Source organism: Leopardus geoffroyi, chromosome B1 (genome assembly GCF_018350155.1).
Source record: "Leopardus geoffroyi isolate Oge1 chromosome B1, O.geoffroyi_Oge1_pat1.0, whole genome shotgun sequence".
Taxonomy (NCBI): Eukaryota; Metazoa; Chordata; class Mammalia; order Carnivora; family Felidae; genus Leopardus; species Leopardus geoffroyi.
The window spans coordinates 105,118,354-105,184,434 of record NC_059327.1 but is presented as its reverse complement, the minus strand read 5'-3'; the positions used below and the strand labels follow the sequence as shown (position 1 = coordinate 105,184,434).

At 36.2% G+C, this 66,081-nt stretch overlaps 1 protein-coding gene and 1 long non-coding RNA gene across 5 annotated transcripts; one reads left to right on the top strand and one right to left on the bottom strand.

Moving 5' to 3' along the window:
- Positions 1 to 11,500: 11,500 nt before the first annotated feature.
- Positions 11,501 to 39,387, bottom strand: LOC123593366. Of its 2 annotated transcripts, XR_006710284.1 has the most exons (4): positions 39,274 to 39,387; positions 33,668 to 33,772; positions 12,413 to 12,498; positions 11,501 to 11,545 (listed from the first exon to the last, which is right to left on the bottom strand). It is a non-coding gene; the product is annotated as an uncharacterized LOC123593366 (long non-coding RNA). The 2 variants fall into 2 exon arrangements; XR_006710286.1 differs by lacking the exon at positions 12,413 to 12,498.
- Positions 39,388 to 39,584: 197 nt separating this feature from the next.
- On the top strand, positions 39,585 to 65,290 carry METTL14 (methyltransferase 14, N6-adenosine-methyltransferase subunit). 3 transcript variants are annotated; one of them, XM_045469061.1, is made up of 11 exons: positions 39,585 to 39,715; positions 43,787 to 43,875; positions 44,785 to 44,885; positions 47,681 to 47,761; positions 48,112 to 48,199; positions 52,364 to 52,454; positions 53,636 to 53,777; positions 58,721 to 58,813; positions 60,850 to 60,966; positions 62,148 to 62,358; positions 63,702 to 65,290. In XM_045469061.1, the coding sequence occupies exons 2-11, from the start codon at positions 43,836 to 43,838 to the stop codon at positions 64,004 to 64,006; spliced, it is 1,269 nt and encodes a 422-aa protein (XP_045325017.1). In that variant the 5' UTR covers positions 39,585 to 39,715; positions 43,787 to 43,835; the 3' UTR covers positions 64,007 to 65,290. The 3 variants fall into 3 exon arrangements, with proteins under 3 accessions (XP_045325017.1, XP_045325028.1, XP_045325009.1); XM_045469053.1 differs by having other exon boundaries at positions 39,608 to 39,715; positions 44,798 to 44,885; XM_045469072.1 differs by lacking the exon at positions 43,787 to 43,875 and having other exon boundaries at positions 39,598 to 39,715; positions 44,798 to 44,885.
- The last annotated feature ends 791 nt before the right edge of the window (positions 65,291 to 66,081 follow it).

The window sequence follows — 66,081 nt, the reverse complement described above, 5'->3', positions numbered from 1 at the left end:
TCTTAACCTCACTTCCAATTCTGTGTATTTGTGGCTAACTTCCAATAAATGGTGGGAGATGAACAGAATCATTATATATAATTTCTGGGTCACATCTTTTAGAAAAAGAAGCTTCTTGTCCCCATCCTCTCTATCCACCTTTCTGCAGGCTTGGATGCAAGGGTGTGACCAACCTATGACCCTGTGGATAACGTCAATTCTTCCTAGGGATGGTGGAACAATAAAACACAAGGAACTGGAGTCCTTGACTGATGTGAAACAGACTGCTAATCTGCCTTGAACTGTTACATCAGAGATTTCTTTCAATTTCCAACCCATTATATTTTGGGGTGTTGACTGCTCTAGTACACAAAGACAATGAGATGCCCTTCCCACCCACCTCCCCCATCCTTCCATGGATTTTTATCTTAAGTCCACTGAAACCAAGATAGGAAAAGCAGTTGGAATTTGCTAATTCTAGCAGTAACACACTGGAAATTCTTGTAGCTTGGACCACCTACCCTAAAGCTGTTTTTTTTGCTTTTGTTTTTGTTTTTTTAGCTCCTGTCCATTCCTGAACTGATTTTACAAATTTTCCATTAATTTTGTCACTTTCCTGTTACCTTTAAAATAAATTTTCCTATTTGCTTAATTTTTCCAGAACTTATTTTGTTATTTGCAGCAATGCTTTCCATATTTTGGAAATATTTTTTAGGATAGATTTGTTACCATTGGGATTATTGAGTAAAAGTTCTGGATGGTTTTTGGCCTTTGATGTAGATTACTACCTGTGATTTCAGGGGCCAGACTGAACAGAAAAATTATTCTTTCTACTCCTGCAGTAATATGAATAGTATGATACCTGTAGGAAATGACAAAAGCAATTGCTGTCTTCACTAGGTAGGCATTTTATAATAAGAAAAGAGAATTACTTTTTTATTCATATGCCTTTCTGTGGTAATGAGCAGTTATTGCAACTGTTCTAATAAAGTAATTGTGACTAGGTCCTTCACTAAAGATAACCTGCCAACAATAAACTTAAGACAATAGCTTTATACCAAAGACACACTAGTGCATGTGTATGAGTATGTGATGTGCTGTGTTGGGAGAGGTAAGAAGGGATCTAAAAAGGGAAGGCTAGAGTGGAAAAGAGAGAGAAAAAAGAGATGCAATGGAAATGTGCAGGGCATTGGTATATGAATTGGTTTACCTCTCAAGGATGCATAAAGCAAAGACTTTGTTTATAAGACTTATTGATGTTGATGAATCTTTTTCTATTATTTCCAACCTAACTTGTAGTTCCTTTTATAAGTTACAATGAAAAGTTATTCCTGCTATTGTGTATTTAAATTAATTACTCTGGGGGTGTCTGGGTGGCTCAGTTGGTTGAGTGTCCAACTTCAGCTCAGGTCATGATCTCACAGTCTGTGAGTTCAAGCCCCACGTCAGGCTCTGTGCTGACAGCTCAGAGCCTGGAGCCTGCTTCAGATTCTGTGTCTCCCTTTCTGTCTGCCCCCTGCCCTGCTCACACTCTGTCTCTCAAAAAGTGAATAAACATTAAGAAAAAAGAAAATTTAAATTAATTACTCTGCTTTGGAGGTCCAGTTACCGCAATGAATACAGTTGTGGATTTTAATAAACATTTGTTTAATAAACATTTGTTTAATAAACACTTAATAAACTGTTTAATAAGCATTTATTAAACAGTTGTTTAATATAATTAAATTTTAATAAACATTTGTTTAAACATTCCACTTCCTCATTTAACTTTGGGAACTTCTGGTAAACACTGTGACCAATGCATTCCTATGACTAACAGTTGTGGGAAAATAAAACCAGAGTAGGTTTGGCCCTGGCTATCTTATTATTTCTTTGTAGCTTTGTCTCTCCGAAAAAAAGACCAAAGAGTTTATTTTTGAATTAAGAATTCTTACTTTCAGAAGATTTGAGTTATATATCACTCATTTATAAGGGCAATTTTTTAAGGTGTTAGAGGTTTAACTTATTTATTAGGAATATAGCAAATGAGGTCTGTAATAAATGAAAAACATATTTATGACTTTTCCACGAAGGTCAAGGAAACCACATTCTACAACCATTAATAATGCTGCTTGGTTGAAAGAGTTATGTCTTGAGGCGCCTGGGTGGCTCAGTTGGTTAAGCATCTGACTTTGGCTCCAGTCATGATCTCAGGGTTTGTGGGTTTGAGCCCCGCGTTGGGCTCTGTGCTGACAGTTTAGAGCCTGGAGCCTTCTTTGGATTATGGGTCTTCCTCTCTCACTGACCTTCTCCCACTTGTGCTCTATCTCTCTCTGTCTCTCAAAGATAATAAACATTAAAAAAAAAATAAAGAGTTATGTCTCTGTCATATCTTTTTTGAAGTAAGCATTATGCCCAAGGGCATAATTCACAACTCCGAGATCAAGGGTTGCATGTTCTATTGACTGAGCCAGCCAGGCACCCCTCTCTGTCATATTTTTAAGGCAAAATTCTTTAATTTACTTAGAAAGAAAAAAAAAAAAAAACATGTCATATGAGGCTTTGAAATTCACATTTCTTTCCTCTACAGATTTAGCCAAGATTTGGCAAACAAACACTTGGAAGTGTTTTTAAAAGTTGGGTTTATTTACAGAATTTTCAATATCTTATTATATATTATTTCTATTATATCAAATCTAAAAACAAAGAATCTTCACTGTTTATTCATTCAATTTTCATTCATTCAAGTAAGACATTTATTGAGCATCTATTCTGTACTAAATGGTAAATAAAGCAGAGAATAAAAGAAATGTCTGGGGCACCTGGGTGGCTCAGTCGGTTGAGCATCCGACTTCGGTTCAGGTATGATCTCATGGTCTGTGAGTTCGAGTGCCGCATCAGGCTATGTGCTGACAGCTCAGAGCCTGAAGCCTGTTTCCAATTCTGTGTCTCCCCCTCTCTCTACCCCTCCACCACTCGTGCTCTGTCTGTCTCTCTCAAAAACTAAATAAACATAAAAAAGAAAAAGAAAAAAAATGTCATTTTCTCATGGTGTTTAAAGTCTAGTGGAGGATGGCATACAATAAATATAAAAACATTTAAATATATTATAAGCCAGATGGTGATAAATGTCATAAAAAAATTAAATAAGGAGACAGTCACAACAGAGCTGACGATACTATTTTATATAGTTTGCTCACAATCTTCATTGTTATGATTTATAATCTTTTTTGAAGATCAACATAATTTAAGGGTTTTACTAATTCCAATGCTCAGGTCCTTCAAAGAATCTGCCATATCTAATATCTGATGTGCACACACACACATACACACACACCTCTTAGAAAGATAATATGAATTGTATATCTAAGCCCAATGTTATCCAGTAATATATGGATTATCAATATGAGGTTAACTAAGTATAGTTTACTTTTTAAACTTGAAGTCCTTTAATTATAAGCAAATTGTGTTGTTAAAAGTTCACTTGTAAGTACACATTTAGATCTTTGAAGTTTCCCCACAGAAAACAATATTAAGTATAAGAATATCTAGCCAAGTTTGTTATTTAGCTGAAATGCAATTTATTAAAATTAAAGATGTAGAAAATAATATTACCTCAGAATACAGTATTAAATAAAGTGGAACATTTATACAAAAGAATCAGATTTTCTTCTTGAAGGATGATATTCATGAAAACTGGGTTCATTGAAAGGAGAACAGAAAATGAAGAAGGGGCATTTTCAAGGTCTTCAGAGGTTGCTCAAATTGACTGTACTTTAATATTACAAAATAATTACATTTTAGGGAGGTTATAAAAAGGGTTTCTTAATGAAATATAAAAGAAAACATCACATTGTTTAGGTAAATATAGCTCTGTGATTTTTTTTCAGTTAGATATGTGTTTGTATTTGATTATTATTTTAAATTCCAGTACAATTAATTTTTTTTTAATATTTATTTTTGAGAGAGACAGAGCACGAGCGGGGGAGGGGCAAAGAGGAAGAGGCACAGAATCCAAAACAGGCTCCAGGCTCTGAGCTGTCAGCACAGAGCCTGACACGTGGGGCTTGAACCCACAAACCATGAGATCATGACCTGGGCTGAAGTTGGATGCTTAACAAACTGAGCCACCCAGGGGCCCCTAAATTCCAGTATAATTAACATAGTGTTATATTATTCAGGTGTACAATATAATGATTCAGCAATTCTGATACATTTCTCAGTGCTCATCAAGATTAAGTGTACTCTTAATTCCCTTTATTTCACCCATCTCCCTAACAACTACCCTCTAGCAACAACTACCAGTTTGTTCTCTGTATTTAAGAGTCTGTTTTTTGTTGTTGTTTTTGTTTCATTTTGTTTATTCACTTGTTTTGTTTCTTAAATTCCACATATGAGTAAAATCATATGGTATTTGTCTTTCTTTGACTTACTGCACTTAGCATTATACCCTCTATGTCCATTCATGTTGTTGCAAATGGCAAGATTTCATTCATTTCAAATAACTGTATTTTAAAGTTCTAGTTTTCCATTATTTTTAAGAAGCCATGTCTTTAGCACTACTCATATTAAGTCATGCTTAAAACTGATCCCCGTCCCCCTGCCAACCAATCTAATTAAGTAAGTAGAGACAAAAAGGGGGTAAGAAGACTTTGCTTGAGTTTGGAAACAAAGAGGCAGGAAAAGCTTATTTATAAGACTTAACATTATTTGAAATAGCAGAGTTGGTACAGACTCAATGTCCAATATACATAAATGGGAAAGAAATTTAGACTTGAAAAACATTAAAACCACCAAAGGGACAGTTTCTTAAGAATATTTAATGAACTATGAAGAAAACAAAATATGTTCAATGGTAATAAAACAAAACTATTGACAAGACTATGAATCCATACAGATTTTTCTGTAAGCTTTTCAACTAAAAATCGAAAGAATTATTTCTGGCTGGTAGAATAAATCATATTTTAAAGTTTTCTCTTTGTGTTCTTTATTTCTAAAATGTGCAATGTTAATTTTATTACTTAAGGTTGTTCTCTTTTTTTGTTTTTTTTCTTAGTATGCCTTGCCTAATAGGAAAAGTAAATAAGAGTTTTACTGTATCACACACATCTTAAATAATGTAGGTGGGAAATAATATTCTTAAGAAAGAAGCAACTGTCAAAGACCTGTTTACTTCATTATTCCCTAAATGAAAGAAACAGCTTGATGATAAAGACACTATGGACAGGGGCACCTGGGTGGCTCAGTTGGTTAAGCATCCGACTTTGGGTCAGTTCATGATCTCATGGATAGTGGGTTCGGCCCGCATGGGGCTCTGTGCAGGGCCTGGAGCCTGCTTCAGATTCTGTGTTTCCCTCTCTCTCTGCCCCTCCCCAGCTCGTGCTCTCTCTCTCTCTCTCTCTCTCTCTCTCTCTCAAAAATAAATAAACATTAAAGAAAAAAAAAAGACACTATGGACAGGAACTAGTGGCAGCCCCAGATTTCAGGACATTTGTAGCAAATTCCTATATTAAATTCCATCTATTGTACTACCTCGTGTGGGTACTATTTACCTGACTGGATCCTAATAGGGGTACTTTTTTTCTAAAAAGCAGTACTCCCTCAATAATAAAACTGAGATGTGCAAACATCCACAATTGTATATTGAGCATTTGTCTGTCTCTCTTCCCCTGTACACACCCTGTACTCTCCTTTGTGCAATGTGTCTTTAAAGCATCTGCCACCTGCTGTCTTCAGCCAGCAACCAGTGACCCTGGACCAAAAGTAAAATCTGGAGTGGAATCAAAAAGAGTTTCAATCTAACTCAGAAAGAAGATTATGGAGGAAGAACGCTCACTTAAAAGTTGTCCAAAAATTCAAAATGGGAGCAGCAGTTTCCAGAATGCAGTTCCTATACTGTTGCCAGTATAATAGGTCATCAGGACCAGCCGATCTAGGCTCATGTTTCTGTTTGGCAGCAAAATTTTCTCTGGCACCCTCACCTTAAATAAGTCCCCCAAATTTTAGGAATCATAAGATAACTGTCATATATTTCCTTGTATTTTGAAGTTTCTTTCAATGCATCTTAAGAAGCAGCTAACATTTTTTTTAAATTCATGTCAGTGGTTTCTTTAAAAAAAATTTTTTTAATATTTATTTTTGAGACAGAGAGAGAGAGAGAGAGAGAGGGAGAGAGAGAGAGAGAGAAAGAGAGAGAGAGAGACAGAGCACAAGCAGGGGAGGGGCAAAGAGAGAGGAAGACACAGAATCTGAAGTGGGCTCCAGGCTCTGAGCTGTCGGCACAGAGCCTGACATAGGGCTTAAACCCATGGAGCTCGAGACCATGACCTGGACCTAAGTCAGACGCTTAACCAACCGAGCCACCCAGGAGCCCCCATGTGGGTGGTTTCTAAAACATGTCAAAGCCTCAATAGATTTCTTTGTTCAAAATATTGAAATAGAAATATAGTTTCCTCTGTAATTTTTTTTCTTTTTATCTTTCTAAACTGAAAAGACAGGCAATACAATAGTAAAAATCAGTTACATTTTACAATAGTAAAAATAGTAAAAATCAGTAAAAATTGTAAAAATCAATACAATAGTAAAAATCAGTTAAAGCACTGTCCTCCATTTTGTTCCATCAATACACAGAAAACTAAATGTTTCACTTGGTGGACTAATGTAAGAGAGGTGTGATCAAAAACCACTCTTCCATCTAAAATATTGCTGCCTCAATGCTGTGTATTTCTTTTTACACTCCTGGTAGTGGAACTTAGAAACTACACCAACATTAAAATGGTGTAGAAGCAGAATAATTTCTAGAACCAAAAACCAAAAAAGCAGCGTGCATAGCAGCCTTGCATCTTTGAACTAAAGTGTAACAACAGTAGGCCTTGTCTCTGCGGATGCAACCTCATCGCCACAGTCACAGATTGTTGATCTATGTAAAATGCAGATAGATGTTAGAAAGAGACAGATTGGACATCCATCATCTCATCAGAGCTGCTCTAGATTCTTAGAATTTTCACTCTTTACAATTTCTTTCAAGTTTCCCAAATTTTAATTCACTGAAAATTGATCAGTTGTGCCACTGCTTTATTACATACATATGTGTGTGTGTGTGTGTGTGTGTGTGTGTGTGTGTGTGTGTGTGTGTAATTTATTATAATTACATTATAAATTTGGGGGGTTTCAAAGAATTTTAGTTTTTGTAGAGAAAGTCACATCTTGAGCCATTCAGAAAGCAGCATTTCCTTATTTTAAATTCCTGTGAGGTAGGCCCGTTCCCATTCTAATTTTGCAGAAGTTTGGAGTGGGCCAGTATTAACAACCCATGATGAAGTGAAAGAGACAGGATCTGGCCCAGAACTGACTCCAGGACTCTTGGAGTCTTAACACCTATAATTTGCTGCCTCACTTTGGAGGCTTATAATTTTTTACCACACAATCCAGATTGTAATAAAAATATTTTTAGAAATATATTTGATTATGTACCCTTGGAATAAATTCATAAAATGACAAATATAATTCAGAGGGCTCTTTGTCTACAGCCGTACTACCCTGAATAGGTCCAATCTCATCAGAGAGTTCTTACCTCTTACTACACACAGAGATCAATGTAGGGGTTGCAAGCCTGGCCTCCAAAGCTAAACTACCTGCATTTAAAGACTGCACTGCTACTCACGGCTGTATGTTCTTGGATGAGTTACTTCATCTCAACAGTCCCCATCTGTATGATGAAGTTAAAATTAGGACTTAACTCAGGACTATTGAGAGAAGCAAAGGAATTAATTCTTTTAAGTCCTGGCACATAGTTGGTTGTTAGCACATTACCAAATTACCCTCAAAACAGTGCGTATGAATTTGCACTCCCTAGCAGCAAATATTCTTAGTATATTAAGCCACTAGAATTTTGGGTTTGAATTTAGTTCTCTGACTCATACAACCTCATGAGTGCATATCCAATTCCTGACCCATTTTTGGTTCTCAAGTTCCTCATTGTCCCTGTCCTCTCCTTTTAATGTTCTCACAGTAAATCACCACCCACCTTTCCAAAACTGCCACCTTCACTATAGCATTCTATCACACTTGTACAGATTGTTTATACTAAGGATGCAAATGATTTGCAAGCTTTTGATCAGCTCCCACCCTTTGAAGACAGCTTCAAGCAGTCCTCGGGATCTCTTTAGTTTTAGCCTTGTCATGGAGAGTTTACTGATTTACCAAATCAGCAATGCCTTCTGAGTGTTCCATATATAACCGCATGGACAAGGCTTCACTTGGCATTTATTCAGCATGTGTTTACTGAGCACCACTATGTTTACTGAGCAGCACTATGCTGAGATAGGGATGGAAAATGAGGCAGGCATAGTCCCAGCCTTTCAGAAGCTTGCAATGCAGTCTTCTAATCATGTCCCACCACTGTCTCCAATTTATCAATTAATTCTAGGGAGGAAGTTGTATTTGGAGTGCATAACAATGCACTAGGATATCATAGTCCTTCACGAGCCTCCAAGATGGACCTAGATTCCTTCAAGCGGTTCCAGTCTGGAAGTAGAAGGACAGGTTCACAATATTCCTCTATCCTCGAAGGTGAGGACTGCCATTCCCCTTTCAAAAGGCCCTGAACACTTCTGCACATTCTCAGAGGTCATCTCATGTATGCTCAAGAATTTAATCATCGCACTGATCATTTCATGCCCTTTGTTGTTCTTTCTTTCCTGTGTTACTACCCTAGGAGGCTGTGCCCAAGCCAAATGGAGGGGTCCCACCACATTCACTGCTGACATTGTGAGAATCACTCCTCTCACTTTAGCAATAAATTCTGGTATCTAGGTCTCAAACAGTAATGAAATTGGGTTTTTCTTTGCCAGTTGGTTGGTTGGTTGTTTGGTAGGTTGGTTGGTGAGAAGGGTTTTTGATATCTAGTCACCGTCCTCTCTCCCTAGAATTCATCTGTGGGTGAGTGGGACTGGAGGGAATCCCACCTGAGAGTCCCACCTTATGATTCTCTCTCCTAGCAGCTTCAGCAGGACCTAGAGATGTGCCCTGACATGTCTGAGTTCTGTTGTACTCACAGATTACTCTGAAATTGGAAGTTTTGCTCTACATGCTTATAAAAACAACTACATACACAAAACTTGATGGGAACAATTATATCAAATGTCTTAAGAAGACTGAATTAGGGTAATGGTATTGTGTATAAAATGTGTCATTATTTCCTAAATCTTCTAAGGTTCTATCATGTAATTATATGGCTTTTATAATGAAAAAAAAAAAAAAAGGTATAGCTATATTGAGGAAAGGCATGGTAGTTCTAGAAAATTGTACCCTCCATGGCATGGCTTCAGCTGTCCTGGACATATCTGATTCAGTGTTCTAGGGTTAGTGCTGGTATAGTGTTGCTGATCCAGCCCATTTGTGATAGACTGAGGTTCTGGGTAGAACTCTAATTATAGTTGGGAAAGGAGTGTTAAATACAAAAAATTGAGGCAGAAAATGAATTTTCCAGGTCCTGGGAACATATCCCTAGCATGCTAAGTTCCAGACCAATTGTCAGAAGAACTAATCCCAAGTGTCACCAGCCAGTGAGGTATATTTCTTGCTGGGTTAGGAGCGGCTCAGCACTTGCAGGTGGGGCCTTTCAGTGACCCTAGCCCACAAGCAGAAGCGGAATGGAGCACCTGAAAAGCTCTGCTGGCTACCTCCCAATCCCTTCACAACTCAACCCAGTAGAGACAGAAGTACAAGGAAGCTTGGTGTTTGCTGAGTTTTATTCCTATCCTCTGAACATATTTTAAGCTGTCTTTCATCAATTTCTTTATCAAAAGAAATAATTCTTATTTACTATTTTTTTAAAACCTATTTTGATGCCTTTTTATGATACATTTACTTGTATTAGAAATTCAGAAAAGAAATAGGATGCTACTAATAACTCATGCCAAGTGTAATGGGATGACTTGATAATTTTACCCTATTTTAAAATGTGACCCAGAATTACAGTGTGGCTAGTTTATTTATTAGCTTACTTATGTCGAGTTTGTGGTCATTATGTATATTTAGACTTTGTCATTTATATCAACTTTATATATATGATTTCACTTATTTCTTTTCTGTTTATAACTTTAACAGTCTATGGAGATTGCTTGGAAATTTTGAAAAATTAATTATTTTTATTATAAAAGCAAAACCTGCTTATTGCAGGAAACTTAACAAGTAGCACAACATGAAGAAGAAAATTTAAATAATCCATAATCTTACCACAAGAGATAATCATATTAATATAGTCATGCATCTTTCAATTTAGTGGTATTTTTAAAAATCACAATGTAATTTCTAGATTTACTAGATAAGCAAGACTCAGCATGCTTGCTGTGTTTATAGCATCCTTCTAACTGGTTTCTTTCACCTAAATTACTCTGGTGCTACCATACAACCTTGACCCCTAGCTAGGTCTGATTGATCAGAATGGGCACTGCTCTAAAGGGCAGTATGCTATGCATAACAAGCCCCCTCCCCTCAAATATGTCCACATCCTAGTCTCTGGAACCTGCTGGTACATGTTACATGGCAAATGGGAATTAAGGTTGCAGACAGAATTAAGGTTGCTAATCCCCTGACTGATTACCCTACATTATCCAGATGAGCCAAATTTCACAATTCCAAATATAAATCACAGATGCTGCTGCTGCTGCTACTACTACTACTAAGTCATGAGAAAAATCTCCAGAGATCTTCCTGAGTTATCCCCACTCTTTGAAGGACTATACTACTTTACCATCTTTTATTCCTTCTAAATCCTTTAGAAAAGAGAAAATCTCACTATGTTCTAGAACTAATCTTCCTCTAGGGGCTAGAAAAGTTCTGTCTTTCAAAAAATCCCAGAGAATTAAATCAGAGCTTCCCAATTGGGTTGCTGGAGCACATATAGTTGTCAAAAGTGTGTGTGTAGGAGGTACCCCCTTCAGCCGCAGAGGGGCAGGACCACAGGGCAGGTGGTTGCCTTGGCTACAGCATTTTCACAGGGTTTTCCATGGGTGCCCTACAATATTACCATATTTTATATTGCCAGGACGTGAAAAACACTGGAAAGAAGAACATTAGTATTCTCAAAATACTCATATACTGGCCCTTTTCCATGGGATAGAAAAGAATATGAACATTGAATAAAGAAATCACATTAAAAAACACTAACATATATATAACACTTTTAGAAACAATTTTGACAAGCTGTCAGATATTTTAGTAGAGATATTTAACTATGATTAAAGGATATTATTAAAAATATTAATAATGAAAATCATATTATTCCTAAAATACTAATGGGTCATAGAAAAAGGTGATTATGTTGAACACTTACTTTCTTTTTAAACCAAGAGAAACATCCATGAAAACTTCAAATGAGATTGGGCTATTGAAAAGTAATGCCCTGGGGCACCTGGGTGGCTCAGTTAAGCGTCCGACTTCAGCCAGGTCACGATCTCGCAGTCCGTGAGTTCGAGCCCCGCGTCAGGCTCTGGGCTGATGGCTCAGAGCCTGGAGCCTGCTTCCGATTCTGTGTCTCCCTCTCTCTCTGCCCCTCCCCCGTTCATGCTCTGTCTCTCTCTGTCTCAAAAATAAATAAACATTAAAAAAAAAAAAAGTAATGCCCTTGAGTATTTCAGTCCACTGACTTCAATCTTTGTTTAATTCAAACTATTAATTAATCAATTAATTATTCACACTATTGATTAATTAAGTATGGTATTGATAGAAATGACATAATACATAAGAGACATTATTAAAGAGCCTAAGATTAATACCAAAAACACCAAAGCTATTGAATAACGCAGTGTGTTAAGCATGACAGAGCAGAGTTTGCAAGCTATAATTTGTAGTATATTGTTCACACAAGAAATAATGATGGGGGGGGGATTTTATTGATGAATAACTGTCTTAGTCAGATGAATAACTGACCTAGTCAGAAGTCATGTGCAATGAGGTAATACTATAAGAACAAAACAAACTGATGCATTTTAAACTATTGCCTGATAGATTACATGGAAACCTAACAGAAGGCAAACTTTTGACAGAGTATCTTTGTATTTTCTAGATTTACAGAGCAATTCTCTTTGAATATTAAATAACCACATTTTTCAAATTTGTACTCCTTTCTTAGACTGATTGCTGGAGGCAAATTTCAGATTACTTTCTAACACTTCTGCTGGAGGAATGTATTTAAAGCAAAGAATTTATACTAATCAAATATCCATCTGTCTTCTACATAAGGTCATTCAAACCCTCCAGAATCTGTTTTAAAACATGTGCATCCTTTTACTGGGAACATTAATTATTCCTCTTCCAAATTAGGACAAACATGCTAATTATCCAGGAGTCAAATGGGTCTCAAATACACAGATTTCATATTCCACTATCATTAAAAGCCCATGAAATGTCCCTCTCATTTTATTTCATTATTCTTTCCCCTTTGTCTTACCCATTCTCATTTACATTGTCCTTCCCATCAGAGATGTTCACACCAGCGTATTCAGTATATGGCCTTAGGCATCTGAAAATATATCCCTGAGAAATCATAGATGGTTTTCTATGTGTATATGTGTTTTGAATGTACATAAACTGTTTTTCCCTACAGAATTCATAATTGTATTTCTAAGATCTATTCCCTTTGCTATATATAAAGATGGTTAATTACTTTTTATGGCTGTATTGTATTCCATTGCATGTACACACAACACATCATGATTATCCATTTCTCTAGGGACAGAGAGTAAGGCTTCCTGTAACTTCTTACTAATACAAATAATGCTCTGCTTTTATCCTCATAAATATCCCCTTAAAGACTTGTACACAGTATAAACCCAGATGGGGGAATGATACATATATAGAAAATACTGATAATTAATTTCGCTAAATAGTAAAAGTTTATTCTCCCACAAATAGTGAATGAGATTTCTCATTTCGGCTCCTTCTAGTCAGCACTTGGTATTAGCTGACTTTTTAAATTTTTACCAATTCTATGTTGCTTTATTTTGAATTTCTCTGATTTCAAGTGAAGTTAAGCATTTCTTCACATACATATTGGCTATTTAGGGTTCCTCTTCCATGAATTATCTATTTTTATTCCTTGTCCAATTTTTGTTTATTTCCTTGCAGATGTGAATGGGTCCTTAGTATATTCTATCTGTTAATCACTTTTCAGTTTTACATTTTGAAAACATCTTCTAATCTGCCACCAGTCTGTTATGTTTATCTATCATGTTTTCTTTGTATAGAAATAACTAATATGATCACATCCATTGATCTCCACCACCTACCCTTAAGTTCTATACTTTTTAAATCTTATTTGGGGTGCCTGGGTGGCTCAGGAAGTTGAGTGTCTGACTTCGACTCAGGTCATAATCTCACGGTTCATGAGTCTGAGCCCCATGTTGGGCTCTGTGCTGACAGCTCGGAGCCCAAAGCCTGCTTCAGATTCTGTGCTTCCCTCTCTCTCTTCCCCTCCCCTGCTCATGCTCTGTTTCTGTCTCTCTTTCTTTCAAAATAATATAGGGGTGTGGGTGGCTCAGTTGGTTAAGCATCTGACTTCAGCTCCGGTCATGATTTCATGATCTCATGGTTCATGGATTCGAGCCCCATGTCAGCCTCTGTGTTGACAGCTCAGAGCCTGGAGCCCACTTTGGATTCTGTGTCTCCCTTCTCTCTCTCTCTCTCTCTCTCTCTCTCTCTCTGCCCCTCCCCCCATTCATGCTCTGACTCTCTCTCTCTCCTGAAAAATAAACACTAAAAATAACAAACATTAAAAAATTTTTTAAATGTTTTAAATTTTATTTAAACATCCTTTCCCACCCCAAGTTCACAAAGATAGTTCACAAAGATATATTTTAATAACTTTATATGTTACCTTTTATAGTTCGGTTTTTAATCTATTTGGAGTTCATTTTTGAATTTGTTGTGAGGGTGGAATGTAAATTTACTTTCCCTACCTACTGAACCATATACTAAATAATCCCTCTTTCCCCCTCTGATTTGTAATGCTAATTTCTGCTACATTACACATTCTCATATATAACATGGGCTTGTTCGTTTTTGTTTTTGTTTTTTTATTGTTGCATCAATTTTTATCTGTGCCTATACCAGAACCATCCTGTTTTCACTGCTGTGCTTTTATAAAATGTCTTAATACATCCAATAGGACAATTTCTCTTTGTTTGGCCCATTATCCTTCCAGTTCCTATTGGTCCAGTTCCTGAAATTTTCACTAAAACTGCATTGAATTTATAGATGAATTTATGGAGAATGGTTTTTTTTTTTTTTTTTTAATTTTTTTTTTTTTTTTCAACGTTTATTTATTTTTGGAACAGAGAGAGACAGAGCATGAACGGGGGAGGGGCAGAGAGAGAGGGAGACACAGAATCGGAAACAGGCTCCAGGCTCTGAGCCATCAGCCCAGAGCCCGACGCGGGGCTCGAACTCACGGACGGCGAGATCGTGACCTGGCTGAAGTCGGACGCTTAACCGACTGCGCCACCCAGGCGCCCCGAGGAGAATGGTATTTTCACAGTGTTAATTTTTTCCTACCCAAGAACTTGGTATTCTTCTCTTTTTACCTAGATCTTGTTTTATGTCATTTAATACAACTTGAAAAGGTCTTTGCGAAGTGCGTTATTAGGTTATATCCTATGTACTTAGCAGTTTTTGTTGCGATTATGAGTGAAGTCATTTTCCATACTAATTTCTAGGTCGTTGCTGCTGACATTAAACAATGTTTGAACGCTTACATGAAACTTAAATATATATAAAATATTTACAAAGTTTCTTATCTAGTACTTAGTATTCACTGTTATTATAGTTGTTGCCTATTATTGGTCTTGCATCTCCACAGTATTTCTGAACTCTCCTATTAGTTCTAGTAGTTTGTCTATTGATTCAACAGGGTCTTGTCATAGAAGATCTAATAATCTGCAAACAGGGACCATTATCCATTCCATTCAATGCTTATACCTCCTATTTTTTCTTTTCTTGTTTTATTAAGAACCCCTTACTAAACTGAATGGCATCTGTGCTAACAAGGCTTTCTTTCCTGTTCCTAATCATAATGTGTCACATATTTGCCCCACTACATTTGCCAGGAGGTTTTTGCTAAAAGCTTTTATCAAATTAAAGAAATCATCTTTTATTTCTATTTTTTCTAACATTTAAAAATGTCATAAATGGATGTTAAACTTTATCAAATGCCTTTTCTGTATATATTCAGGTAATTTTGTTCCTCTTTAGGGCATTAATGTGCTAAAAGATATCTTTTCTGGTGATGACCTTCCTTACATTTCTGAAGTGAAACTTATATTACCATGTTTTGTTTATTAAAACATCATTGAACTCAGCTAACATGTATTCAGGATCTCACATTGTATGCATAAGGGAAATGGGCTAATAATATATTTCTTGTATTGTCCTCATCCACTGTTGGTCTGAAGATTATAATTAATGAAATAATTAATTTGAATTGAGACTCAAAATGAGTTGCACAGCTTTTCCATGTTTTTTTTCTGGAATACTTCATATCAGCTGGAATTATCTTTACCTTGAGAGTTTTAAAGAACTCAAAACTTTAAAACTATCTGAGCCTGTGGAATAATTTTTTCAAACTCATTCTAACCCCTTTGTAACATGTAGAAACTGAAAGTAAAATCTACATATTTCAGATTCCCTGGCAGTTAGGATTTCTCAATGTGATTTAAGGTCTGACAGTAAGATTCATGTGGGAAATTCTGATTCAAGATTGGGTCATGTGAAAACAGGGCACAGTGCATTCATTTTTATGGTACAGATCGTGGAGGTAGAGGTGTTAGACTAAAGCCAGTAGTGCTGGCAGCAAATTCCTGATCAGAGTAGTCATCATGGTTCTTTTAGTTACCAAGTTCTGCTGGGTTTTCAAGCCAAAAAACGTTCTGGCTTGAAAGTTCAGCCAGAGTCTATTATGTCAGTCTTTCCAATAATTCTGTGGTTTACATACATTCCTTAATAAACCCTTTTCAGATTATATTAGAGTGGATTTGCTTAGCTAAAATTAAGAACCTTAACCATAATTTAAAAAAAAGAACCTTGACCATAAAAATTGCACTTAGACTGGAGGCCTGGTGAATGATTAAAAATCTCTTTCATGGTTAATGGGTGATCCAAGTTTTCTATTTCTTCTCAGGCAAAGTTTTCTGGGAAATTAATTTTTTTCATTTAGATTTTCTTTCTTTTTGTTTTTTTTAAAATATTTTATATTTAAGTAATCTCCACATCCAACATGGGGCTCAAACTCATAACCCCAGGATCAAAAGTCACAGGTTCCACCAACTGAGTCAGCCAGGTGCCACTCATTTAGATTTTCAATATTATTGCTATACAGTTCATAGTTTTTGCTATTTCTAAAATCTCTATTTTTCTACAGTTGATTTTCTTTTTTGGAGTTAAGTTTTAACTTACAGTTGCTTTCCCCTTCCCCTTCCCCGTCTTTTGCCCCTTCCCCTTCCCTTTCCTTTCCTTTCCAAGTTTATTTATTTGGGGGGTGGGCAGAGTGAGGGAGAGAGAGAGAATCCCAAGCAGGCTCCACACTGTCAGCACAGAGCTCAACATGGGGAATCTATCTCACAAACTATGAGATCACAACCTGAGCAGAAATCAAGAGTCAGACGCTTAACCAACTGAGACACCCAGGCACCCTTAACTTACAGTCTCTTTTATTTCATTAATCGCCTTTATCAGATATTTTATTTTTTTGTTTGTGTTTTGTAAAAATTTTTTTTGAGTAAACTCTACCCCCAACATGGAGCTTGAACTCATGACCCCAAATTCAAGAGTCCTATGCTCTCCTGACTGAGCCAGCCAGTCACCCTGATGTTTTACTTTTTAAAATCTCTTTAAAGAAATAAGGTTTTGATTGTTAATCATCTCTATTGATTTCTTTCTTTCCTACTGACTTTCCCTTATTTGTATTATCTTTTCCCTTCTGACTTGTATATGTTCATTCCACTGTTTCCTTTTCTAGTTCTTTGGGTTTAATGCATGCTTTATTTTCCTCAATCTTTCTTTTTTTCTGATAAGTGTATTTAAAGTCAGTCATTCAGCTTAAAGAATTTCCTGATTTCCCTTACAATTTTTTCCTCTTCTTTTTAATCCAAGGGTTGTTAGTTGTTTTTAGTTTCTAGACTTATGGGATTTTTTATCCAGCCACTTTTTTTAGTGTTTAGTTTTAAATTGTTAAATGATAAAAGAACATAATCTACATTACATGGATTTTTTGAAATACATAGAGCTTTCTTTATGACTTAATTTTTGGTTAATTTTTGTGGATATTCTATCTGTGTTTGAAAACGCAGCTGATCCTTGAACAATGCAGGGGTTAGAGGCATTGACCCTTCATGCAATCAAAAATCTGCATTTAGGGGCACCTGGCTGGCTCAATAAAAAGAGCATGTGACTTCTGATCTCGGGGTCATGAGTTCAAGCCCCATATAGAGATTACTAAAAATAATAAATAAATAAACTTTTAAAAATCCATATACAAATTCTGACTCCCTAAAAACTCAATAGCCTACTATTGTCCTGAAGTCTGACTGATAAGTCAATAAACACATTTTATATGTTGTATTTATTATATATTGTACTCTTACAATAAAAGTAAGCTATAAAAAAATGTTACTAAGAAAATCATAAGGAAAATAAAATATATAGTACTATACATGTTGTTTTGAAAAAATTCACTTATAAGTGGAACTGTGCAGGTCAGACCTGTGTTGCATGGGTCAACTGCAATATATGTTGTCTGTTGAGTGTAAGATTCTATATCTTCATTACTTCATTTCAATTTATTAATGTTATAATTTTATATAATTTTGATTTCATTGTTGGCTTGTTCTATTAGTTTTTAGAGGGATGACTCAAAACCTCCAGCTTCAATTGACTTACTGATTTCTCCCATACTTTTTTATATATTTCAAATGTACATTGTTCCTAATACATTCATATCATTATTTTATTGGTATATTGCTGTTTAAGGGGAGCCTGAGTGGCTCAGTTGGTTAAGCATCCAACTCTTGATTTCAGCTCAAGTCATAAGATTGAGCCCTGCGTTGGGCTCTACACTGACAGCATGGACCCTGCTTGGAATTCTCTCTCTCTCTCACTCTCTCTCTCTTTCTCTGCCCCTCCCCTACCTCTCTCTCTCACAGTAAATAAATACGCTTTAAAAATTTATTTTTAACTTTAATTTTATTTATCTTTTTATTTTACAGAGAGGGAGAGCACAAGCTGGGGAGAGGGGCAGAGGGAGAGAGAAAGAATATTAAGCAGGCTCCATGCTCGGTGCAAAACCTGACATGGGGGCTTGATTCCACAACCCCAGGATCATGACCTCAGCCAAAATCAAGAGTCAGAGGCTCAACTGAGCCACCCAGGCACCCCCGAAAATTATTTTTAACTTCAAATTCTATTTTGCTATCATGGATTTTTTTTTAAAGGGGATTGGTTCTTATATGTCTGCTACATCTTTTTCTATCCTTTAACACATGATCTTCATAAACATATTTGAGGTAGGTTACTGAAATTTTCCCCCCCACATAAAGTCACAGGGTGGCTCAGTCAGTTGAGCATACAACGTCAGTCTAGGTCATGATCTTGTGGTTTGTGGGTTCGAGCTCCATGTTGGGCTTTGTGCTGACAGTGCAGAGCCTGCTTCCAATTCTCTGTCGCCCTCTCTCTCTGCCCATCCCCTGCTCACATGTGCACGCTCTCTCTCTCTCTCTCTCTCTCTCAAAATAATAATAATAAAATAAACGTTAAAAAAAAAAAAAAAAAAGAAAGGACGCCTGGGTGGATCAGTCGATTAAGCATCTGACTTCAGCTCAGGTCTTATCTCATGGTTTGTGTGTTTGAGCCCCATATCAGGCTCTGTGCTGACAGCTCAGAGCCTGGAGCCGACTTCATATTCTTTGTCTCCCTCTCTCTCTGCCTCTCCCTCGCTCTCGCTCTCCCACTCTCTCTCAAAAATAAACATTAAAGGGGCGCCTGGGTGGCGCAGTCGGTTAAGCGTCCGACTTCAGCCAGGTCACGATCTCGCGGTCCGTGAGTTCGAGCCCCGCGTCAGGCTCTGGGCTGATGGCTCAGAGCCTGGAGCCTGTTTCCGATTCTGTGTTTCCCCCTCTCTCTGCCCCTCCCCCGTTCATGCTCTGTCTCTCTCTGTCCCAAAAATAAATAAACGTTGAAAAAAAAAATTAAAAAAAAAAAAAACATTAAAAAAAAAAAAGAAAAGGTAAATGGGCAAAAGGGGTAGTTAATAGTACCTTGGACTGTGGCCAACTAATCTTTGACAAAGCAGGAAAGAATATCCAATGGAATAAAGACAGTCTCTTCAGCAAGTGTTGCTGGGAAAACTGGACAGCGACATGCAGAAAAATGAACCTGGATCACTTTATTACACCATACACAAAAATAAACTCAAAATGGATGAGAGACCTAAATGTAAGACAGGAAGCCATCAAAATCCTCAAGGAGAAAACAGGCAAAAACCTCTTTGACCTTGGCCACAGCAACTCTTACTCAACACTTCCCGAAGGCAAGGGAAACAAAAGCAAAAATGAACTATTGGGACCTCATCAAAATAAAAAGCTTCTGTACAGAGAAGGAAATAATCAGCAAAACTAAAAGGCAACCAACAGAATGGGAGAAGATATTTGCAAATTACATAACAGATACAGGGTTAGTATCCAAAATCTATAAAGAATTTATCAAACTCAACACCCAAAACACAATTCAGTGAAGAAATGGGCAAAAGACATGAATAGACACTTCTCCAAGAAGACATCCAGATGGCCAACCGACACATGAAAAAATGTTCAACATCACTCATCATCAGTGAAATACAAATCAAAACCACAATGAGATACCACCTTCACCTGTCAGAATGGCTAACATTAACAACTCAGGCAACAACAGATGTTGGCGAGGATGCAGAGAGAGAGGATCTCTTTTTCACTGCTGGTGGAAATGCAAACTGGTACAGCCACTCTGGAAAACAGTATGGAGGTTCCTCAAAAAACTAAAAATAGAACTACCCTACGACCCAGCAATTGCACTACTAGGCATTTATCCAAGGGATACCGGTGTGTTGTTTCAAAGGGGCACATGCACCCCAATGTTTATAGCAGCACTATCAACAATAGTCAAAGTATGGAAAGAGCCCACATGTCCATTGACAGGTGAATAGATAAAGAAGATGTGGAGTATTACTCAGCAATCAAAAAGAATGTAGTCTTGCCATTTGCAACTATGCGGATAGAACTAGAGGGTATTATGTTAAGCAAAATTAGTCAGAGCAAATATATTACTTCACTCATATGAGGACTTCAAGATACAAAACAGATGAACATAAGGGAAGGGAAGCAAAAAGAATATAAAAACAGGGAGGGGGACAAAACATGAGACCCTTAAATATAGAGAACAAACAGAGGGTTGCTGGAGGGGCTGTAGGAGGGGGGATGGGCTAAATGGGTAAGGGGCATTAAGGAATCTATGCCTGAAATCATTGTTGCATTATATGCTAACTAACTTGGATGTAAATTAAAAAATAAGTTAATTAAGAAAAATAGTACCTTGGGCTGTCTGTTTTTAGAACACTTACATAGGTCTTACTCAGCTCAATAATGCTTTGTCTAGGGAATTTTTGGTTTCTTTCTTTTCCAGTTGTACTTGGCCAAGCACTAAGATTGGAACAGAAAACATCTCGTTTTGTCCATGTTGACAATGATATCTCAGTATCTACAGAATAATGGGAAACCATTAGAACTCTCCTTTTGGACTGAACCAAATAACACACCTAAAAGGACTCAGTCACAAAGCTGATCTGGTTCACTATGAGCAGAAGGTAAGGGCATAATTTCTCATCACAGCTTTGGAAATTTGCTTAAGAGTTGGTCACTGTGACCAACTTCTACCATCAACTCCTATCATCTGGAAACTGTATTCTGGAGAACTTCTTTCAAGTTTCCTAGTCACCTTCATCAAAAGGATGTTAAACAGACAACTATGCCACTGAGCCAATCTTAATGAAAAACTTAAGCAGGCCTGAAAGCTAGTCAGATGTCATATATCAACTGGAGTTAACAGAGGCATTGTAATCCAGGTCATATGTCCAACACTGGAAGAATTAGAGGTACTTTCATCTATGTCAGCAATGTTATCTATGTACACAGTCTTTCTAATGATATTCCTTGGCAGCTTGAGACTTCAATATTCCCTAGGATATTTAGATGAAAGTCCCTCATGCTCCTATTGATAGCATCTTTCCTTATTCCTCTTGATGACATTCTTTTGATTTTGTTAGACTTTGGCTCTAGTGCATGTGGCTTCCCTGAAGTCCGCAGCACTGATAGGGAAGGATTGGAAATGGTGCATAGTGAGCTTGTTGCTGTTGTAAGATCTATCCTTGATCACACTGAGAACTGGAATTAGCTAGAAGACCTCTGAATGGCCAGTCAGTAATGAGATGGGAGAGGGAGCTCCCCTTTTAGCAGTTTTGGCTTTGACAGCAAGGGGCATGCTCGGTCTGACAATTACTGTATTTAAATTCCTTCTCAGTGCCAATTTGTCATCAGCTTGCAATCTCCTATTTTTGTGTTTTTTTTTTGTTTTGTTTTTATTCTTTTTGTTTTGTTCTTTTTGAATGCATACGTGCATGTGCTCTGGAGGGGGAGAGGGGCAGAGGGACAAGGAGAGAGAATCTTAAGCAGGCTCCATGCTCAGTACAGAGTCTGATTCGGGGTTTGATCTCACAACCGTGAGATCATAACCTGAACTGAAATCAAGAGTTGGAAGCTTAACCAACTGAGCCACCTAGGCACCCTGTCAATCTCTTGTTCATAACACTGTCTCTTTTTATTCAGGCAGTCCCAATAGTTTTATTGATGTGTTCAACAGACTTTGAGGCACTTTTCCATGTAAATCATGGTTTCTCAGAGTTTGAGGGCCTTATATATACCAATTGATGTGCTTCTAGGAGTGGGAGCTCTGAAGAGAACTTATCTGATGTAGAGTTCAACCTCAATATTGAGGTTTCCAGAAAGCTTTGGTAATCATCTTGACAACAAATATGGTTAAATTGAGCTTGACAGCAAATACAGTTAAATCGAGCTGTAGGTTCTAAATGCTCAGTAAAGGTGCAGAGAAGTGCTGTGTACTCTAGTGGGGATACAAAGCTCACCCATATACCTCTCTGGGAAAGAAAAGAGTCTCTTTTAGGAAATGTGTTTCATAAATTGTTGTATTTTTTAATCCAATTTGAGAATTTCTGTCTTATAATCTGTGCATTTAACCCACTGATATTAATTGAAATTACTGTAATTGAAATCTTTTCTGACACACCTTATTTACTGTTTTGCAATTACCATATTCTTTTCTTCCTTTTCTACTTCCCATAAGATAATGCAAAGATTATCTTATCTTTCCATAGGATAATGCAAAGATTATTATCTTCTGCTGAATGGAAAGTTACATATTGTGTTATTTTTGTTTCTTTTATCTCTTCCTAAAACCCACATGGTTAGACTCAATTTTCCCTACTAATTAAGCTTACCAATATGTATGTCTTGTCCCAAACAAGATGAAACCTTAAATTAGCATATGCCCATTTCTTTCTGTTCTGCCTCAGCCCTTCACTTGGCCACATTGGTGTCATCTAGCATTTTTGTTCAAAATTGATATGGATATATTTAAATTTTTTCTTTCCCATTCTTTTTTCTTGAATCAATGCTTAATTAACTGCTCACCTTTTAAAAAAGTATTTTGCTGTTGGGGCATGTGGGTGGCTCAGTTAGTTAAGCAGCAGACACTTGATTTTGGCTCAGGTCACAATCTCACACATCATGGGATTGAGCCTCACAATTCTCTCTCCCTCTCTCTCTGCCCCTCCCCCACGTGCTCTCATTCTCTCTTTCTCTCAAAATAAATATTAAGAAAATATTTTGGGGGCGCCTGGGTGGCGCAGTCGGTTAAGCGTCCGACTTCAGCCAGGTCACGATCTCGCGGTCCGTGAGTTCGAGCCCCGCGTCGGGCTCTGGGCTGATGGCTCAGAGCCTGGAGCCTGTTTCCGATTCTGTGTCTCCCTCTCTCTCTGCCACTCCCCCGTTCATGCTCTGTCTCTTTCTGTCCCAAAAATAAAATTAAAAAAAAAAAAAAAAAAGAAAATATTTTGTTGTTTTCTTTAGGATTTACTTCTCTCTTGATTCCTCCAGGAGTACTTTCAAGAAAGATTTTTGAGTGATGAACTGTTTGTCTCCTGGTACTGTTAAGCTCTCACATGTGAATGTAGTTTATCTAGAAGTAAAAATCTAGGTTAAAAGTTATTTTGCTAAAATCCTTTGAAATTAGTACTCCACTATTTTCTTGCATCAAGGTCCTGGGCAGTACTCTTTCCTGAAACTGTTTCCTTCAGCTTCAATTATCTAGCCAAAGAGTTGAGGTGAAGGGAATGGAGGGGAAGAATAAATGCTCAGAACATGGCCACCCTGCCTGCATTTGTTGCTATATGCTACCATGTCATTGCCCTGACTGGCACTGAGCTGATGCCACTGTTTTTCTGCCCTGCAGAGGCACTGAGATGGGAAATGATTGGCCAGAACAATGTAGGAGAGGGAAAAGGGCAACTCTTCCTCCAACCAAACCTCTATTCCTGATGCCTAGCCCTTTTCACCTATAAGCTATCATTCCTTGCTATCACTTCCTTCCTTTCACTCCCCTCTCCCCTCTCCCAGACACACACATGCTTTTGTATTTCAAAACAGGTACATACAGCCTTAGAATAAAAAAATTTTTTAAATATCCTCAGATGATTCTGAGACACTGAGAGGTATTTAAATGTTTGGAGCACAGATTAAGTTTATTTGCTCATGACTGAGCAGACAATAATTGGACAAGAGAAAATGAGAGAAAGCAGCCACAGGAATATCTGAGACTGAGAAAGAATGAAATAAACAGCGAGAACAAGGCGGACCAAAAATCTGAGTAGGAAGCTTCCCAGAATGAGGTCCAAAGCATGTACCTGTTGTGCATTCACCATTTTTCTTTATTATGAAAGTAGGTGGACTTGCTGGGTCTATGTCCATGAAGAACTGTAAAATCAACTGGATGGTCTAGCTACTTTTGATAGCTATTCTCTGGCTCAAATATAAGGTCTTTAAATCATCAGAGAACATGATCCAATCTTTAACCCTTTAACTAGATTTTACCTAGATTATTAGATTGAAAAGATGGATTAAAACTAGATTGAAACTCTCGACATGGAGAATGGAATAAGGCCTTTTTGAGGAGTATGTCTGTCCTAATGGCATAGATGGATGAGGAGCAAGGTGTGTCTTTAAATCAAGGAAGAACAAATGATCAGAGATTTTGTAATAGAGGACCCAGGAAGCCATTATTATCAGGAACAGAGGAGGGAGGCTGCTAAGAGGAGACTAATAAGACTTAGAAGGTGAAAAGATCTACAAGATATACTGGGTGCTTCTTGGTTCTGAAAAATCTAGAAGCTAGGTTCCCATGATTCTGCTGATAGGATTTAATCAGAGCATTATTCCATTTTTACTATTACTGTGACTGTATCTAACCACCGTCATTGTTCTACTCTCTCCCTTCCCCCACCAATCTCCTTATATCTTTCAGTTTGGAGATACTTACAGAATTTCACAGACTAAATTAGTTACCATTTTACGATGATATCTAACTGTCTATTTATCCAATTTTCTATCTACATAGAGACTGTCTTATTATTTTTTCTACCCTTGAGAAAATTCACCAAAAATAAATATTTTTATTTATTTATTTTGAGACAGAAAGAAAGGAAGGAAGGGGCAGAGAGGGAGAAAGAGAATCCCAAACAGGCTTTGCGCCATCAGCATAGAGCCCAACATGGGGCTGGATTTCATGAACTGTGAGATTATGACCTGAGACAAAAACAAGAGTGGAACACCCAACTGACTGAGCCACCTAGGCACCCCCTAAATAAATATCTCTTAAAAGTAAAAGAATATTCAGTGATGAAAAGTAGCTAAATAAAGATAAAGGGGAAAAAATGTCCTTATCACATCACACTGCAGTGGTATACTGAAGGTGGCACAATCTCTGTAAGTTTTTTCAAGCCACTCCCCATTTTCTTTAATGTGAAAAATTCATTACTATGGTTTTAGATTTCACATAGCAACTAGGCTTTGAGAAATTACCCATGTCAAGTTTCCATGTAATACAAAGAAGAACATCCATAATTATCTGAAAAGAATATTAAAGTTTTAAAGGCTTAAATTTCTTTCCAAATATCTGCATGAGGCCAGATTTTCTTCATATAATTCAACTAAAACAAACACACCACAGCAAAATGGATGCAGAAAAAATATGAGAATCCAACCAACCTTTAATCCAGACATTAAGCAGATTTGGAAAAAATGTAAACAATGCCACTCTTCAAAAATTTTTTTTGTTTTGGAAAATAGTTATTTTTCATAAAAATTACTTATGCTAATATAAAATGGGATAGTTATTTTTAGATGAGTAAGTAAATATCTTAAATTTTTCTCAGTTTTACTTTCTAATGTTGTAAATAATGATTAATATAATCTTCACAAACATATATTGAGCTCTTTGAGGTCCCCAGTTTTTAAGAATGTAAAGGGGTCCTTGACCAAAATGTTTGAAAACTACTTAATTATTTCATTCCTTTTGAATTGCAATTGAGGAACCTGGAATACAAAATGGTTAGATGACTTGATCCAAGTCACAGAGCTAGGTCATTTACATGGTTTTAAATATTTGTTAACATTTATATGTGTACGTGTGTGTGTGTATATATGTGTGTGTGTGTGTGTGTGTGTGTGTGTGTGTTTGTATATATACATTTTTTAACTGTTTATTTATTTACTTAGAGTGTGTGCACAAGCTGGGGAGAGGCAGAGAGGGAGGGAGAGACTCCCAACAGTCCCCACTCAGAGCAGAGCCTAAAGCCGGACTTGATCCCACAACCCTGAGATTGTGACCTGAGCCAAAATCAAGAGTCAGACACCTAACTGACTGAGCCACCCAGGCACCCCTAAAATTTTTTGTATTTTTATATTTTTATAAATATTTTTACAACTATTTCACAAAATACATTTTTTATTTAGCTTAATTCTCTCTTCCACAATAGTGCTCCTAGTTATAGTAAGATAAGTATAAGGCTCTTCTGACATTTTTTAACTCTTTCAAAAATTCCATAAAGGCACCTTATGAAACTATGTATTTGAAGTTCCAGTTTCTTTGAAGAAGATTAATAGTATCATATTTTCAGAATCAGAGTTACATCTTGGAAAAGTTGACAATTCTTTTTCCAGTTCTATTATTTTGCTGAGTTCCACAGGATCTCAAGTAAATGAGTACTAAAAATATCAGGAAGTTTTTTAAATTTCAAATAAGGAATGTGTCTGCAAAGTTCTATTTATATATTCATATACATACAAAACCGTATATAAGTTTATGAGGCATATTTCATTGATTTGTCTACTAAAGTTTTGAGCCTATCCGGAGTTATCTAAGAGTCCTATTCTAAAAACACAATTAAAAATTATTTGAGACAATTTTTCAGTCTAGCTAAATTCCAAATTTATCTTCATTTTAACCACGACACAATCCCCAAAATTAATTTGTCACATGCAGTATAATCCCTCTAGTATCTCTAAGAATGTGGCATCCTTCATGGCATGGTCTTTTCATACCATCAAATAATAAATGTGTGCTCCACACTAATAGAGACACAAAATCACACAGTACTTGCAATAAATAGAAACTGTAACATAGCATCTTGATGAGGTAAGCTTGTGTTATATTCTTCTAACAGAACAAGAAACTAAGCTATAAAGGCCTGTTCAGACTTGCCTAGGGTAAATCACAGAATTACTGGTGAAGCCAAAGGATAGGAATTTCTACAGTTTTTGGAGCTTGAGACAACACAATGATGGTATCCTCTCTTATAGTTAGAATCAAGATATAGTTGAGATAATATTTTGCTCTACGTTATATCTGTGCACTTCACTCAACAACAAATAAAGGACATGACTTGGTGGCAGCATGAGTTGGATTTATCAGAAATCAGAACTCACTTTTCTTTATTCCCCTAATTAATTAGCAATATTATAAATAGTCCCTTCTGAGGACATATTGACTCTACTAGCAGTTGAATAGTCCAAAGGCAATTTGCTTTTTGGAAAAGAAATGGAAGTGTTCAACATTTAATAAATACTAATTGAATGACCCCTATGTGTTAGGTATTTGAGATGTGATAAATATGATAGGCAAGGCCTCTGCTCTGGTAGATTACCTCTGAATGGGGGAAAAGTAAACACATAACTTCAGCCAGTAAAGTACAAGATAATAAAACAGAGTGATGACACAAAATGACAAGAGAAAAGCAAACTTCTTTATATAGGGCCATCAGTGAAGGCGTCTTATAGCAGCTAACCTCTGAACTGTGGAGTGACTTGAATGAGGAGAAGCAAGGCCTACAAACAGTGGTGGAGGCAAGGCCAAAAGTGTGAAGGAGCTTGTTGGTGTTTGAGAGGCACACAAAAGGGAGCATGCGTGTAGTTTAGAGCACCAAGGTGAGATGAAGGGAGGTCAGTAGTTAGTGCCCAGGATGAGGTCAGAGAGGCTAGGCAGGCCAGATGTGGCAGGTTCTCATAGGCTGTGGTAGAGTTCAGATTTTGTTCTTTGTTCTAAGCCTAATGGAAAACTTTGAAGGATTTTAAGTTAACGAGCTACATAGTATAATTTATAGTTTTAAATTAAGGGCAGGGGAGCACCTGGCTGGCTCAGTCAGTGGAGTGTGTGACTCTGGATCTCGGGATTGTGAGTTTGAGCCCCATATTGGGTGTAGAGGTTATTTAAAAAAATAAAATCTTTTAAATAAGTAAATAAATAAATAAATAAATGGGAGGAAGAAGGAAGGGGAACCAGTTAAGTGAATGATGATGGTGATCTGAACCTGAGAGACAGCTGTAAAAATGGAGAAAAGTAGACACATTTAGGTTCTATTTTAGAAGTGCTTCTTACAGGAAATAATGTTTGGACACGGGAGGTGAAGGAAAGAGTGAATGTATTTATTTCTACACATAAAATGTTAACTACTACTTTACACCAAAAGTACAACCCATAAAAACAAAACTTAGATTTTATCAAAATTAAAACCTTCACTCTGTAAAAGGCTCTGTTAAGAGAGGAAAAACAAAGTATAAATTGGTAAAAAAATATTTGAAAGCCATATATCTAACAAAAGACTGATACCTAGAATAGATACAGAACTCCCAAAACTGAACAGTAAAAAACAAACAATCCAGTTAGTACATGGGCAAGAGACATGAGGAGACATTTCACCAAAAAAGATACACAGATGGCAAATAATCATGTGACGTTCAACATCATTATTCACAAAGGAAATGCAAATTAAAACCACTGTATGTGTATGTGTGTGGGTGTCTTGGAACGGGTAAAATAATAAATAGTGACACTGTCAAATGCCAGCAAGGATGTGGAGAAACTGGAGTACTCATACAATTCTGGTGGGAATATAAACTGATACAGATGCTCTGGAAAACAGTTTGGCAGTTTCTTTAAAAATTAAACATGCAACTACCATACAATGCAGTAACTGCACTCCAGGCATTTATCACAAAGAAATGAAGACACGCATTCATATAAAAACCTCATATGAATGTTTATAGTCACTTTTTCTTTTAAAGTTTACTTATTATTTATTTTTGAAAGAGAGAAATCATGTGTGCACAAGCAGGAGAGGGACAGAGAGAAAGAGAATCCCAAGTAGGCTCCACACTGTCAGCATGGAGCCCGATGTGGGGCTCAAACTCACAAACCATGAGATCATGACCTAAGCCGAAATCAAAAGTCAGACGCTTAACCAACTGAGCCATCCGGGTGCACCCCCTCATCATCGTTTTAATGCACAATAACAAAAACTGGAACCAAACTATATGTCCTTCATCAATCATATCATCAGACATGTTACCGCACATGAATGATTAAACAGATTACGGTACATCCAATTCATGGAATACTGCTCAGCAATAAAAAAGGAACACACTATTGACACACACAACAATCTGAATGAATCTCCAGAGAATCATGTTGAGTGTAAAAAGATAATCTCAAAAGGTTACACTGTACTATTCCACTTATATAATATTCTTGAAATGACAAAATGATAGAAATGGATAACAGATTAGTGGTTTCCAGGGGTTGAGGAGAAGGTGTGAGTGGGAGAGAAGTGAGTATTGCTATAAAGGAACAACATGAGGGGCCCTGTGATGATGGAAATGCTCTATCAATGTCAACATCCTGGTTGTGATACTGTATTACAGTTTTGAAAAATATTACCTCTGGGGGGAAATGGATAAAGGATCAGTGGATCTCCCTGTATTATTTCTTACAACTGCATGAGAATCTATAACTATCTCAAAAACAAAGTGTTTAATATATATAAAAAGTTTAATTTAGATATACAGAAGGACATCTTCCACTTAATGTAAAACAGGACTTGTGGAAGTTTTGGCTAAGACCCCAAAAGAGTAAATACTACATTCCAAAGTGAAGATCATAACCACCCTGTAAAGATTTGTACGAAAAAGTTGAGGATAATTGGATGTAAGACTCTGAATGACTTCACCCACTTCAAAGGTCTCAAATGACTGAGAATTAAAGATTGCAGGAGAAGGTTTTCAAGAATCACTATTGTTATGCTGTGATAGCATCCTTCCTCTCAAGAAGAGAAGTAGATGGTAGTCCCTCTTCATCCTAAATGAAGAGAGAAGCTTTAAGGAGGCCATTAGCAGAACTTAAGGTCTGGGGGACATGGGTGTGTTTACTTCCCATTTGGAAAATCCAGAAAGCTAGAGAATGGCTGGGTAGTCCTCAGAGGCCAGAGACATGCAGGGGTAACATGGCTGTTGTCGAGTGGTAACTCTGTAACAGGATTTCTGCTTTTCCTGAATTCCAGTAATAAAATCGTATTCCCAGAGTTTGTTGGGGCAAACAATGTGATTTCCCAGTGAACCAAATGTGTACCACTCACTTAAAAAAGCCAGCATGGAGTTTTCTTAGGTCCTGCCCACACATGCTAAGATGGGTAAATAGTTCTCTGCAAAAAGGGGGAGCCTGGGTAGCTCAGTCGATTAAGCATCCGACTCTTGATCTCAGCTCAGGTCATGATCTCACGGGTTTGTGAGTTCGAGCCCCACATTGAGCTACACGCTGTCAGTGCAGAGCCTGCTTGGGATTCTCTCTCTCCCTCTCTCTCTGTCCCTCCCTTGATCGCTCTCTCTCTCAGAATAAATAAATAAACTTAAAAAAAAATAGTCTTCTGCAAAAAGAAGCTAAGTAAATAAATAAAGCCAAGGACCTGAAGGACAACATGCATTAGCTCTTGTTATCAGAACCCACAGGGAGAGTGGAGTGGGTCTTGGAAAAACCCATGAAAATGCTCATGAGAACAAGAGTCTATTTTAAACATCTGCCAAATCCAGAAAGTGGCAATGCTAGATCAAGAAGACAGTACTAGTTTAGTAGGAAATTTTCCTGTAAGCTGCTTCTAATAAAACTCCTCTGTCCCCACACTCCAACCTTGGGAGGGCCTGTAGGCCTAACCAAGATGGAGTTGGAGTATCCTTGTGGAGAAAGAGAAGCAGCAGACTATACTTTCCTTTCTCTACCTCATGGACTGATAGCTTTAGGCCTGCAACTCGCCTGGAGGTGGGCAAGGAGAGAAGCCTTAAACTCAAAAGCCAGAATTAAATTTTGACCTTATACTGTTATTGTTAAATGGAGACTGAAGCTTTAACATATAACTCTTCCTAATACCTAAGAATGACCAGAAAAAAAAACATGAAAACTGCTTAAATTTTCATCCAGGGATAGGGGAAGAACCAGCCTCCCAGAAAGGCTAGCAAAAGAAAATAATTAATTTGTTTGATGAATGAATCCTTATTCAGTATTCTAAATACAAAAGTATTGTTCCTATACATTTTAACAATTTTTCTTCCAAATTGTCCTATTACCACATATACATATGTGCATATATGTGTATACACATGAGTACAGAATTATGTACTTTTTCCTCCTACTATGAATATCTGTTTTCAGCAAAAACCAATCTAGACTTAGAAATAGATGTGGGAGAGTTGTTTCTTCATAATATGATTTCCAGTTTTTCTGAATTATTTGACTTACTGAACAGTAAATACAGTACTACAAAAGTGAAACGGTACATTTTGGCTTGAGATAAGTCTTACCATATGCAAGGTTCAGTTTTTAGAAGAATAGCAAACCATTTTAGTTGGAAATTTAAGTTAGAAAATAGCTACTATCCAGGGTGAGAAAATGTCCATGTTTTTCCCCTGAGTAAAGATTTTCAAATTTTTGTGGCCAATGGCCAAAGCTGTATTTCTTTGTTAAATTTCACCAGGATCAACATGCTTTGATTTATTGTACATGTGACCCATAAATGGATGGGAGAAAAACATTAGAGATAATTCAAATCAGAGTGAATTCTGAATAACCAACGTCTGGCCAGTAAACACTAATTCTGCACATTCCTAGGTCATCTGACATAAATGCCCAGAGGAGAATCCTGGGAATGGAGAATGAAGGGTGACTCTAACAATTTCTTTTTGATGCACTCCTTTATAATACGAAACAGATTTAGCATGTTAGCCATAATTTGCTTTCAATATCTTCATTAGGATTGCCTTTTAATATTCACTTGAAACAATTCTTTGCAATTCAGAAATTTAATTCTAAATATTATAAAAACTACAGTATTTGCATTGGCTACAAAAATATGTCACATGCTTTAAAGAATGTATACCACTAAATCTATTTTTACGGTAGTTTAGTATAAAGTTACAAAAATAATTTTTAGTATTTTTCTAATCCAAATTTCTACACTAGTACCTTTCTTTATAATAATAATTTTTTTAACATTTATTTATTATTGAAAGACAGAGAGACACAGAGCGTGAGCAGGGGAGGGGTAGAGAAAGGGGGAGACACAGAATCTGAAGCAGGCTCCAGGTTCTGAGCTGTCCGCACAGAGCCCGACGTGGGGCTTGAACTCACAAACTGCAAGATCATGACCTGAGCCGAAGTCGGTCGCTCAACCAACTGAGCCACCCAGGCGCCCCAATAATTTTCTTTAATGGCATAAAGTTCAATAGTACTTTGTAAATTCTGAGAAGAGATCTTCTACCTTTTCTTTTTTTAGTTATAAAATAATAGAAATATCTTAAATCCCAAATAGATCATGAAAAATATAATCAGTATTTCATGATGATATTATACCATTAATCTCTCTTTATATGTGGGTATTATTTTTGATTCATCACAGAGTACACTTTCTTTTTCTAATTGTTTTTACCATTTCAAATTCTGGAGGGAGAGAATACTCAATTTCAAAATAAGAATTAAGTTGTAAAGACAAACAAATTAAAAACAGCATAAGGCTATTAATTTGAATGAGCTACATCATAAAATTTCATATTCTTTTAAGAACCACAGAATAAGAATATGATGTTTGTTTCATAAACAATTTCATCTATGTAAGTAATTTTATAGTAATCTTCTTAGAGAAAAACTGTACATGCTCTTATATATATTTCACTTAGACAAGTTTTTAACTCAACATTTTCTATAATACTAACAGATACAGCGACCTATTAAAGAAAATAAATTATAAAAGAGATAAATTGGGAAAAAACTACTTTAATTACAAAGGGATATTTACTTACTTAGTCTTCTATCTCACAGATCTTTAAAATAGTTGTAATTTTAGTGTATTTAAATAAGAATTGATTTACAGGAAATGTTTCAGAAAATGTGCACAAATAATAAAAACTTTTATAGAAAGTAGTGTTCTAGGGCGCCTGGGTGGCGCAGTCGGTTGGGCGTCCGACTTCAGCCAGGTCACGATCTCGCGGTCCGTGAGTTCGAGCCCCGCGTCGGGCTCTGGGCTGATGGCTCGGAGCCTGGAGCCTGTTTCCGATTCTGTGTCTCCCTCTCTCTCTGCCCTTCCCCCGTTCATGCTCTGCCTCTCTCTGTCCCAAAAATAAATAAACGTTGGAAAAAAAAAAAATTTAAAAAAAAGAAAGTAGTGTTCTATATGCATTCCTTCCTAATTATAAGTAGTTTTAAAGCCTCTTTCTTTTCTTGATACTTTAAATGCTTTAAAATGTAATGAGCATTAAAAAAAAACCTATTGCAATACTATGTAGAGTGAATTAAAAAGAATTTCTAGGATTAGTCCACTTGTTGGAAGAGCATTTCCCTTCATTTGGATTTTGTTGTATTTACCTCTGATACAGTTATTTTGGTCACAGCAATAAATAAAGTATAATTGGTATCAAAGATATATATGCAACACTGTCAAAACTCTGAGTTTTTCCTTTATCTTGTCTTTTTCCCTTTTCCATTAATCAATTTAGAGAAAAAGAAATATTTTCCACATTTTACCTTTTGGTTTGCTCTTTACCTGCCTATTTTTGTCTTTTGGTATCTAATGGATACAATTTATGACTGCCTTCCTTTCCCCTTCTCATACAACATTAGCTTATGCTCTACAGTTCTATGTTGTTATTTTTCTAAGTTTCTCCTAGTTGTCATGGGGAATTACCTTGATGCAATGGTGGCCTCCAAGTACACTGCAAGCCAAGCTATCCTAGGGGTCACAGAACAGACAGGCTCAAAGACCAAATGGAGATTCTCAAATCACGCATCCCTTTAAAGCAAAGAGGAAAGAGATGGGGTAAGTTACCACACTTAGGTTGCAAGTGGGAAGGACTACACTCCATGAATCCCAAGTTATATGTGTACGCTCTCCCTGTGTGTGTGTGCATGCATGCTATATCAGCCTTCCTCACTGTTGAGCTGGGGACAGACTGACATTTAGGCAGGGAGGTCAACAGAGAGAAGGTGCGTGGGGCCAGTGATAGACACTTGTTCTGTAGAGAAGCAGTGACAAATATTCTTGTCCATAGCTGCAGTTTGCCAGTTAGCCTGCCAACAGTTATAGGTATCATTAGCAATTCTTAGGCAGAGTACATTTGGGTCCAGAATATAACCATGGATGGACCACGTAAGGGTAACACTGATGAGGGACAGAAGCAGAAAAATGTTCACCTTTAGCCCAGATGGCTAACCTATAGCCTGCATAATTTCAATAAGTATCAAATACATGCTGGTTGATACATCCTTAAAGGGTCTCATGACTACCTGTAAATCTTACCCATAGTTAATATTGAACTGAATGTTAAGTACCATAGAAATCTTGCAAGAGCAATTTTATGATTCAAAATTTGAAGACATTTTATGATCCAATATGCTCTGCATGTGCCCCCACCCCTTGAGCACTAAGCATATAACCACCAGCTTCATACAGCAAAAATGCAGCTCTTTCTGCCCACAGGTCCTATCCCAAAGCTACTTAAATTAGAGACTGTAAAACGTCTTAAAAATTCTTTCTGGACCATGATGCTCAACGATCCTACAACAACATGGCTGTCAGCATAGAGATGGCATGATCATAATTTGGTCTTTCCATCCCTTTCTATCTATAAATAACACTTTTGCTTGTTCCATCATATAGTCATTTAGTCTATCTAGCTTTACATCTATCAGTTACTTAATATCTATTTTTAGCACATCTTATGAATCCTGCCTATGTCTCACGACTACTTGCTTATTATCTATACTTACCACATCCTATGGGATTCATCCATTCCATTCTGTGCTCTCTAGCAGAACAGATTTTCTCCAATAACACAGCAAATTAACATTACAATAACCAAAATTTAAATAGTTTTCTTCATCTATTCAGTGAAATGTATTGACATTATAAAGTCTGTATTATTTTACTCTTTTCACCTTGCCTTTTCTTACTTTCCTGTCAGTTTTGGTCATTTTGACCAAAACAATTGGGTGTTTTGTGCAAATTCCCCAAATAAATCAAGCTTATTCAATTCTCCATACATTTCCATTTGATAATGACATATAGTTTCTGAAATGTAGCTCTTCTTACTTTATACTCCAGGAAATCAATGCTTTAAGATGTTTTTATGTAATCACAATACTCTTTAAAAAAATCTATTGACAAGTAATAAGAAAAACAATCTTCACTCCTGTTTCTTTTTTTTTTTTTTTTTTTTAATTTTTTTTTTTTTCAACATTTATTTATTTTTGGGACAGAGAGAGACAGAGTATGAACGGGGGAGGGGCAGAGAGAGAGGGAGACACAGAATCGGAAACAGGCTCCAGGCTCTGAGCCATCAGCCCAGAGCCCGACGCGGGGCTCGAACTCACGGACCGCGAGATCGTGACCTGGCTGAAGTCGGACGCTTAACCGACTGCGCCACCCAGGCACCCCTTCACTCCTGTTTCTTACGTAGTCCATGTATTTGACAAACAAGGCTTGTAAAGTATTCTCTTGTGCCACAGATGCACTGGATCTTAGCAACTGAGCACAAAAAAATACACAAGACTTGGAAAGTTTCTGCACCTAATGGCAATAAATGAATTTCCAACAATGATGTAGACAGAATGCTAACTGGCAGTCTCCTATCCCTCCCTAACACAGCTACTCACAACCAATCTATCCAACAAAGCTCAGGTAAGTTAGAGAGAGTTAGCCCTAATCAACAGGTTCATCAATAAGCATCTATTGAGTGTGTTCTTTACAAGGCACCGGGAGAAAGCAGAAGTTATCACCAGATTCTGACATTCATTTTACCGTTAGTACTTTTCTAAGAAGTTCTACTTACCAAATATTGTAGTTTTTAAAAAGTCATTTTGGAGCCTCTGTCTTTAATTTAGGAGAATTTTTCTCTTATTCAATTATAAATTCATAAAAAGGACAAGAAAGAGGCATGTTTGGGGAAAAAAGACAAAACTTTATATGCCTGAAAGACTGGGTTCATACAGGAGAACAGAATGTAGCTGAGCAGGGTGGCAGAGGATTGCTTAGCATGTAATGCCAAGTGGTTTAGATTTTGAACCCCTTGAACCTAAACCTGTGCTGTCCAATATGGTAGTCATAGTCAAATATGATTAATTAAACTTAGTCAAAATCAAATAAAAAGTCAGTACCTTGGGTAAACTAGCCAGGTTTAAATGCTCAGTGGATACATATGGCTAGCAGCAACTAAATTGGTTATGAGGTCAAATATGATTAATTAAACTTAATTAGTCAAAATCAAATAAGAAGTCAGTATCTTGAGTACACTAGCTAGGTTTCAAATGCTCAGTGGATGAATATGGCTAGTAGCAACTAAATTGGTTACGAGGTAGCACATTTCTATTATTATAGAAAGTTCTATTGGACAAGTGCTGCCCTAGACATTGAGGAAACATGTAAAAATTTTGAGCAGAGTTGGAAATGATAAAATCATAGTTTTCCAAAAATCTCTGGGAAGAATTTGATAAACTGGAAAATGGTAGGGCAATTAGGATATGAACCAGGACACATATTATTCATAGGTTGTGGTTGACTATTATGTGTGTTGGTGTTAGGGCTGGCGTCAGGGAGAATGCTACAGTCACAGAGTAGATATGGAGGGTAAAGGAGAGGCACAGTGCTTCTTATTAGGGAAAATGGGTAGAGATGTGTATACAAACATATATATATATATATATATATATATATATATATTTTTTTTTTTTTTTTTTTTTTTTTTTGAGAGGACAGGGGTGGATGATGAATTTAGGCTATATCCCTGTGAAGTTTGAGATTGTGAAGGACATCCTAGTAAGATATACAATAGGACGTTGGATATACAGGTTTTGAAGATTCATTCTCAAGGAGTTTAGGAGGATATACATAAATTGTTACATCGATTTCTCATTACTTCCTTAAAATAAGTATCTAGAAGTAATTTTTTTTCAAAAAGTATAATTATATGTGGAGACTTTCCAAATTTCTTCTTCCTCCTTTCCCCACAACACACACTCCCTGGAGACCTTTAGGTTGCCGTGATGAACAGATATTACTGATAGGCATGTACAGTACTCTACGGGTGAGCTGATGTGGTCTGGAGTTTTAAAGTTCATTGGTAGGGAGAAAGATTTCAGAGTCATATCCCTTTATTTGTAAAAACTACAACAATCCTCCACTGGATTCCAACGGCTGTGTAAATACTATAAAGTAGAACATATTTGCATCTTTATAAGTCTGAGTGCCAGGCAAGAATACAGAAATCATTTTTAAAATTCTAAACAGACAGCATTTGCTATGGGGAAGCGTTAACATGGGAGCTGAAGGCTAGAAGAGCAAAAAGGGGAAAGTGAGATTAAATTAGAAATTCTTGGGGCGCCTGGGTGGCGCAGTCGGTTAAGCGTCCGACTTCAGCCAAGGTCACGATCTCGCGGTCCGTGAGTTCGAGCCCCGCGTCGGGCTCTGGGCTGATGGCTCAGAGCCTGGAGCCTGTTTCCTATTCTGTGTCTCCCTCTCTCTCTGCCCCTCCCCCGTTCATGCTCTGTCTCTCTCTGTCCCAAAAATAAATAAACGTTGAAAAAAAAAAAATTAAAAAAAAAAAAAAAAGAAATTCTTAACTGCTGCAAGTGGCTACCACTTCTAAAGCTGGCAGAACAGAGGGTGGGGGTGGTGTTATCAAAGTAGAAAGCAAACTCAGCGCTGGGGATGCCACATGAGGATGGGAAAAGGGAAGACAGACCCACCAAGGAGGGGCTGCTACAATTGGCTCTGGGACTTTTTAAGGGCACAGATATTCCCCTGGAGACCAGAAGCAGAGAGTGAGAGGAAATGAAGAATAACAGCTTTCCATGTTCCACCTTTTGCTTTTCTGCTTATGCTTCCTCTTGGAAGAATCTTACAGAAAGCCATTTGACAAGGCTGAGAAATGTAGTTTGCAGACTCACACTCAGGTCAACTATGATCACAGAGCAGAGTTTAGGTGCATAGGGGGCTCAAGGACCACAGGCAAATGACCTACACTGCACTTTACCAGAAAAAAAATAGTAAATTCTACAAAAACAAACAGCAACAACAACAAAACAGACTTATTTGGTTTCTAGTCTTTGATAGACTTTATAGACTCTAGGGTCTATCACAGTTAAGTGCAACTTAAAATGCTCAGTAAATATGGATAAATATTTGAATGAACAGATGCCTATTCCTATCCTGTTAAATAATTCAAATCAGTACTCAAATGATTGGCAGGAGATGCAACTGATTTTAAAGAAACACTTTCATTCATATGTACAAATTAGTACTGTCTTTTAAAGTACTGGCCACTTGAAAGTTAATATACTTTCAAACAGTGTTGCTATTACCCAAGGAATTTTCAGAACACGTCTGAAATTGCCATTCAGAGCTAGTTCTTGAGAAACACAGGATAATTAGTAGAATCTAGTCCTGCCCACTTTTGGCCTCGTCTGAGTCACCTGGTTCTAATCTGGAGGATTTAATACATTTCCAAAAGAAAACTCACTCTCACAGAATAAAGACTTGTTACTAATGGTGGTACTTGCCACCATTTCCAATTAAACTTGAGGCAACATGATGTCTTAGTCTACTTCTGCTACTTTGAATTTGGAATAAGACGACAAATGTGGTGGATAATAATAGTAATAATTTAAGACTTTGGCCTTTGTTGCTGTTCTACGGAGAATCCCCACTGTGCCCTGCCCACCCTCACCCTCCCTAATTCCAGTAGGGTGTTTCTATATCCCAGGGTTATTTCCAGCTAAGACAAATGTATAAGCACAAAAGTGGTCCCCTAGTCTCTCACGTCTAGGACATGAACCAAGACCACATTTTACTATGCTCCACCTACTTCCCTAAAGGGAAGAAACCATATAGTTTTCCATACGCCGTATCCATACGGCATTATGATGAAATAGGAAACTTCTCAAGAGCTAGTGAGGTAAGGATCACAGGTGGTTCCCAGCTTGAAGGGAAACATAATAATAAAAATCTTAAAACATCTCCATGGTGCTACATGCCAGGCCCTTTTTATTCTTTCAATCTTCACAGTTTTGTGAGATAGGCATTTATTATTCCCATTTGGCAAATGACAAAGCTGGGACTCAGGAGGCGATTAACTAGACAAGGCTATTCTCCTAGTAAAGGATCATCCAGGGTTCAAACTTCGCACTCTACTTCGAGTTTGTGCTTCCAGTGAAAAACTGCTATCTGGCAATTTTTAAACCGTCAGTACTGGCAACTGGAGAATTAATGGAAAAAAGAATTAACGAAACGCCCCACACCTCGTAAACAGTGCTGATACACCACAGAAGAGAACGCAAGCGAGAGGTGGGCTGATGGGCCCACACGGTACCACCTCAGAGAGACGCGGTGCCTAACCTCCGAGTGCCTTCCGAGACTCCTCCGCCGCCACAACATCCCTCATTGGGCCCCTTCCTGGCGGCGCCAAATCGCGGGCGTCCAGAAAGAGGTGGGACTTCCGGCTAAGTCGAGCCAATCCTGGCCGCGCCGGAAATACCTATTGAGAAAGGGCTAAGGGACATCCTGCTGCTTGAAGGTCCTGGCGAATCTTGTTCCACAGACTCCGGTGAAAAATTGGGAGGGTACTCGTCTGCTAATTGTCAAGTTTTCGGGGCAGTGGGAAACAAGAGTTGGGATATGGACAGCCGCTTGCAGGAGATCCGGGAGCGGCAGAAGTTACGGCGGCAGCTCCTGGCGCAGCAGGTCCGCGGCCCAGGGAGGGATCGCGAATGCGCGTGCGCGGTTCCCGCTTCTCTCCCCTGCCCTCCGCCCCGCTGTCTTTCCCTATCTACTGCAGAACCTGCCTTTCTGGTCTCGCGACCATGATCCTAAGGCCTCCCTACCCTTGTTCTCATCTAACGCAGTACCCCGAATATTCTCCATTTTGTGCAGCGATTGTGGTGTTGCTAAACCGAATGCCACTCTTGGTCTTCAGCAACATTATGGAATCGCCTAGTGTCTGGCGCAGGGCTCAATGATGGGGATACAAAGATTTGGTCTTTGTAAATAAATTACCGTAGTTCACGCAAGGAGTGACTTGTTATCCACTAAGTTTCTTTTCACTGTTTACATCGTATTCTGTGTTTTGCCTTTCTTCTTAGCACCTCGTTGAGATTGTGGCTTCCTTGTGAAATAGATTCATAGTATTTTCTTTGGGATCATGTCTAAAGACTGCATCGGAAGTAGCCTGAACGTAAATTTTAGATTGTGCGTCTTTTGTGTTGCAGTCCACTGTGTATGTGTCTGGTGTATGTGTATGTTTATGTGTATGGTGTCTTCGTCATCACCCACCGTTCATGTATGAATTCGTAACTCCTATCAGTTGTAGCAAATCCTTGAAACAGGTAGCATTATCTTCACTTACCGAATAACGAAAGAGAGGCCAGAGAGGTTAAGTAATTTTTGCTTCATGTCACTTATCGCTAGGCCAGAAAATTGACCCCAGGTTTGTCTCACCAAAGCTTGTTTCACCGCTTCTTGTGTATAAGCTAACACTTGATTAGGAGAGTACACATGCAGAAAATGCAGATGTACACTTCTACTCTAAGAGGTTGTGTTTCCCATTCTGTCATTCATATTAGTAAAAGTGATGGAGGAAATGCTAAGAGGCTGTAATGAGACATCTTAATGTTATTTTTTTTCAGTAATGAGACTTAGTTTTAGTAAATGGAAATCTGAAACCTATACTCTTATGATCCAATGAAAAGGTTTATGGTATAGTGTTTAAAATGTGGGAATTTGGAATCAGATCTGTTCTGTCCCTCTGGCATGATCTAGGACAAATCCGGTATCTTTTCCAGGCCTTCTTTTTCCCAATTTGTTTTAGCATGTTGTCTTCAAAATGTTTAATAGCTTTGTTACCACGGAAAAAGGTATTCTTATTCTTTAGTTTTCAATTCAAACTTCTATTTGAGTCAAAATGCATCCATAAACAATTATTTTTTGAGTGTCTTACTATGTGCCAGGGGATCTAGTAGTCATTGGCAATTCAACTGTGAATAAAAAGTAGTCCCTACCCTAAAAGAGCTTACATAGTGCATAAAATTTAATAATGGGTGCTGTTAATTCTATGTATCCCTTCTATGTATCAAGACTCTGCTAAGCTTTTTATATACATTATCTTCATTCATACAAGTCAGATACTATTTGCATCTTAATAGATGCAGAAAAAAGAGCTCAAAGAATTTAAGTTGCATGACTAAGGGTTGCCTGAATGACGCAGTCAGTAGAGCATGGGACTTTTGATTTTGGGGTTGTAACTTCGAGCCCCATATTGGGTGTGGAGATTACTTAAACAAATATTAAAGAAAAATTAAGTTACATACTAAAGTCCACAAAACTGGTAAGTTTACAGGCTGCAGTTTTAGGCCTTTCTATGCTCTCTCTAGTACACTAGCAGCCTCCTACTCTACTAGTTGGATAGGAACCATTTCACTTAAGTAAAAATGTCCAATATCATTGACAGACTTCCACTTTACCAGCTAATTTCAGCCTTTCTTTCAGTTGCCCTTCTCCATATGAACAATACAGAATGGTTTGTTACTCTCCAGAATGTGATTTGTGCAATAAATACTTTATGATTTTTGTAAAAATTGTCCTCCTAACTTTCTGATTCTGTCCATCCAATATAGCACAGCTCAGGTCAGAACTTTGTAATGAAAGCTATTGTGATCTCTCTCTGGTTTATTAGGCTCTTCCATGGAGCTTATGTTGTCCTTACTGTTAAGTACGTTATTTATGTTACTTGTTACTTGTTAAACATCAGCCATTTATGCCTGCTTTTTACTTAGCTGTACCTTTATTTTAAAAAATCATACAAGGGTGCCTGGGTGGCTCAGTTGGTTGAGCATCAGACTCTTGATTTGGCTGAGGTCATGATCCCAGGGTCATGGGATTGAGGCCTGGGTCAGGCTCTATGCTGAGCGTGGAGCCTGCCTAAGATTCACCCTCTCTCTCTCTTTCTCTCTCTCTCTCCCTCTCCCTCTGCACCCTGAAATTTTTTAAAAAAAATTTTAAATCCTATATGCTTTTAAATGATACCAAATTTTCCTAATTATTCAAATAATATATTTAGTGCTTCCATAATGGAAAATCTATGATTTACCTATTCCAGTCATTCCATGATTTTGGAGGGTGGGCATGAGATAACAATTATATATGAACAGAATTTTGGCTTAAGGCATTTCTATTGTAATACATTGTATTCTAATGTAGACTCTAGTAGGAAATCTAAGTTCATTTAAATATTGAGCATCTGCTATGAGTCAGGCATCATACAAGGTGCTAAACATACAAATACAAAGAAGACAGAGTTCCTCCCTTTAGGGAGCTTACATGTCACTTGGGGAGAAGTAAGTAAAAGTAAAGATAAAATAATTGAAGTATAAATATACTTGGAAGTTGTGATAGACGATGAAACAATATAAATAGGGAATAAACAAAAGTAAAACGTAAAATCATTGAAAGCTGTATTAAGTGCTATGATCTGAATAGGAAATAAGATAAAAAGGAGAAAATGGAAGCAGGCTATTCTATGTACTCTTTAAGGAGCTAACTTGTACTCATCCAAACAGAGAGAGGAGTCAGTCATGGGAAAAAAGTTAACATTTAACTATGGGAAGTAGATGTGTCTTCTAACTAATGAGAATAGGGTTCAGGAAGATTTTATGGAAGAATTAAAATTTCAGCAACAGTTATAATTGGAAGAGATTTAATATTGGAGAAACCTTAGGGAGGTCATGAAGTGGGCAGACTAAAAAGGCAGTGACAATTATTTAAGATCAAGGCTGGGGACTAGAGGCTCAGATATTTTAGTGTATCTTCTTCCCTTTCCTGAGCTAAGAGGCTATTTAGTGCAGATTTCCTCCTGTCCTTCTTGTACTTAAAAGTATTAAATGGTTCCTCATGGCCTGCGAATTGCATTCTGCACTTGTTGGTTTCGTATTTATTTATTTACTTATTTAAGGTTTATTTATGTATTTCGAGAGAGAGAGCACAAGTGGGAGAGGGGCAGAGAGAGAGGGAGAGACAGAATCCCCAAGCAGGCTCTGCACTTTCAGCACAAGCCCAAAGCAGGGCTTGAACCCATGAACTGTGAGATTATGACCTGAGCTCAAGTTGGACACTTAATCAACTGAACCACTCAGGTGCCCCTGTTGGTTTGGCTTTTAAAGTTTTCCATGAACTGATCCTATGTAGCCAGCCTATCTCAACTAGTAATTTGTTGTATTTTGCAAAATTCCCAACTGCTAAACATAATTTTCATACCCATTTTTTAGGTATTAAAATTCAGTATTGTGCCTGTAAATCACTATATAAAGACTTGGCTTGAATAAAACTGGATAGATATTTATTACAGCATGGGATAAATAAGATATAATATGTAAGCTGATGGATGCAAAGTGTTTAACATAGTGCCTACCACCCTATATATACTATATGTTAGTTGCTTTTTTGTTGTTATTGCTCCTACTACCAAATTATGTTTTATTATTTACTTAAAAAGTAGAGGATTGGCTAAAACTGTCTTAAATTTCAAATATAATGAAAGTATAAAATGCTTGCCAACTCTCAGATTTGTTCTTAATTAACATAGTTTTGTTCCAAGGTATTTCCTGTTTTTCCTGCAAGGTAATTAAGCCATTTGCTTGCTGAGGAAGTTAGGGTTTTTGGTTGTTTTTTTTTTAAATACTTGATATATTAAATGTTGCTACAAATGTCTGGAAAGGCAATCCAATGCATTATGATCTAATTTTTCATTTTGCCTTTTCTCAGTTGGGAGCTGAAAGTGCTGACAGCATTGGTGCTGTGTTAAATAGCAAAGATGAGCAGAGAGAAATTGCTGAAACAAGAGAAACTTGCAGGTCAGTTGAATAGTTTTTGTTTGGGTTTTTTTAGTGATGTTACTGTTGTGAAAGGCTTATTGTTTTAATAAACAGATAATCCTAGGTATGAAGGTAAGTAGAGCATAGATTTTCCATTATGGAAGCATTAATGCTTGTTGTGACAAGCATCAAAATAAAGATTTCAGGGGTGCCTGGGTGGCTCAGTCAGTTAAGCTGATTTCAGCTCAGGTCATGCTCTCACGGTTTGTGAGTTCGAGCCCCACGTCAGGCTCTCTGCTGTCAGCACAGAGCCCACTTCAGATCCTCTGTCCCCCTCTCTTGCTCTGCCCCTCACCTGCATGCGTGTGTGCTCTCTCTCTCTCTCTCTCTCTCTCAAAAATAAACATTTAAAAAAATAAAGACTTCAGAAACATGGGTTTTTATTATTCATGAATTAAGAAATACTTATTTTTCTGAATATGTTAAGTTCCCATTCATAAAGTAGTTAGAAAATGGAATGTTAGACTAAGGGTTAGCTTAAAAACCATAAATAAATAATTATATTTATAAGTTTCTTATAAAAGAAAACACACTTTACCCTAAAAATGGTATTCATTTGGTAGTTCACAAAGCACTTCAGAGTTTTTCAGTATTCTAGTTCTTAATTTGAACATCAATTTTGCTTAAGACAAATTATATGATACGTAATATGGAAGTTTATTTTTGCCATACATTCCTTATAAAAGCTTAGTTTCTGATTTGGTTGCTTTCTCATAAAAGTAAAATACAGAATTATCAATCAGGTTGTGTGACTTTTTAAATTTATAAACCAGATGGATAGATTGTATTTAATCAGGAAAAATGTACCTTACTCTGTTTTTATAAACTGTTATTTAACATTAATAGCTGCACTGGTACATCTTTCTATATCTGTGTATGATACATCAGTTTTAATTTTCAGGGCTTCCTATGATACCTCTGCTCCAAATGCAAAACGGAAGTATCAGGATGAAGGGGAGACAGACGAAGACAAGATGGAAGAATATAAGGCAAGTAGAGAACAGGGAAATTTTATGGTCAGGAAAAAATAAGTCCTTACAATAATAGATTGTTATCCAGGAAAACAAATTTGATTAAAAACTTAATTTTAAACTTTCTAAAATAACCGTCAGTATCATATGTATACAGGCATACCCCAGAGATATTGCAGATTTGGTTCCAGACCATCACAATGAAGTGAATATCACAATAAAGCAAGTTAAATGAAATTTTTGATCTCCCAGTGCATATAAAACTTAGATGTATACTATCTTACAGCCTATTAAGTGTGCCATAGCATTATGTCTGGTAAAACAAGGTATACCTTAATTTAAAAATACTTTATTGCTAAAAAATGCTAGCCATCATTTCAGCTTTCAGCAAGTCATAATCTTTTTTTGTTGGTGAAGGTCTTGCCTCAATATTGCTACAGCTTCTACATCAGCACCTGCTGCTTCACCTTACACTTTTATGTTACTGAGACGGCTTCTTTCCTTAAACTTCATGAACCAACCTCTGTTAGCTTCAGACTTTTCTTCTGTAGCTTCCTCTCGTCTCAGCCTTCATAGAATTGATGGGAGCGAGGGCCTTGCTCTGGATTAGGCTTTGGTTTAAGGGAATGTTGTGGCTGATTTGATCTTCTGTCCATATTATTATAGCTTTTTCCGTATCAGCAATACAACTGTTGCCCTTTCTTACCATTTGTGTGTTCACTTTCTTATCATTTGGGTGTTCACTGGAGTAGCACTTTTTAATTTACTTCAAAAACATTTCCTTTGCATTCACAACTTAGCTGTTTAGTGCAAAGGACATAGGTTTTGGTCTTTCTCAGATTCTGCATGCCTTTCCTCATTAAGGAAAATTAAGCTAGTAATTTCTAGCTTTTGACTTAAAATGAGAAATGTGCAATTCTTCCTTTTACTTGAATACTTAAAGGATGTTGGAGGGTTATTAATTGGCCTATTTTCTGTATTGTGTCTCAGGAAATAGGGAAGCCCAAGAAGAGGGATAGAGGGGAACAGCCAGTTGGTGGAGCAATGAAAACACATTTATTAAGTTCACCATCTTGTATGGACTTGGTTCATGGTGCCCCAAAACAATTACAATAGTAACATCAGAGATCACTGATCACAGATAACCATAACAAATATAGTAATGAAGAAGTTAGAAATATTGTCAGAATTACTAAAATAAGATACAGAGACATGAAATGAGCAGATACTGTCAGAAAAGTGGTGCCAATAGACTTGCTCAAGTCTGTTGAGCACAGTTGCCACAAACCTTCAATTTGTAAAAATTGTAATGTCTGAAAAGTACAATAAATTGAAGCACGATAAAATGAGGTATGCCTGTAATCGATTAAATTAAGATCTTTATTTCAGTTTCCTCATTTTAATGTAAGAGGTGACATATAAAGCATAAGGCCTAGTAGCCACTGACAGTAATATTCTTTAGTAAGAGTAAGGAAGTGTGTGTATCAGAAACTTTGGATAATTGGATCAGGTTTCAAGTGGCTAGAATATGGTCTTTTTTGAGAGTTGTGTGATTCCATGTTTATTATATTGGGTAATACAGTTAAAATATTTTGAACATCTCATGCGCTAGACAGCAATGTAGAATTGTCTCTGAAAGAGGCTGAAGGAAAAAACCTAACTTCTAAACCTATAATTGCAATATTTAGTTGAAAAGAAAGTATTATGGGGGCACCTGGGTGGCTCAGTCAGTTGGGGTTCCGGATCTTATTCTCAGCTCAGGTTGTGAGTGCAAGTCCTGTGCTGGGCGTAAAGCCTACTTTAGAAAAAGAAAAGAAAAGGGGCCCCTGGTGGCTCAGTCAGTTAAAGCATCAACTTTGGCTCAGGTCATGATCTCATGGTTCTGTGAACTCAAGCCCTACATCAGGCTCTGTGTTGGCAGTGTGGAGCCTGCTTGGGATTCTGTCTCTCCCTCTCTCTCTCTCTGCATCTCCTGTGCTAGTGCATGTTGCTCTCTTTTTCTGTCTCAAAATAAATAATGTTTTGAAGATATAAAGTATCTTGATATTTTGAAGATATAAAATATAGATATAAAGGTATTTTGAAGATATATAAAATATTTTGAAGATATAAAATAATATTTTGAAGATTTTAAAGAAAAGTATTATGTTTAAAAAGCCTATCTCCATTTTTTAAAGTTGATTGTTGTACAACTATATTTAATAGAGATGGGAATAAATAGTTTCAGTAAATCTCAAGGAATTTCAGTGATATAATTGGCCAATCTCATGAATACAGTTTTGTGCATTGCATTTTGGTATATGTTAATATGCAACTTAAAATTAGTGATTATTTTATTGTGATCATTTTATTTTATTTACTTACTAAATATTGTGATTGTATAAATATGTATATTTTACCATATACAGTTCCTCATATTTTAACATTTTTGATTTATAAAAAGAGTTTCATATGGTTTTTAATAGAAATAAAATTGCCCCATTGGTGGTCATATCTTTCATGATTTGAACTAAATTCTAATGTTAATAGTATGATATATGAGATAATTCTAGACAATTCAGTCAACAAAATTAGTAGTTATATTGATTTATCAATTTATTGATAAGATGAAAATTTTTACTTATTATAAACATAACTAAGTGAATAATGATGAGAATGCAGTCTTCAGTGTTTGACTTTAATGATAATTTGAAAAACTTACTGTATCTCAGGAAAAGAAAATATTTATATTGAGTCTTAATACTCAAGATATCATAAATATATAAAATATTCTTCGTATACATAAAATGTTTACTTAATCTTCCTTTTCCAAGGATGAATTAGAAATGCAGCAGGAAGAAGAGAATTTGCCATATGAAGAAGAGATTTATAAAGATTCTAGTACTTTTCTGAAGGTAAATTTTCAAATCATAGCCTTTCACATTTCATCTCTGCATGAAAAGATTTTAAATGCTTATTTTCAATATTTTTTCAGTTATTGAGGGATCATTATTTTAAAATAAGAATCATTTAAAATTATTCTTGAAATAGTCTGATATTTGGCTTTGGGATGAGATAATGCTGTATTAATGTCTGTAGCTACTGAAGAGTAATGCTGTCAGTTATTGTGTTTTCAAATATTACTAAATTTTTTTAATCTATCAATTTCGATTTTGTATGGTCTCATAATAAAAAATAAAGTACAGAGTTAGTGCATCTGCTATTAGAGTAAATGCTCTTAATTTAATTTTGACTTTTTCTTTAGGGAACGCAGAGTTTAAATCCCCATAATGATTACTGCCAACATTTTGTAGACACCGGACATAGACCTCAGAATTTCATCAGGGATGTAGGTATGTTAGATTTGTTGGGAATATGCTATTGCTAACCCTTGATTACATTCATGTGATTTATCCATTTTGTGTATTATTTCTAACAAAATTATTTTTCCTGGTTTGGCTTCCCATTTCCAATCTCAGTACTTCTAGTATCCCTCCTTTTCCATCTAGCAGTGTTACTCTCTCCCTTCCCTTCCTTCCCTCCTTCCTCCTACCTTCTTTCCTTCTCCAGTTTGGTTCTGTGACTATACTTGCATTTTTATTTTATCTTCGTTTATTCCCTCTTCATTGCTTTTCCTTTCTTTCTGTAGATCTGATTTTCTCATCTATGTTATTTTTTTTTTCTTCTCCCTAAAGAATTTCTTTTAACACTTCTTGCAAGTCAGGTCTGTTGGCAACAAATTCCCTTAATTTTTGTTTTTCCAAGAAAGTCTATTTTTCTTTTGCTTTTGAAGAATAATTTCACAGAGTATAGAATTCTTGGTTGGTGTTTAATTTCTTTCAACACTGTAAATATTTCACTCCAATCTTTTCTTGCTTGCATGTTTCTGAGAAGTTGGATAATTGTTATTTTTGTTCCTCCATAGGTATGGTGTCTTTTTCCTCCGGTTTCTTTGGGATTTTTTCCTTTATATTTGATTTTGTGTAGTTTGAAAATGATATGCCATAGGTTTAGGGGTTTTTTTTGGCATTATCCTGCTTGGTGTTCTCTAAGCTTCTTGAATCTGGTTTGATGACATTAATTTGGGGAAATACTATTATTTCAACTATTTCTTCTGTTCCTTTCTATTTTCTGGTATTTCTGTTATACATCTTATATTTTTGTAGTTGTCCCACAGTCCTTGGATAATCTATTTCGCTTCTTTTTTTTTTTTTTTTTTAGGTTTTGTTCTCTTTGCTTTTCAGTTTTTGAGGTGGCTGTTAAGATATCCTCAAGCCCAGAGATTCTTCCCTCAGCCCCTGTTCAGTCTACTAATAAGCCCGTCAAATGCATTATCCCTGCATTTACAAAAACAGCTTTATTGAGAGAATTCATAGAACTCACCCATTTAAAGGATATAATTCAATTTTTTTTTTTTTTTTAGTAAATCGAGTTTGTGCAATCATTACCACAATCTAATTTTCATCTCTCCTAAAGAAACTCAGTACTCATTAGCAGTCGGTTCCCATTCCCTCCCCTACTACTCCCCCCAGCCTTAAGTAACCATTAATTAACTTTCTGTCTCTATCAATTTGCCTATTCTAAACATTTCATATAAATGGAATTAGACAATATGTGGTATCTTGGGACTGGCTTCTTTCACTTGTCACCTTGTTTCTGGGATCACTGATGTTGTGACATGTGTCCGTACTTCATTTATTTTTACTGCCAGATAATATTCCATTATTATATGTATATACCACATTTTATTCATTAATTTGGATTGTTTGTACTTTTTGGCTGTTATAAACAGTGCTGCATGAGTATTCATGTGAAGTTCTTGTGTGAACATACGCTTTCATTTCTCCTAGGTATATACCTAGGAATGGAATTCTTGGGTCATGTGTTAATTCTGTGTTTAACTTTTGGAGAAACTACACAACTATTTTTCAAAACAGTTTATATTCTTGCCAGTTTCTTCCTGTGCTTGACATTTACTATTATATATCTTTTTGATTATAGCCATCCTAGTGAGTATGAAATGATATTTCATTGTGATTTTGACTTGCATTTTCCTAGCGACTAATGATATTAGGCATCTTGTCACATGCTTGTTGGCTATTTAAATACCTACTTTGGAGAAATATCCAAACCCTTTGCTTATTTTTTTTTTTTAATGTTTATTATTTTTGAGAGAGACAGAGAGCAAGCAGGGAAGGGGCAGAGAGAGAGGGAGAAACAGAATCCGAAGCAGGCTCCAGGCTCTGAGCTCTCAGCGCAGAGCTCGACGCGGGGCTCGAACTCACAGACCGCGAGATCATGACCTGAGCTGTAGTCGGCCGCCCAACCGACTGAGCACCCAGGTGCCCCCCTTTGCTTATATTTTAATTGGTTATTTGTCTTTTTATTTATTACATTATAAGAGTTCCTCATATATTCTCAGTATAACTCTTTTCTCAGACCTATGGTTTGGAAATATTTTCTCCCATTCTGTGTAGTCTTTTCATTTACCTGATGGAATGATTTGCAGCACAAAAAAATTTTTAATTTTGATGTAATCTGATTTTTGTTGCTTATAGGCAGTGTTACTTTTGAAGTAGAAACTGATTTTAGTGTTTTCATGAGTAAAATTTAGATGCAGCATAAAAAGTCATGATAATGCTGAGTGAAATAAGCCAGTCACAGAACAAATATGCAAGTACTTACAGAGGTACCTAAAATAGTATATGTAATATGATAAATACCTACACTTTCATGAGATACCTACATAGTCAGATTTCTAGAAGCAGAAAATAGAACAGTGGTTTTCAGAGACTGGAGGAAGGGGAAAATAGGGAGTTGTTAATTGGTGTAAAGTTTCGGTTATACAAGACGAATTAGTTCTAGAGACTTGCTGTATAGCATAGTGCTTATAGTCAACAATGTTATTGACTCTAGTCAATAAAATTTTTAAAATTTGTTAAGGGTAGATCTCATCTTAAGTATTCTTACTACACGCGCACGCACATGCACACCCTCACACACACACACACACGCATACACACACCAAGAGGAATACAAGAAAACTTTTAGAGATGATGGATAGGTCTGTTACACCTATGAACGTGATAATTCATAGGTGAATGCATATATCTAAATTCATCACATTGTGTACATTAAATATGTTTGGTTTTTATATATCAATTATACTTTAGGAAAGCTGTTTTTTAAAGACACCTGACTCTACTGTGATTAAAACCTGACTATAATAACATCTTCAAACTTGCTTTATTTGAAATTTGTTTTATAACCACTGATTGAGGAGGCTTTACAAAATCTTTCATTTTTACTCTTTGATGTTAAAGTTATTAATATCTGTACTTTTGGTTTTTAAATTAAGTTGCTTATATGATTTATACTATTAGGAATATGTTTCATGTGGGGGGGAAAAGAAAACCAAATAAGAGCTTTTAGGAATCCTTGATATTCGAGTGCACTTATCCCTACAGTTTTTTAAACAGGCAATATGCTGTTTTACCTAAAATCTTTTCTGAGCTCAAAGATCTAAAATATTTTTGAGGATATGGGAACAGAGACTCTCCTGTTTTTAAGTACTCTTTGCCGTACTTATACATGTTTTTTTTAAGATCTTAAGCCTGAAAATACATGTGAAGATTTGGTTTATAATATGGAGATGTGAAATCTTTACAGTTATAAATATTCATAGAGAAAACAAGTTGTCTTGGAGGTGAGAGCTGATCGACTACTAGGGACTCATTATCTTCTTTACTAGATTTGTTCCAGGATTGTGTCCATGAGCCATAGCCAACTAATTTAAGATCATCAGCAGGGTTTCTCTTACCTGTAACTATTCTTTGTTTCTCCTTGTATGTAATCACAAAAAAGAGAAGAAATATTGTCTATGCTTTTAATAACTATTTAAGAAGCTAACTACCAACCTCAATAATCACTAGATTTTTAAGGGAAAAGAATTCTTCTAGCTAAAAAAAAAGGGGGGAAAACTTGATAGAAGGCAGTGTTTTTTCTTTTCCGTAGAACAGAATGGTGAAACTTAATGCTATGTATGAGCAGATTTAACTTAAATATGAGAAATTAAATGGTGTATTGATTTGAACTGGGCTTTAGAACATCTGGACCTTTGCCTGCATATGGGATTAGGGACATTAGATATGAACTGTTTTAAAAATACTCAAAATAGGGGTGCCTGGTTGGCTCAGATTATGATCTCACTGTTCATGAGGTTGAGCCCACATCAATTAGCTGCTGTCAGCGCAGGATCTGCTTCGGATCCTCTGACCCCCTCTGTCTTTCTGCCCCTCCCCCTCCCCCACTTGTGCTCCCTCTCTCAAAAAATCAACAAACATTTTTAAAAAATCAGTGCAAGAAAATACTTAAAATTAATTTTTTTTAAAAGGACAGGAGACTAAAGTGGTCGTTGTCTATTGTTTTGTTTCTTGAGAGGGCCCGTAACCCTTTGAATTCACTGATACTAACTTAAAGAGTATTAAAATTTAGAATTTACTACTTTTTCTCCTCAGGTTTGGCTGACAGATTTGAAGAATACCCTAAACTGAGGGAGCTCATCAGGCTCAAGGATGAGTTAATAGCTAAATCTAACACTCCTCCTATGTAAGTGTGTTTTCTCAATTGTTTTTTATTCCCAACTCAGCCTTAAAATAGCAGTCTTTTTATCCTGTAACCTTTCTATTTGAAAAAAGTTCAGCACCTACATAGGGTTAACACACTGTGGTTTTCAGTTTGGTAAAATAGATGTGTTTGAAACTCCAGTGCTGAGTACACCAGTAGGTTCTCATTTCTTTTTTTTTTTTTCAGTTAATTTCCTGAAAATGTCTTTAAATGTTTTCTTAGAAAAATCATTCGTGTTTGTTGTATTCTTGAGTTTCCTAAAATGTTTTCAAGTGATTTTTTCTCTCAAAAAGTAATTTATTTGTTGAAGGAAGTTTAGAAAACTTAGATGAAGGAAAAGAATAAAAATTAATTATAACTCAGCATTCAGGGATACTATTCATAGCATTTTGGAATATGAAAATTCATGTTAACCTTTGCTAACCAGAACGTTTTTCTCAGAAATGTATAAAAAGTCTTTGAAATTAGAGAATCTGCCTATTTCACATTTAGCTTACTTCGAACAGTTTGCTAAAATGTGTACTGTTAGTGATGAAGAGCCGCAAAGAAGTCTGTGTGAAGAAAAATATTAGCAGACTCTAATATCTAATTTAAAAATAGTCTTACATTTAAAGTAGTTTATATTTAAATTACTTTCATACTATGTGGAAATAACTTTTCAGTAATGACTAGTTGTAACATACTAGTTAGCCATAAAAGACTATTAATAGAGAAATAATTTTACTAATAAACAATAAAAGAAAATTACATCCATCTCTAGAAACAGTGTTTCTAAATTTTAAAGCTTACAAATAGTTTTTCTAACTTAATTAAGAAAGAAATAATGTGATATTCCTTAGAGAATTCAGATGATGATGGAATGGGGCTCAGAGACTTACATAGTAGTATGAGTTTTCACTGTAAAAATGAGAGAAGTACATTCTGGATATACATGGGGGAATATGCTATTGGCTTGTAGTGTGATTATATCCATCTTCTAGGGAAGAGTGTTGGTAGATGGTTTACTATCTATACTGAAGATAGTCCTGCATAAAAAGGTATTCAGTAACTAGTTTATGATTACTTTGTAAATAGTGTTTAGTAATATTTACGAAATTCCTTTCTTTATTATCTGTAAGGTATTTGAAAAACTCTTAGTCACTTTTTATGCCTTAATCAAATAGGTACTTACAAGCAGATATAGAAGCCTTTGACATCAGAGAACTGACACCTAAATTTGATGTGATTCTTCTGGAACCCCCTTTAGAAGAATATTACAGAGAAACTGGCATCACTGCTAATGAAAAATGCTGGACTTGGGATGATGTATGATGAAACTTTCTACATTGTAATTATTTATTTTTCAAATGAATATATATTATTTGGTGAGAAGATTATAAATATTCTTACATTTTTAGGAATCATAATTGCAGATTTATAGCATATAATGTGACAGAAGATCCAGGGTACATTAACAAATACTATAATATCTTTGGTCTGATTCTTCTTTTTGGGGCTGAAGTTGAGCAGGCAGTGAGTTAGTAGTCTGTAGAAGACTCACAATTCCAGTCTTAGAGTCCTAGCTAGAAAAGTCTAAAAACTAAATGATTGATAACTCTTTCTGCATTTGCCAAGTTTTAGTAAACATTAGAGTATAATACAGAGATAGATATAAAACGATTTCTACTTTTCAAGGAACTTATAATGGATAAAAAAGATATGTAATTTCAGTATAATTGTGATAAAGCTACATTTTCCTAAATAAAATTAAGCAAGCTGATAACTACAGTTAGTTACGTAAAGTCATCTGTTTTTACTGATCAGTAACAAAAATAACAAATATTTGTTGAGTACCACTCTGTACTAGGCAATGTGGTAGGTATTGGAGATTCGAAGATGAATAAGACTTGGTACTTGGACTAAAGGAGCACATAGTTAAATGGGATAAATATTGATCTAAACAGATAATTGCATTATTATTTTGTTCGATAACAGAGGATTGTATAAGATGATCTGAGACAAACTGACCAAGCCTTGGAGGATGGGTCACATGAACAAAGAGGAAGTGACATGTTAACAATATAAATAGACTAGTTGGAATTGGCCAGATGAAGAAAGGGATGGGCTAGTGATTCCAAGTGAAAGGAACAACAAGAGCAGAAGGGATGGTGGGAAAGAATATCTGGTTTGTAGGTTGATGTTGTTAGAACACAAGTTGGAACTCTTCTTGAGATGATGTCTTCTTAGAAGTTTAGACTTTTTTCCTGAAGACATTAAGTTGTCTTTGAAGGGCTTTAAACAGCTTAAAGTGTCATATTAGTGTGTGGAGAATGGACTAGAGGAAAAGTCTGAAAAAGAGAGAGCAGTTAAAAGACTGTTGCAGTAGCCCAGTTAGGAGATGAAGGGACCTTGAATTAGAGTGATGGTAGTAAGAATAGAAAGGTGATAAATTTAGTAATGTTTTGTAGATACTTGGGTGAGATCTAGTGATTGGACTGAGGGGGAGAGTTAAGGATGATGCAGAGGTTTGAATCTTGGGATAAGTGAGTTGAGTTTTCACCAGCTGAGAAAGAGTAGATTTAAGAGTTGGATTAGAGGGGCACCTTGTGGCTCAGTCTGTTAAGCATCTGATTCTGGACTTGAGCTCAGGTCACAGTTTGTGAGTTCAAGTCCCGCATGGGGCTCTGTGCTGACATTGTGGAACCTGCTTGGGATTCTCTCTCTCTGTCCCTCCCTGCTTATGTTCTCTCTCTCTCTCAAAATAAATAACATTTTAAAAAGCTGGATTAAAGGGATTAGATCATATTGAATATGTTGATTTTGACGTGTATGTGAGACATCCGTGTGGAGTCATGATAGGAATATGTAATTCAAAGGACAGACAGATCTGGTCTCAAAATACAGATTTAGAAGATAAGCACATAAAACCCATGAGAATGGATGAATTTGTCCAGAGATAGTGTCTCAATTAAGATAAAATGTGGATTAACAGTAAAGCCTCAGGAAACTTTTACATTTAAGAGGCACATGTAAAAGAAGATCAAAAGAATGGGTCAGAAATGAATAAGGAGAACCAAGAATATGAATGTCCTAGGGGCCAAGGGAATAGGGAATTTCAAGGAGAGAGTAGGCAAGAGTGTTAAGCACAGAAGGGAAGTAGGGAAAGGAAAGGACTGACACTGTAAAGCTGCTGTTTCATAGGAAACCATGCTGAATCCTTGCATGTCCTCTTCTGAGTTAATGATAGTTACTATTATTAATATTATTTAATCTTCAAGATACACCTCCAGTTTTTCCTCCTGGAAGCTTTTCCTTTTATCTTTCTTTGATCCCACTCACATTTTTATTTGTATTTTTATGGCTCTTACCACTTTGAAAAAATCTCATCCTCTGATGATGAATGTAATTTGTGCTTATTGTTGAAATTCAGAAAGTTATACAGTATATTATATTCCCAAGACTTAAGGTAAAAGACATACTGCTTTTGATGCTTATTGCTGAGAAGTTTTCCAGATAGGTTGCACAAATTTACATTCCTTCCAGCAGTGTTTAAGAAATACCTATTTAACCATTTCCTCATCAAAATTGATTAATACATAAAAACAATCTTTGTGAGTTTAGTCAGAAAAAAAAAAATTGAAAAAAATAAATCTTTATGTCTTTGATTAGTATAGTTGATCCTTGAACAAAGTGGGTTTGAACTGCATGATTCCATTTTTGTGTGGATTATTTACGGTGGTGTAAATGTATTTTCCTTATGATTTTCTAAGTTACATTTTATTTTTTCTAGCTTACTTTAAGTATAGAGTATACAATACATATAACATACAAAATATGTGTTAATTGACTCTTTATGTCATCAGTAAGGCTTCCAGTCAACAGTAGGTTATTAGTCGTTAAGTTTTGGGGAGTCAGAAGTTACCCTTGCATTTTCTATGGGCGGTAGGGGTTGGTGCGACCAGCCCTTATGTTATTCAGGGGTCAGCTGTAATTAGGTTGAACTTTTTTCTCTGGCCAGTCTCTGAGGTTTGGTCACTGAAGGCACAGGAGCTTCACTTACATGTGACAGAACAGACCAATAGGATTTCTGAAATAAAGGAATTCCATTTTATATGCATATTCTTGATTTCAGTCTAATTTCACTGAACAACTCGGGCTAGCATATTGAAAAGTATTGTCTGGCCCTAGGCCCTAAGTTTTTAACTTTTATATGATAATATCCTAAAGAAAGTACCAATAGTTAAAATAATAAATAGAATATAAATAAAGAGTATGAATAAGAAAAGTGTTTGGATTTCACAAGGTATTCTCTTTCACATTAGAGAGTCAGTAGTGATCAATGGATTTTGGTAAAGGATATTAAAATACCAGCTTTTTAAAATACCAGCACTTAGCATTTAGAACTGCAGTGTTGAGAGAGTAATTTGCTTGATGCTCTTCACTGTTGTGTGTCATCACTTATTTTAGCTCTTTCATGTATAAATATGTAGGAATATGTGTATGTGTGTATTACATATTTACTTATTCATATTCCTATGAGAATATTAGATGAGAGATTTCAAGATTTTAAAAGAAGTATAAAACTCAGTAGGTTAATACATATTGTAACTTACTTCCATTATTATTGCCAAATAATGTTTTTCTATTTACATTAAGTTAGAGATGATATGGTTATAACTCAAATGGATGTTACTAAAGTTAAAATTTTTTAAATAAATGAAATATAAATATCTGCTTGAACCATGGTCTGTCTCTGAAATGTGGCAGAAAGCTAGAAGAAAAAGAATGTCATAAAATGATTGGTTTTATAGTCTTTTATATGAGTATGTATTATCCCAAAATTTACAGAATTATTGAGGAACTTTTTTTTAATGTGAATACTCAGCACATACAAGGCAAACAAAATTATAGACTGTAATTTTTTTCTTAGTTTTTTATTTAAATTCCCGTTAGTTAACATACAGTGTAATATTAGTTTCAGGAGTAGAATTTAGTGATTCATCACTCATATACAACACCCAGTGAGTGTCACAAGTGCCCTCCTTACTGCCCATTTCCTATTTAGCCCATCCCACCACCCACCCCTCCTCCAGCAACCCTCAGTTTGTTCTCTGAGGTTGAGTCTGTTTTATGGTTTGCTTGTCTCCTTTTTCCCCCTATGTTCATCTGTTTTGCTTCTTAAATTCCACACGAGTGAAATCATATGGTATTTGTCTTTCACTATTTCACTTAGCATAATATACTCTAGCTCCATCCACATCGTTGCAAATGGCAAAATTTCATTCTTTTTGATTGCTGGGTAATATTCCATTCTGAATATATATCCCATCTTCTTTATCCATTCATCAGTTTATGGACATTTGGGCTCTTTTCATAGTTTGGTTGTTGTCAATAATGCTGCTATAAACATTGGGGTGCATGTATCCCTTTAAATCAGTATTTTTGTATCTTTTAGGTAAATACATAGTAGTGTAATTGCTGGATCCTAGGGTAGTTCTATTTTTAACGTTTTGAGGAACCTCCATACTGTTTTCCAGAGTGGCTGCACCAGTTTACATTCCCACCAACAGTGTAGGAGGGTTCCCCTTTCTCTGCCTTCTTGCCAACACCTGTTGTTTCCTGTGTTGTTAATTTTAGCCATTCTGACACGTGTGATGTGATATCTCATTGTAGTTTTGATTTGTATTTCCCTGATGATGAGTGATGTTGAGCATCTTTTCATGTGTCTGTTAGTGATCTGTAGATCTTCTTTGGAAAAATTGGGCTGTATTTTTTTTGGCATTTTAGAACTAAAATGGTCATTATAATAAAATGTGCATATTGATTTATTTTTATCTAGAATTTCTGTAGATGCTGGAAACTAAATATTCCCCAAACATTTACTATATTTCATTTTAATTTTGCCCCTAACTTTGGGATAATTTAACCTAACCTCTTTTTTTCAGTTTATTTTTCTGTGAATCATAAAGTATTGCACTCAAATTACATCTTACAAAAGTCCGTAATTCTATAAATATGGTTCCCTGTAACCTCTTTCTGTATAAAGTCAAGTGTATGTATATGTGTGTGCATGTGTGTGTGTTTTCTTAATATAGAATAAGAAAACAGTAGAATAAGTTCTAAGGATAAAATTTATTTTCTAATGAAAATTAGTACATCTAAAAATAGATCTACTGAAAGTCTTGATAAATCTCAGGGGTTATTCTTTTGGATTTAGAATGACTGGGAAACAAAATACTTTTATGCAATATTGTTTTGGTTTCCTACAGATTATGAAGTTAGAAATTGATGAGATTGCAGCTCCACGATCATTTATTTTTCTCTGGTGTGGTTCTGGGGAGGGATTGGACCTTGGAAGAGTGGTAAGATCATTTTTTTAAAGTGGATTTTTAGTCATAGGAAAAAATGTAAAAAGTTTGAAGATAGATGTTATTTTGTCCTTTGTTTCTTGAATAGTTGCTAAAATACTCAGAAGGAAAAAAATGTGATTAGAAAAGAATGTACAAAAGGCAGTAGTACCCTTTGGTTAGCTAGCATTAGGGTTCAAGAAGTCAAAATATGATTTATTACAACTTCAAGAGAACGGTTTAGGCATTTGATACTGCAACTCAAAAACAAGCTGCTTAGTGTCATTTACTGCTCATTATGAATAGCTAAAAAGTATTCTGAATAACATTAACTCCTGAATTCCAAATAGAAGCCAAATCAAATTGGAAAAATAACAGAGCATCCGGAACACATAGTTTGAATAATTGAGTAAGGGTGACAAGGAAGTTACATAACACCTCTTTTTTAAGCGCCTTATGTTTACTTTATTTCAGAACTCTTTTTTTTTATTGCAATATTTTGAATTTCTAAATGGAAACAAAATAGCATATGCTTTTTTACCTAAGAATAATGGGAGCATTGTGGCTAAGTATTAGAAGGCTTCATTCAGTTTTGGTCTCAGTTCTGCTGTCCAGCAGTAAAACTTTGGGTAAAGAGATATTTACACTTGTGGGTTTCAGTTTCCTCACTTGTTAATAGATGATACCTTCCATTTTTAGGACGTATTACTTGTTATACAGCAGACAATCTCATTTAATCTTGGCAGTTTTAGGAAGTGTCCATTTGACAGGTGAAGAATTTAAGTAGGATTATATTGAGATAAATTTGTTCTAAAATCCTGAAGTTTTACAGTTACTTTGTTATTTATAAAATAGCAAGTTTGAGACTATTGAAAAATATTATTGCTTGTGTCGTTTATTAACTCCCAAGGTAAGACTATAACTATTCTGATTGGGAATAGTTACTTTTTGTTGACGCCTTTCCAAGATGTTCTGGAAAAGCTAAGAAAATAGAAACATACTATATGTTTTTACAGATATGTTGGTATTTACCCTTTGTAGCTCTAATGCCTGGCTTGGGGCTTGCCTTCTGCCTCCCAAATTAGTTTGAAAATGATTAGGAGGTTTTATCGTTTTATTTATGCAGCAGTCTGTCATATTGGTAAAAGCAGATTTGGGCCAAAAACGATTACAAAAATAATTCAGCATAAGAAATCCTGATGAGCTTTTGTTAATTGATTAGGGCACGAAGATATAGACCCTTGTGATGTATAAGGAATTTCCAGTGCAAAACAGATAATTGTCAACAGGAACAGATACTGATCTTGATTTTTAGATTTTAAAATAAAAATCCAGGTTTTCATTTTGAGGTGTTTCTCATGATAAGAGTTTACACAATAAGAGCATTCCTGACATGAACAATACCAACATTATCGTCCTGCACTATTTGCTTATTTCCCCCTACTTTACTCTTAAATCAATGAGGGGGTAAGGACATGTCTTGTTTTTATTCCCACCAGCTAGTCAGCACCTATATATGGTATTAGCAAGTAATAAGGTACGTAATTTTAAGTATTTGAGTTTTTTGAAGTTGTATTAAGTATGTAAAAATAACATAAGACTCATTTGAAAACAAGCTATCAATTAGAATATGTTCAATAGTTTTTAGCTTTGTCAGGATAGGAAATTGAGGTGCTAGGAATCAAATCATGTTGAATTATTTTATGATTAAAGAGGGACTGAATGTTTTATGATTTAAAACCCATTTTCTGTTGATGACAATGGAAGGTAGTATTAAAGGATTGGAGTACTATGTAGTCCTTTCTATGTTTTGATACTTAACTATATAGATTATATTAATATCTGAAAGGTATTTATGCTTTCTATATAATGGCCATATATTTAAAGACTTTAGTATTTCCTTTTTTCTATTTCTGCACTAAAAATTACTATAACATCTTGGATTTAGTGTCTCAAACCTCTAGGGCGTTTTTTTAATACTGGTTGGTTATTTTAAGTACTGTTTATTTCTTTTAGTTAAGGATTTCTTTTTTTAATTCTTTCATTTCTAGTGTTTACGCAAATGGGGTTACAGAAGATGTGAAGATATTTGTTGGATTAAAACCAATAAAAACAATCCTGGAAAGACTAAGACTTTAGATCCAAAGGCTGTCTTCCAGAGAACAAAGGTATTGCCTTTACTGTTTTGTTTTCTTTATTTTCATTATTTTTCCTCAAGCTTTTCCAAATGACTGTATACTGTTTAATTTTGGTAGAAAGATTATTTTCTTAGATTTGCACAAATGGCATTGAACAGTATAGAATTACATCAAGTTTAATTTTTAAATTCACTATGTTTTGTTTACTGTGTTTTATTCACTATGTTAAATTCAGCCTTCACTGTGCGGGAGAAGGTAGTATATATTTTTGTATGTCCTAAACTGCTGTTAATTCTAAATCACTTTATGTATGGGCTTTTGGTACCTCTGAGCCCCACCAGACTTTTTCCCTTTCGCTGAGCCCACAAAAAAGAGGCAGTAGCAAGACTCATAGCTGGCTGCCTTGGAAGCATATTTTTCTCCTTCCCTTTTTCCTATATAAGAACCCTGAGAACCTACACAAGAACCCTTGAGAACCTCTGCTCTATACAACTTCCCTGTTACTATCAGGCTTTAAAAGTTTGTCCCAGTCTTTCACTCTTTAGGGAGCCATTTGTGGGAGTCTTTCATATTAAGTCTTTCTTAAACTGGAAAATTCAAAATTCTTTTGAAAATTCTTTGAAGGGAGCCTAAGCTACTCTTGCCATGGTTCATGGAGTCAAGTGAGAGATTAATTTAACCCATACTCCTGCCAGTCAGATTAAATAGAGAAGGTCAAAAAACAAATGAAAAAAAAAAAAACAAAAAAACTGTTTAATTACTCAACATAAGAAAATGTGAAAATCAGAAGTCTGTATCCATGTTAAAAGGCTCTTCTCCATATAAAAAGGCATCTTGTATATAGTTTTGATCTTGGATTATTTGAGGCCCAGTATAACATCCTTTTAAGATTCCAAGGTCAAGTGCCATGTTTCCATAACTGGTAGAAACAAGTTATTATCTAGTATTGCAGAAAGAAAGACTCCATGGTCATTGATGCAATTCTAAAATGTGATGGCCCCAAGTTTAACACTGTTGTCTCTAGCTTCCCTGGCAATCTTCCCACATCCAGAGATCCAGGCTTTCCTATAGTGTTTTTGTCCATAGAACTATATCCCAAAGATTTGAAGAAATGAAGTCTGTTTTAGAATTGGGGACATCAGGAATGTAAAATGTTATGAAATATGACTGTTGATGAAGAGATTAATTGGCCTGCTCTTATTGTTTTTTAGGAACACTGCCTTATGGGGATCAAAGGAACTGTTAAGCGTAGCACAGATGGGGACTTCATCCATGCTAATGTTGACATTGACTTGATTATCACAGAAGAACCTGAAATTGGCAATATAGAAAAGCCTGTAGAAATTTTTCATATTATTGAACATTTTTGTCTTGGTAGAAGACGCCTTCATCTATTTGGAAGAGATAGTACAATTCGACCAGGTAGGACCTCAGAAAAACTCAAAAAAATCTTTTTGGTCCCTTGGGATATAGGTGTCAAGAAATGGTACAGAGTGCTCTGTAATATAAAATTCTTACGATGTATTTGATTCCTCTTGCTGTACTTCACATATGCCGAGTTCGTTCTTGTCTCTTCATGGTCCTCTCCTCTCAAATACCTGACAGACCTTTTCTCACACCTCTATCTAAACTGGCCACCTTCCTGCTTCATTCCCCTCCTTCCACTCCTGTCTTTCCCCTTACTCTGTTTTCTTTTTCTTCATAGCACTTACCATTAGATGAATTACACATTCATTGGGCTTATGTTTATAATCAGTTTCTCCAACATGCAGTCTCATAGAAGGCAAAGATTGTCTTCCTCACTTCTTTATACCCAACATTCAGATTATTCAGTAAATAATATGATGAAGAAATGCATAAATGAATGAATCATCCTGAAGAAAATAACCATATATTTGTGAAATACAGACCTTTGTTTTATTAGTAACTAAAATACCTGGCTTCTTTGCTTACATGTATAGTGGTGGTGTCTTTTCAAAATTTTAACTTTTAATAGTGTTTTTTTAATATTTATTTATTATTGAGAGACAGAGAAACACAGAGCATGAACAGGGGAGGGGTAGAGAGAGGGGGAGACATAGAATCCGAAGCAGGCTCCAGGCTCTGAGCTGTCAGCACAGAGCCCGACGCGGGGCTCGAACTCACAGACTACGAGATCATGACCTGAGCCGAAGTTGGTCGCCTAGCCAACTGAGCCACCCAGGCGCCCCCAAAATTTTAACTTTTTGTGAAATCAGTGTAATGTGAATTTACTATTTTGAAAAAAAGAGAAAGACTTATGTTTGAGGGTGGAGGTAGAGATGGAAAAATGGGAATGAATAGGAGCAGCATGGAGGTTAGTGGTTGAATTTCTAGCACCTATCATCTGGGGTAATATTGTTGAGAGTAGAGGCAAAAGTTGGCTCCAGGATTTTAACCAGAAAACAATGGTATCATTTCCCCAATTAGGAAGGTGAATAAAGTTTATTACATTTTCACTGAGCCCAAACTCAGTGTAGTGTGTAATTTTTTTCTAAGTGCTACTCTCACAGAATGTGAAACAAGGATGGAGATGAGGAAGATAAGTTATAGTCATGCAGGTGAAATAAAAGATATATACCTATGAAGTCTGTATGACCATTATTAAATACCATGTTTTCTATAAAAAGATGAATAGGTGATAGGGGCATCTTTAAAAATGCATTAGAGATTTGAAATAGCTCCTAAGGGACCAGTAAGAAAGAACTGGAAACAAAAAAGATAATCTTTCTTTCCCCCTATTTCAGGCTGGCTTACAGTTGGACCGACTCTTACAAATAGCAACTATAATGCAGAAACATATGCATCCTACTTTAGTGCTCCTAATTCCTACTTGACTGGATGTACAGAAGAAATTGAGAGACTTCGACCAAAATCACCTCCTCCCAAGTCTAAATCTGATCGGGGAGGTGGAGCTCCCAGGGGTGGAGGAAGGGGTGGAACTTCTGCTGGCCGTGGTCGAGAAAGAAACCGATCTAACTTCCGAGGAGAAAGAGGTGGCTTTCGCGGGGGCCGCGGAGGAGCACACAGAGGTGGCTTTCCACCTCGGTAACTTTGTTAAGACACTGGTCTATTAATGCCCCTCCACCTTCTTTACTGTAGTTTGAGTTCTCATTGGGAGACTTAGTGTAGTACTCACTTCCACCTGGCACTCTGCTATAGTTTCTCTAAGCTGCAGGAACACCTTAGCCAATCTCCCGTGCAGTTGTCACACACACTGTTGTGTGTCACACACACTGTTGTCCAGGATCAACATCATCCTGCCTTTGGTCGTGTGCATGTAACTGAACAATGCAACAAATACCTTCCTTTCAGAGACCAGTTTATTCTGATAGATTCCAAGTAATTACAAAAGCTTTTGCTTCTTAGAAGTAGTTTAAGTGAACAGTGAAAAAGAGCCATCTGTAGTATCACACCAGTGCCAAGACAGATGATAGTAGCCATCCTGCCACTGCTGTCACAGCAAATGGAAAGCTCTTTGGGAGCTTTGATGGAATGGATTTGGGACAGATGGTTAACTTCTGTCAGGGTTTGAACATTTTCTTGATGAAACAATAAAAAGAAACTTTTTTTTTCTTTTTTAAGAGTCTTGAACTCATACGATTTGACTGCTACTCAGACATTGAGAGACTCTGAACAAAATCACCTCCTCCCAAATCTAAATCTGCTGGAGGAGGTTGGTGTGCCCAGCGGTGGGCAGAGGGAAAGGTAGAATTGAGTAGGCAGACAAAAAAAAGAGAAAAAGCTCATTATAATTTCAGTTGCATTGCTACAGATGGCTGTTAATCACACTTCTTAAGAAGCAAAGAAGGACAAATCTCCAGGTGTTAGAACTTTGGTGTAGACTTGAACTTGGATTGACCTTGAAAGCAGCTTCATATCCCTTAGCAGAATAAAGAAAATGGAGGCAACAACAGAGAGACCTGGTTATCAGGTGTTTTGGGGAATAAAGTAATTGGTGATGAGGAAATAACATCTTTAAAATTGTTATGGAGAAAACTTAATATAAAAACTAATTACAGAAAACCCTTAAGACACCTTAGAAAATGGAACTGTAGTTGCCTTTTGTTAAAACCATATGGTGTGTTGTTTTTAAGAGACTGGTTTTGCAGATCAGTTGGTTGTATACAACTATGCTGTCATTTCTCTTTCTGTACTGTAACTCATGTTTTAAATGAATTTGATGAATGAAATAATACCATTCATTATTCTTGAAAAATATATTTTTTATTCTGTGTATAATTTTTCTAATGAAACTTTAAACCTTTGAAATGTGGTAGTATGTTTTCTGTAAGTGGAATTGCCTTTGTTACCAAATGAATAAGGACTGACCTAAGATCAGACTTTTGTTTTGGTCTGTGATGCATTTTAGTAGCCATTCTGAGCTTTTCATTGGCTCAGATTGTATGTAAAATAAGGTTATATTACACACACTAAAGACTCAGTTTGAAGATAAGGACTGAAAATAGATACAGGGTTGAGATCCTAAAAAGCCTGCTGAATTTAACTTGTTCAACCTGTTAGTACTTTCTAGTACAACTATTGCATTTGACTAATGCCTTTCTTGATTTAGATATGATGATATGAATCACAGTTGGTTAGGCTTTTTACTGAAATGATAGTTAATTTTCAACTTATAAAGTATCTATAGAGAACTGTATTTGTCAAAGTTGATGTGAGAATAAAGAAGATAGATGTTCTAATTGCCCAGTTTGGGTCTTTAGAAATACTAGTTAGGAGGTGACCCTGTCCTGTAAATGAGACTCCCTAGTGTGATCCACACCCCAGGCCTAGCCAAGGGAAGGCAACATTCTTAGTGCTTATATGGCATGTTACCTGTGAGATGTGTATCACAAAGTCATCTTAGAGTTAGGAATGGCTACTTTGTAGGTTGCAAGTTAAAGAGAACCACTTCCTACCTATTTAGAGCAAATAAGAAAGGAGTAGGTGACGGGAAAAAATGCAAGGCCTAGAATTATCTCTTTGACAATGTATTGTGGAATTTTTATAGCATAAGATGGTTTTGACTCACTAGTTTTGCTACCCTTCACTTTCAATAAAGGTTAGGGTATCATTTTTATCATAGAATCTTTATTCATTGAGGAAAAGTTTCCAATGAAAACTCAT

What these genes read in the sequence shown, in the direction of transcription:
- METTL14 (XM_045469053.1), top strand. Translation starts at nt 39,650, where the DNA reads ATGGACAGCCGCTTGCAGGAGATCCGGGAGCGGCAGAAGTTACGGCGG. An exon ending in GAAACAAGAGAAACTTGCAG is followed by an intron (nt 43,876 to 44,797) that starts GTCAGTTGAATA and finishes TTTAATTTTCAG; the next exon opens with GGCTTCCTATGATACCTCTG. An exon ending in AGATAGTACAATTCGACCAG is followed by an intron (nt 62,359 to 63,701) that starts GTAGGACCTCAG and finishes CCCCTATTTCAG; the next exon opens with GCTGGCTTACAGTTGGACCG.